At 42.1% G+C, this 71,046-nt stretch overlaps 3 protein-coding genes across 4 annotated transcripts in view; 2 read left to right on the top strand and 1 right to left on the bottom strand.

The window, feature by feature from the left end:
* The window catches only part of LOC122160481 (cullin-9-like), a 25,161-nt gene extending 21,920 nt beyond the window's left edge, over positions 1–3,241 (top strand). The window contains exons 38-41 of the mRNA XM_042819002.1: positions 505–622; positions 978–1,111; positions 1,316–1,407; positions 2,360–3,241. Of these exons, the coding sequence (XP_042674936.1) occupies positions 505–622; positions 978–1,111; positions 1,316–1,407; positions 2,360–2,564 (549 nt within the window). The 3' untranslated portion in view covers positions 2,565–3,241. The remainder of the gene's footprint in view (positions 1–504; positions 623–977; positions 1,112–1,315; positions 1,408–2,359) is intronic.
* Positions 3,242–23,586: 20,345 nt separating this feature from the next.
* Positions 23,587–63,964, top strand: XDH (xanthine dehydrogenase). Of its 2 annotated transcripts, XM_042822037.1 has the most exons (37): positions 23,587–23,794; positions 29,928–29,985; positions 31,222–31,318; positions 31,630–31,738; positions 32,756–32,882; positions 33,693–33,754; positions 34,285–34,353; positions 35,115–35,180; positions 35,615–35,701; positions 36,442–36,583; positions 37,176–37,268; positions 38,009–38,160; positions 38,933–39,026; positions 39,928–40,037; positions 43,233–43,417; positions 43,696–43,870; positions 44,022–44,111; positions 44,535–44,704; positions 46,147–46,270; positions 46,734–46,853; positions 48,393–48,489; positions 48,940–49,064; positions 49,408–49,541; positions 51,162–51,249; positions 51,899–51,985; positions 53,364–53,555; positions 54,020–54,165; positions 54,752–54,833; positions 55,420–55,515; positions 56,220–56,348; positions 57,314–57,388; positions 58,037–58,089; positions 58,560–58,674; positions 59,326–59,391; positions 60,719–60,907; positions 61,567–61,734; positions 62,625–63,964. In XM_042822037.1, the coding sequence occupies exons 1-37, from the start codon at positions 23,741–23,743 to the stop codon at positions 62,673–62,675; spliced, it is 4,077 nt and encodes a 1,358-aa protein (XP_042677971.1). In that variant the 5' UTR covers positions 23,587–23,740; the 3' UTR covers positions 62,676–63,964. The 2 variants fall into 2 exon arrangements, with proteins under 2 accessions (XP_042677971.1, XP_042677980.1); XM_042822046.1 differs by lacking the exons at positions 23,587–23,794; positions 29,928–29,985; positions 31,222–31,318; ... (4 more) ...; positions 35,115–35,180; positions 35,615–35,701 and adding an exon at positions 35,716–35,997.
* A 2,684-nt stretch (positions 63,965–66,648) lies between these two features.
* ESF1 (ESF1 nucleolar pre-rRNA processing protein homolog) overlaps positions 66,649–71,046 on the bottom strand; it is a 20,300-nt gene continuing 15,902 nt past the window's right edge. Inside the window, exons 12-14 of the mRNA XM_042822059.1 lie at positions 68,950–69,017; positions 68,099–68,245; positions 66,649–67,545 (exon numbers count right to left, since the gene is read on the bottom strand). Coding sequence (XP_042677993.1) covers positions 67,252–67,545; positions 68,099–68,245; positions 68,950–69,017 — 509 coding nt within the window. The 3' untranslated portion in view covers positions 66,649–67,251. The remainder of the gene's footprint in view (positions 67,546–68,098; positions 68,246–68,949; positions 69,018–71,046) is intronic.

Genomic DNA, 71,046 nt, shown 5'->3' with positions numbered 1-71,046 from the left:
CAGTCGATCATCCTTAGCAGAAGCTTGTCAGTTCTTGAGATTATTTCATCCTGGGCTCTTGGGGCTGAGTAGTGCCATATTTGCTTTCCCTTGGCTTCAGTTCTGCATGTTCAGTGCCATGTGAGTTCAACCCAGGTGCCCAGCAGTGGGTAGGTTCTGTGCACTGATTGTTTTGATGTGTTCCCTGTTGGTCATCGCACTTGTTAGGCGTTTGCAGTCTGTGTTCTTGTAATGTTTTGTGAGTTGGTAACAATTTGGTATTTCTGACTTAAATTCAAAATAATGACACTTTCATTTTCAGTTTAAATTTTATGAGTAGGTCTTGGTGGCCTGACTCTGCTGTCACTTGGCATCATGGTTTACTGGGCTGTTACCACAGACAGAAATGTGCCAGACTTCTCTCAGCCATTGATACTGAGGACTGGAAGAATTTGGTGCTGTTCTCCTTCTTTCCTTCCCCACGCTGAAGCAGAATGCTTAACAGCATGGTCTGTACTGCTCCAGGTGCTGGCCTACTCCTGTGTGTACAGCTATTATAACCAGGACACGGAAAGCGTCGATATTGTGGAACAGCAGACTGAGAGCCTGGAGCTTCACACAAATGCTCTGCAGATCCTTCTAGGTAAGTCCCACAGTCTCTCCAAGGTACTGACTAGCAGTTCCAGATATGTGGTTCAAAGGGTGATAGCTCTGTGGTGCATAGCTGTAGGGCAATAGTATACACACCAGCACCTGGCAGGTATCTGGTCACATTTCCCAGCATGTTTCTGACTTCTCGCTGTCATTTGGGGGAAGTAATTTGGCTGATAGCACAGTTTGATGCAGTAATAAGCAATATGCTTCCTTCTGAAGGAGGAATGTATTTGCACAAGGAATCTAAGTAGCTGTGACTGGCTTGATCATGAGCTCAGAGACTTGTTTTCTGCTTTAGAACATGGGGAGCAGTGTGATTTTTTTTTTTTTATCTCGAATTGTAGAGGTGACCCTGCTGCGGTTCCAGGACCTGGCTGCTTCTCTTCGGCTTCTGAAAGCAGAGCATTTCAGTATTGGTTTGGAGTTGGTGCATCGGATCAAGGAGCGTCTCTTTGCAATTCTCTGGCACTCCACACAGGTGAAGTGTCTGGGATCAACAGGTGGCTTGTCCTGCTCTGATCTGGTTTGATTTTGGCCAGCCTAGAGAAGGGCTTGATTAGCTGAGGGTACAGACTGCGAGGTGCTGTGAGTATGTGTGGGTGTTGGGAAGGGGTTTGCAGTACAAAGTACACCTCACATTACATATTGTCTCTCTCTTCTGGCTGTTTTTCCATGCTGGCAGGATTTCCGTATTGGGCTTGAGGCTTTGGCAGATCCTGCTCAGACTAAGGTGAAACTCTCAAATGTGCCTTCTTCGTCCCCTGCCTCTTTAGGGTGAGTTTTCTTCACAGGGTAACAAGGAAAGGTGGTGAGTGCAGAAGCACACACAAGTAGTTTTCTCCTGTGCTCACTGAAATGCAAAATAGTTAATAAAATATATTGATTTCTTGTGTCCTGAATTGTGGTTTGAAATGAGAAGGTAAGTAACAGTTGTGTAGTGGAGGTTTCACTGGGTTCTCTTGGGCTATAGTCAAGAGAGCTCCATTGTTGGCAGACCCAATTATGGATGTTGCTCTACCTGGACTCTCCTGGGCTCTTCCATAGAGTCAGCTGCTCTTTCTTCAGAGGTGTGTTAGAGATCTGAGAGGTAACTGAATGAGAGCAACAAGAAGAACACACTTGGAGAGAAATAGAAGGGCCTAGCACTTGCTTTAGAAAGGGACTGGAAAAGACACAGCTGTAAAATAGTGTGTTGAGAGGTGAAATTAATGGTTTCTTGTGACCCTCATCCGGAGTACTGAGCTGGAAGTTGTTAAATGTGATTGAAAGGTGAGGAGTTTAAAGCAGAGTCCCCTTCTGTATGATACACTGCTTAAACCAAAGGGCACAACTGGTAGATGCAGTCCCACTGTGACCAAACCCTTGGACAGCTGCTGTGTTTCTGGGAGCTAAATGGGGTGTGCTGAGGATTGCAAGAAGAAATGACAGGTAGGCCAGGAGAGACTCAGTTTTAGGCAGGGTTTCTTATTTCTTCCAAGGAGGCTGAGACTCCAGAGCTGCTGACTGCAGTATGTTGGCCTGTCCAGAGGTGGCTTACTGGCACATCCCTGTGCTGCATGTGTGGATAAAGCCATTTAATCACCACTTTATAGGTGTATTTGCGTAGCTGCTGAATTCCTAAGACATAGGAATCTTTGGCAGAGGTTGCAGAGGTGATGGAGGTAGGAAGGACAAGGGCAGTGGGGCTGGGTCACAGTTGCTGCTCTGATATTCTTCTCTTCACCAGGCCCAAAAGTGCTATCTTATGCGAGTCCCCCAACACAGATGAAGATGGCAGTGAGGTTGAAGATGAGGAGTATGAACCACACTGGCAGGAAGACTATGATGATGATGATGACGACGACCTAGATGAAGACAACTTTCTGTTTTACGATGAGTCAGATAACCTTGATTGTGACTCCTACTTTGATGATGATGATGCCTATGACTAGAGGCGGACTGCTGTCATCCAAACTTCCAGCCTCGGTCTCTGCCTCCAGGCTGCAGTGACAGGTTTATCTTTGTGTCTTTCCTCAAAGACAGTGAGGAGCTCCCAGGCAGAATTAAGAGACATATTTGTTGGGAGCTGCTTCCTCCTTAACTCCCCTTTAATGTGCACAATTGTTGCTCTGGACAGATGGGCTGTGTTACTGTGGTCACACTTCCCAGAAAAACATTTCTTGTTTCTATTTCCACCCTATTTACACTCATGTAGTTGAGTTAGAAAGTCACAGCTTGGTTCCAAATTGAGGACTGTGTGGCACCTGTTAAAGAGTTCAGTCCTTTGCAGTGATCTCCTCAAGTGCTGTGGCAGATGTCCTCGCATGACACTGTATAATCTAGCCAGTGTACAGAAATATTGTGAAGCAATGTGTTAACACTCAAGCCAAAGCCTGGAGCTGATGGGGTTCCCTCCAGAGCCACAGACGGACATGGCTCAGTGCATTCCTCCATCTGAGGGAAACACTGTTTTTACTGTTTGTTCTTGGAGCTGTCTTCTCTGCTATGAGGCAGGATGGGCTGTTACAGTATAGGCACAGGTTTGCAGGGCTGCATTTAGGTGTATAAATGCATGCATGTACATACATCTATAAATGCAATGCACATCTATAAAAAATACATACATGCACAGGGGTTTGGAATGTATGTTATCTTTTCAGAAAAATAACAACAAACAACAACCCTGAAGAACAAGGGTTGAAAAAAATCTCTTTATAAAAGTTTTTCTTCCTAACGCTAGCCTCCTTGTGGTCAATAGGGGACATGACATGGGTGCAGAGGGAGAGAGGAAAAGATCTAGATGAGCTCAGTCCAGGAGTTGTGAAATTGATGAGGGTTTGGGATCCTTGCCCATTCAGACAGAAGGATGGCAAAGAGGACAGAGTGCGGGGGGGAGGGAAACAAGAAGTTCTCCTTGAAGTGTATTGCTGATAGAAAGAAGAACCTTCAATATAAACCCTCATCTTAAGCTGAAGCTCTAAACCACAACCCAAGGCCAGACAGCGTCCTCCAAGCACGCAGATGAAGGCAATCCCTTTAATCTCACAACACCCCCAGAGCCCTGCTAGAGCTAGGGTTGTGCAGACAGGCAGGTGGAACAGAGATTCACTCTCTCCTTGCTCATTATCCAGCTTCCTCTTTGTCCTCTAGTTTTGTCTCCTGTAAAGCCTCTGCCTGTCCTCCTGGTGTCTCCCCAGCACACATCTCCAGGCCAGAGCTGGCTGCTAGCCTCCATCATGTTCTGAGCCACGCTCTGGCACTTGGAGCAGAGCCATGCTTTAGCAGGCTGTGAAGGAAGAATCCCCTGGGGCCTGAGGTCCTTATTGCTGTCCCTCACTGGAACACCTTCCCTACATGGCATGCCTTACCTTTTATTTTTTTTCGCTCACGGAAGCTGGAAAGAACTACAAATAGTTACAGAATAGGTGGTGCAGAGGCAATCTCTTTTCTCTAAGCCTAATAATCCTCACTTTTCTGACTTCATATGCTACCTGACGGTGCCGTCGCTGTGAAGTTCCAGATGGCCATCCTGGTTATGGCTGGGGTAATTTTCTTTCTAATGGTGCTGTGCTTTGGATTTAGGATAAGAATAATGTTGATAACACACGGACATTTCAATAGTTGCTGAGCAGTGCTGTACAGAGCCAAGGTTTTCTCAGCTTTTCACAGTGCTCTGCAACAAGAGGCTGGGGGGGCACAGAGAGCTGGGAGGTGACAGCACCGGGACATGGCAGGCTGGCCCCAGGGATGTCCCCTACCACGTCATGCTGAGTGGTAACACTGGGGGCTGCTGGTCTTCAGCTGGTTGATGGTGAGCAGTTGTGTTGTGCATCACTAATTCTGCATATTCTTTGCTTGTTCCTGTTTTATTTTCTTTTTCTGTCCTACTCCAGCGCAAGCCAGATTCTCTGGAATGAGCTTGGTAGTATCTGTTGTCTTAATGCCTACCTCTCACCATGTGCGTGTATTGAGAGAGACTGAAGTGGCACAAATAATGCAGAAAATAGACCTACAAGTTATATCCCTGAATGCAGCAAAGGAGAGAATTAAAGTAAAAGGGAATCTAATCCCACAGCTGCACGACAGTCTGAACTGTACTGTCCCTCTGGGCTGGTGTCCAAGGGAAGAACTCCAAATGCCGATGGAATTTCCATGAGTTTGACAGGGAGAAACTGCCCTGTTATTCAGAAGGGTCTATCTGATGATCGTATTTGATAAATAGGAAGGAGTAGACTTTTTTCCCTTTGTTTACTTATGGTGGCATTTGAGAGAGCATCGGTCATCTGTTTTTCTCTCAGCTCCCAGCACCTGCATCCAGGCCCCGTGTGTGAACAGGATTGCAGCCTGCAGGAGCAAGGCAGGAGCACCAGGGGGAGAGCGTGGCAAGGAGGAGTACAGAAGACAGAGCTGCAGGTGATTAAGATAGATAGCTAAAATGGATAGGTGCAGGCAGTGTGTGCCAAATGTGGCACGGACTTGGAAATAACCTGCACTTAGAAATGAGGTAAGCCATAAACATGAAGGAGGAGGAAGGCAGGAAGCAACAAGCGTGTCAGATACACTGCTTGGGAGACAAGGGAGAGAGGATGCTGTGGTTAACAGCTAGAGGAAGAGCCAGAAGAGCTGGGTTTCCTGCTTCGGTTTGCCTTGAGCAACCTTGGGAAAATTATCTAATAAATTGACAGATACTAGTTTAATTTCTGCACCTCTTTTCAGTCTCTGCTTGAATTTCAGGCATCTACGAGTGGGACTATGGTATTTTATGGAACAGAGCAGCTTATGACTTACTGGAAATTAATGCTACTACTGTGATGTGAATCATGCATTGCAATGATGCAACATACAAGTAACAGTTGAAATACATTGCCTTCCTTCTGTAATGTGTGTTAATGAACTCTGTGGCGGTGGTGGTGGCTCTTCTCATTTGCTGCCCTTCACATAGGAGCTGCTCACCCAGTTTATGAGGGGAATGTGGTATAAATCTAGGGTCAGGCGAGTGGCTCCAGGGCAAATTAACGAAGATGTCACATGGAGAGGAGTAAATAACTTACTGGAAGCCTGTGTGCTCAAATGCAAGGCATAGCAATGTGATTTGTCATAGGGAGAAATAGTGGACTGATACATTTCTGTGGTAGAAGTTTATTCCTCCACTAAGGTGTACATCAGAACTCAGTGTGTCTCGGAAGTTTGTGTGATAATCTGCGTTCAATGTCTGTACTTTCTGTACAGCACACTTGCCTCTGTGTGAATCACACTCCTTTCTGTATATTGTAGCCTGTGCAATGTGAGGAGCAAAAAATTAGAGCAAGGAAACCTTTCATTCATTCCTTTTCTTCTCTGTATCTCCCTGTCTTCCTTCTTCCATCCTTCATTTCTGGAAAGTCCTTTACACACCATTCAAATTCTTTCAGACACAGCCATCCTTCTGCCTTGCAATCCAGCATTCATGATGGATATTTTAACCCATCTCAGTAGAAAAGTTTGTTCCTTTCAATCTGAAGAGAAGCTAGGGCAGGATCAGAGATTCTCCTGCTAACTGGCTTAGACACAGGCTGCCTAGAGAGGTAGTAGTCTCCTCTGGAGATATTCAAGACCCCTGGATGCCCACCTGTGCAACCTGCCATAGGGAATTACATCAGCAGGGGGTTGGACTCAATGATCTCCAGAGGAGTATAATGAGATACAGAGAGGCTAAGTGAGGCTTTTCTCTGTACTCTGTGCATGTGGTGTCCTGCTGCAGGTGTGCTGTGTTAGTAACAAATTGAGTTCACCTGTATTTGGATAAGAACTGCAGACAACAGATTTAAAGGGAGTGGGGGGGGACACGTTGGTGGTGATTTCAGTGCTGCTGGAGGAGGAGCTGTGGTAGGAAGGAAGCAGTGAAGCAGTCTGGTAGGGGCAGGCTAGGGGCAAGCAAGTGGCTCACTCCATTCTGTCAGTGTTTTGGTGGGAAAAAGCTGTAGCCTCTCAGAGTGGGGAGCGTTGAGATGTAGGATGCTGCCTCACCTGAGTGGGGGAAATTGAGTTACCTCAATAGAACCTGACCCTGTAAAGTCAGGTTGGACTAATATGTTGTAGGGTGGATGCAGGCCATCCAGCAGCGCTTTAGGCAATGCACCTTCTACCCTGTCAGCAGAGCTGAGGCCTGTGGCTGTCTGTGCTGAGAGCTGAACATGTGGTTGCTGCCTCCAGTTTGGTATGTGAGTTCTTGCTTTTTCTTCTGCAATCTTATTTCTCCTGTTAATCGCATTAATTGTGTCTATGTTGCTTTATGAGTGATCAAGGTACAAACCTGCTGCTTTTGAAATGATTTAAAATGAAGTTCCTGACTTACTCATTTCCTGGATTTTATTGTTGGGGTTTATTTATGTGCTGTTGCAGTCTGCTTTTTGCATATACAATAACTATTTTTATATTTGTCATAACCTTGATAGATTTGTCTCACGGTACCTCCTCCTGCCTTGCCTATTCCAGTTTTTTTCCTTCAAAATGATACCCAAGTTGTCGCCTTACAACAAGGGTTGGGCTTGTGTCTGCTGTTCTCAAGCCAATGGGTGCTTTGAGCTGAGGTTTGCAGAGCTGGGTGCCAGGCAGTCATTTGCAAAGCAAGCACACCTGGAGTTGAGCACCAGGCCTTTTATGCAGTTGAAGAAGCAGGCATGGAACCACTTGCTGTTTGCTTTTTGTTACGTGACTTACTCAGTAACATATGTGCTCAAGCTGGCTGCCAGCTCACGATCTGAAGGTGGTCGCTTATTTTCATATCACATCTCAGGAGCTTGTGTTATATATACCATGTTAATTAAGCATAGGTTACTTTGGAACATCCTTCTCACCTGGTCAACTGTGAGGCGTGTGTCCTTTCTGTTGCTCACTTTTGTGAGTACCCTGTGAGTGGATAGGATGCCTCGTCTATAACTTTGTTTTTTCCATGTTGGGCACCTCCAATGCCCTGCATTGTACTCAGATTCATCTTTCTTTGCTTGTTTCAGCCCTCTGTGCTCCTGTAGTTATGTTCCTGCCCAGACGTGGGAGAATAGGAAAGTTTTGACAGGGAAAGTTCCTGTAGTGGGAGAAGATAGCCAAAATCAAATTATGTTTCCAGATTGTCTGTAGGTTTTGGATAACCTTACTTCAGGGTGGGGACTCCGAGATGTTAACACAGGCCTAGACTTGTGTCTCTTTCAGCATCTGAAGGGGTAGTAAGCAAGTGGACCAGGCTCACTGATATCATTTCCCACTGATAGAGGTACCACTGATCAACTTCGGTGCACTGAGTGACGGTTGCTGTCTGTGTTTGAATGGTAAAACATAGTTAACGTGTTTCCTTTGTTCAGGCTGGATTTTGTTAAAATTCCACTTTGCTTAACATGGGAAACCAACAAGATGCTTCAGGACAGAGTATTATAAATAATCAGGTTGGATTATTTCTTAGAATGTTATCTTGTGATTAAGTCCAGAAAGACCCTTTTTTTTTCGACTAAAGCAGAAGTACTAACAGAATCATCAACTTTGGCATGAAAAATGCTGCCTTCTCATGGCCTTGAAGGCAAGGAATTGCATGAAAGAGTCTTCCAAGTTAAAAACAAAACCAACAACCAAACAAAAACCCCTCTCTTCTGCCTGAGTGACAGCCTGCAGGTAAGTTCTTTCTTTGTGTTAGGGCACCAAGAGGAAAATATGTGCCAGAGACAGGTACACTTGTGCAACATTTTCACGTTGCAAAAATAAAAGCAGAAACAAAGATTGGGATAAAAATGAGATAACTCTATGTTGCAAAAGCTATCCTGCTCTGGAGGTGGGAGATTAAATGGCATGGGAAGCAGTGCATGTGCGTGCAGCCAGGGTGCATGCTAGTGCATACTCTTGCAAGCCCTCCAATGCTGTGGCAGATGCTTTGCCTTTAGAAGGCAAAGATGGCAAAGAACCATTTGGCAGGGGGTGTTAGCAATAGAGATAAGAGTCCAGGAAAATGTAGGTGTGACTAGAAAAGCTTAAGCTCTGCATGTTTGTATGTGTTCTCTTCACAAAACAAAGGCGACCTGAGTGAGGCAGATATTTGTTATCGGTTTCGCTCTCTTCGTGAAGGTGCCATGCCTTTTTCTCCCTTGCCTCCCTTCTCCATCACTGACACAAGAACATATGTAATGCTTTGCAAAAAAAGAAAAGCATACACGCTTTTCTCAGATGTGGTTAAACTAATATTGTTGTAAGGAGTAGTGAACAAGGGAGAGGCTGGATGATAGCACTGTTCCTAACAAACCTTTTCCTGAAGGCGTAAGGGCAGTTGTGGCTGCTTGAACTGTAGGTAAGGTCAATATGTTTGATCAGAGCACTCTTTGTAGGCTCTCATTATGCTTGGACATGACCTTGGCTTTTGAGAGCACTCTGGGAAAAAAAAAAACCCTTCAGTTTTGTCATTTTCTCTCTGCTGTTTGCCAAGAGGATTAACGGTGTGATTTACAGAATATCTCTTAAACCAGTCATCTGCTGAGGGAACTGGGAGCCGTAAAATACATTGGTGAATGTTTGGAAGTCTATTGGCTCAGGGCAGGATTGCACCATTCACCCTATGTAGAGAAGAGGCTGGAAAAGGTGTTGCAAGCTGCAGCTGATAGGTCATCTAGACATCTGCTACAGGAGAACGGATCAAGGTCACGATCATTCTTCAAATACTCAGCTCAAAACAAGAGGTTACTTTAGTCTATGTTTGCTTGACTGCGATTGCAGTGGGAAGGCATGCACTCAGCTGTAAAGATGGCCTTGTAGTGATGACGTTAGGCTGTCTGAGGTGCGTGCCAGTCGACTGGAGGTTGTGGGAGTACCTTTTTGCTCTGGTTAAACACAAGTGGAAATTGATCAGGTAGTAATGAGTGCTCTCAGGTGACTTATTAAAGCATTAGCATCAACAATTATTTGTCGCAATTGATGGATTTGTAATCCTAAAAGATCTTGTGATATACAGTAAAGAAGCATCTCATTATTCTTCATTAATTAAGTGGGGAAAAAGCAGATGTAGTTTGAAAGGCTTCAGTTTACTGCAATCTCACCAAGTGTTTATAAGCTTCTTTTTATAGGTTTTTTCAGTATCTGTCATGGAGATAAAGACCAGATGCTCTACCTGTAAAATCATTATTACTGTCTTGATTGTATTTGTAATTGCCTTCATTTTTACTACAGAATCAAGCATCATCTGTAGGCTGCACTTTTAGGCTTAAATTTTCACAGTGCTGTTCCAGAATGGTTGCCAGTGCCTTATTCACTGGCACTGAAGACCTCCAGGGTGAATAACTTGTTACGGCCATACGGGAGTAAATCTTGAGTCTAATTGCCGTGGCTGAAGTTTGTTGTCCAACCTAGCAGCTTAAAGCTTTATGTGAAACATCTAAGATACGGGGCTTAAACTTTAACAACCAGATCTTGTCTTGTATTGTGATCTTGCAGATCTTATCAGTGCTGAAGTAGACACGCATGAAAATTCCACCACTGGTAACCATGGGTATTAGTCCAGACGGGGTAGGAAGAACCAGTACTTGTATCTCAGTCATCTGCAGATGTTCCCAGATTGTTAACTGACTTAAAACATTAGTGCAAGCAGCACCTCATGATCCAGAGAGATCAATTTATGCTGGGTATATGCTCTATGTAAAGGAATAAACATTGAGATAGAGTTGCTGAAGACTGGAGAAAAAAGATGCAGTTTAACTGTGGTAGAGTCAGTGTAACCTTTGGTAATGGCTTAACTTAAAGGGATTTGTGGAATGTGAAATAGTTACCTCAGTTAAAGAGAAACAGCAAAGCATAATTGAGCACAAGATACTGATTCTACAAAGCTTTACTTTCCATCTTATTCTGTAATTTGGCTTCGAACCAGAGGCAAGTTAGCACTGGCCTATCAAACTGCAAGAGAAATTTAATCAGCACCACCTTCCAGCTGTTACGCAAACAAACTGGCAGACTGAAGCTACCAATGAGGGGCTGCAAAGCTTGCACAACTGGTATTCTCTGGAGCAATCTGCGTAACTTTTGGTTCTGTGGCCTTTTGTGAAGGCCACCAGACTATTGCAATGTCTTTGCATATATAAACACACACTTCAACTAATTAATTTGAAGCCCTGTTTTAAAGTAGTAGAAGAAGGTTTAGCCACTTTAAAAAAACAAAAAAACAAAACACATGACCAAATCAATAAACAAAATAAACAGGTGCCCAGGCAACGTAAAAACAGGAATGAGCATTTATTGTCTCTTCCTACTGCTGATTCACTGTGTGATCAAAGAGTCCCTGTTAGTGTCTCATCTTTTCACATCTTAACGTGACAGATATTGGCACAGCACTCTGTAGTGTCATTGTTAATTAATGTTTATTAGGTGATTTTTAGTTCTTGGTGGCGTTGCAGCATGAAGAAAAATAATAATAGTATTTGGCCCAGTGCTAGCAAGCTGCAGGAAGGAAAGAATGTACCTGTTAAAGTTGTTAAAGCATAGGGCCAATCAAATCAGCCTTACAAGCATAACTTTTTTTTCTCATGGAAATATTGGCACTTTTGCCTAAGGAAAAATGGGATGTACTCTCCTTCAGTATGTAGATCAGGTTCCGGTCAGAGGGTTTTAGAAGTCGACTCGTCATGTCCTATTAATTGCAGAGTGTCATTAAGTGGCTGCAGCAGGATTATGTTATAAATGGAGCATCTTTGCTTTGCCAATTTATGAACAGTAACACAGTAATTATAAACACCTCTGTAAGCTTTCCAGAATGACAGTATGTCACTGAGGCTTCCTGTAATGTGAACAAGTCAGAGCAGGTATGTTTGCTGTGTTTCTGGTGTACTCTTTGAAGTCTGTAGCATGTGTTGAACGCTGTGTGTGACTTCACAGCTCTCCTGCCATGTCTCTTTACCAGCTTTTGTCTCTGTGAGACTGCACGACATATTCAGAAGAGAGTTGTGGTATCCTCAAATATTAATTATTCCTGGCATCTTATCTAAGATATGGAGTGTTTCTCACCCTATTCCAGTGCATGTGATGCTTCCATACCCTGCTTTCCAGCAGCAAGGTAGCTAGCTTGGTTCACTGAGCTTCTATTTTTCCATTAATATTGGACTCGGGCCATGCTGGCAATCCACACGCATCACACACTCATTACAGCTGAGTGTAGATAGCTGTGAAGGGCTTGCTGTGAGCTGGGCACAGCTTGTAATTCAGAATTCAGCCAATGCTAATATTTGGTAGGCTAATGACTAGTTAGCTGGTTGTTCTTTAGGCTGTACCTAAATATTTTGTAACAGTAATTACCAGTCTCTACTGGAGTACTACTAACCGAGCAGTGTGGCAGATTATGCCCCCACCTGCTATCCTGTTGTTCTGGAACTACTTCAATGTTTCAAACAGGATCAGTGCCTTTTCTGTAGCTGCTGCCTTACTGCCCAACAGGACAGGAGCTTTGTTTGAAGGAGCTCCAGTAGGTATGACAGACTGAAAGTCTCAAAAGCAGAGCACTAAGAGATGTCCGGGAGATCAAGCAAGACATTGTTAGGCTCTTTGTGCTCTCACTGCACTATTTTAAGTGGAGTGATATATTGAGGCAGATGGCTATTTTTTTTTTTTTTTTTTTAACCTTTCAAGCAGGGGAGAAAGCACTCTGCCATCTGTGTTATTTCTACTTCTGTCTTACTCTCTGGAATTACATCAGTTCTCATCCTGTACCCAACTTGCTGGGAGTGTTGCTCTGATGTGTTTATTGAAGGATGATGGATAAGAGGTAGCACCCAAGGTACCCCTTCATACCAAACAGAAGAGACTGGTTCTGCTTTATTGGAACTAAGAAAATCAAAGCAAGTTACTGGGTCTGAAAGTTACAGCTGGGTGAAAAAAAAGCACAGAATCTCAAAACCCTGGGTGTGTTTGGAGCACATTGCTTCAAAAAGGGGGTGGAACTGTTATGGATTGTGAAATTTAGACTTGATTTCCTCCATGGGGGAGGAACCAAATGACAGTGAAAGAACGGAACAGAATTTCAGTGAATGGAATTATGAAACATTTAGTAAAACAGAGCTCAGTGTTGTACAGACAAGAGAGAGTGAAAACAACAGGATCAATAGATACGATATTAAATGTATATATGATTGCTCACAAATAGATACATTCGTCAGTACTTCAAATGTTCTGATCCGTACTCCTGTAGCTGATCTTGTTTTCTTTTTTTTTTTAAAACAGTGTGTACTTCGAACACAGCAGACCTGAATGCCTGAGGTGTATGTACTTGCAATGTGTTCTTAGCCTGTCTGGGCAGGTTTTACAGAAAGCTGCAGAACAGAAGTAGCTGAACTTGAGATGAGTGTAAAGGAAAGAGAGGTCGTCACTTTTCCAGAGAAAAATTTGGATGAGAAAGGTGATCAGCCTCCTTCCTGCAGCATGCTCAGAGCTTCAGGCAGCCTTAATCTACTGAGGAGTGATTCTGCAGGCTAGTAGCAGGGATGGCTTGGTTCTAGCACTGGCTGCCATTCAGAGGGTGGAGAGGCACTGGAACAGGTTGCCCAAGGAGGCTGTGGATGCCCCATCCCTGCAGGCATTCAAGGCCAGGCTGGATGTGGCTCTGGGCAGCCTGGGCTGCTGGTTGGTGACCTGCACACAGCAGGGGGTTGGAACCAGATGAGCACTGTGCTCCTTTGCAACCCAGGCCATTCTATGACTCTGTGTAGAGCTGAGTGGTGTATCCTGTATCAATCTGGATTTTCAGGAATTCGTGATGAACAGTGGCTAGCCATGAAAGAACTAAAAACAAATATTGCAATGGGATCTATTCAAGAATTTTATCCAAGGAAGTCTGTGTTGGTACATTTTAATGGCTTTTCTGTTTGGAAATTGGGTGGAACTTCTAAAGTCACTGTTGTTGATTCTTCAAAGATGAAGAAAACAAATTTTCATGGTATAAACTGCTGGGAAGGTTAAAAGTCATGGTCTTAGGACAAACGTGCCAGAACAGTAAGGAAGCTGAAGGCAATGAGGGACCTGGAGGAAGCAGTAGGATCTGTACCCTCTGTCTTTCTCTTTTTGTACACAAATTCCATGGAGCAGGGTGGGAAGCTCCAGAGGCCTGGCCATAGCTGTAGATGAGGTGTCTGTGTGAATGCTGTGACCTCTGTTGGCCTCAGTCTGTGGACATACTTGCACAGCCGGTCAGTGCCCTGTTTGGACTGGGTACACTGACCTCAGCAGTGCGTGGGACTGCCTGCCTCCAAGAGCCCTGTGGTCTCGGGTTCTTGTGGAATTGTTCTGCCCAGACTGAAGGCTGCACTGCACAAGAGGCTGCAGAAGACTCTTGAAATCATAGAATCATAGAATTGCTCAGGTTGAGAAGACCTTATAGATCATCAAGTCCAACCACAGCCTAACCATACTACCCTAACTCCAACAACCCTCTGCTAAATCACGTCCCTGAGCACCACATCCAAATGGATTTTAACCACATCCAAGGGTGGTGACTCAACCACCTCCCTGAGGAGCCTATTCCAGTGCTTAACAACCCTTTCTGTGAAGAAGTTTTTCCTGATATCCAACCTAAACCTCCCCTGGCACAACTTGAGGCCATTTCTCCTTGTCCTGTCACCAATGAGAAGAGAGCAGCCCCGCTCTTGCTGCAATCAGTTTTCAGATATTTGAAGAGAACAATAAGGTCTGCCCTCAGCCTCCTTTTCCCCAGATTAAACAGCCCCAGTTCCTTCAGTCTCTCCTTATAGGACATATTCTCCAAGCCCTTCACAAGCCTTTTTGCCCTTCCATGGACCTGCTCCAGCACCTCAATGTTCTTTGTGTACTGAGGTGCCCAAAACTGAACACAGTACTCGAGGTGAGGCCTCACCAGTGCCGAGTACAGGCAGGATGACTTCCCTAGTCCTCTCATCTCTCCATTCCTGATACAAGCCAGGATGCCATTGGCCTTCTTGGCCACCTGGGCACACTGCTGGCTCATGTTCAGCTGACTGCCCATCAGTACACCAAGGTCCCTTTCCATCAGGCAGCTTTCCAGCCACTCCTCCCCAAGCCTGTAGCACTGCCTGGGTTGTGACCAAAATGCAGGACTCAGCACTTGGCCCTGTTGAAACTCATACCTTGGCCCATCGATCCACTCTATCCCTCTGGCAGATCAGCACTTCCAAAATTACAAATACAAAATAGGCCATTAAATGTGCTTTTGGCTTCTTGGTGGAAGAAATTTCTAGACCTGTTTTACATTATAACTCATTTGATAGCTCTGCTCAGGGAATGTCAGTGACCTGTAATGAAAGTTGCCTGCCTGGGTTTTTCCAAGTATGCGTTTAAGCCTATTAAACATTAATGATGGTGATGTCTGGAGTAACTTCTTTCTCTTGATGAAAGTGAGTTTTAACGCGTTGTTGTAACTCAGCAACCAAGTGTCAGCTCTTCATTCTAATGACTCGCTCTTCTAAATCAAGGATGCTTATTGAAAATGTTATGTGAGATGTGGGTTGAATAGATCAGCAATTTAATAATTGTGAGACGTCCTTCGTATGGAAAGACTAGAACAGAGATGCTGAATTTGATGATATTTTTCAACTGGAAGGCATTGCGGAAGGCTATGAAGTCTCACCAAGTAACAGTGGTAGTTTTTTCTGCAGTTAAGGAAATGAATGCTGTCAGTTGCTTAATAACATTTAAATGATCAAACATTACTGTGATTAGTCAGTTCCAATTATATGGAAACAATTGTTTGCTTTGTGGACAACGTTTGTGGAGGTTTGTGCGTGTACTGTCAATACATCCAGAACAAGATGCTGGAAGGAAGGATTTCCAGAGACTTTTTAGAATGAAAAGCATACGAGAAAATTATCCTGCTAGATCATAAATTGGAAGGAGAGGAAAAAAGAAAAACCCAACAAGTTATGTGCATTACTCTTCCTGGTTTATCTCTATTGCCAGATTTTACATCCCTTTCAGCTTTTGCAGTGGAGCAAATAGAGCAAATAATCCATTTCATGGTGTGGGTGTTTCTGTTGTTGTAGCTGAAGTTCAGCATTAGTGATGCTTTCTGTTGAAATCTGAATGAGTGACTTTTAAGATGTTTTATTTTTTCAGTCCTGCCTAGGATTTCTATTCTTTAACTCAGATCTTATGCTACGTCTATGTTTCTCAATGCTTTCCATCTTCAGGATAAAAACTGGAGAAAAAAAAAAAAAAAGGGGCATTCAGGTTGCTGAATTGTTCTGAATGTCTGTGTAATACATCCCAGTTGCATAAATGGATTTTGTAATCCTTTGCCCTGTTGCTTGCACGGTGTGGGTTAAGTTAATTATTTATAGCTTACTGGAGTAGCCATTGAAGTGCCCCATGCAATGCAGGAGGAGTGGAACCTGACAGGAAGCCATCCTACTGCGACTCCTCAGTCAGGGTAGGGCCAGAAGAGTGTAACTGAGAGAGGTGCCACAATTTAGATGTGTATTTTCCTCCTGGAAAAACAAATTTCATATTGCCGTTTGTTCCCTTGAGCAACTTTTCTTATGATCATCTCTCTAGTTTTTTTTCCCCCCAATCTTCTGGTGGTTACGTGACCTACACACATCTCATGGACCTTCCGCAAGGTGTTCTAAGAGTACCCAGTGAGGAGACTGTATAGTCATTAAGGCTGGAAAGGACCTTGAAGATCATCTAGTCCAATCATCAGTCCATCACCATTCTGCCCGCTAACCACATCCCTCACAGTCTCAGGCTGTAATGCAGAGCTGCTAGGTGGCATGCCTGAAACAGAGATAAGAGCAGGGAGATCACGTTGTGCTCAGGGTAGCGTATATTGTACGTAGTTTATGCCTAGCATATATTATAGCTCAGCTACACTGTTCAAACAAGCAGTAGGATACGTGACTTATTTTCTTGTTCCTGTATGTATGAGAGAAAACTTCATAAATTGCAGAATGGTTGAGTTGGAAGGGACCTCAAAGCCCCCTGAGCCCAACCCCTGCCATGGGCTGGCTTCTCCCCACCAGCTCAGGCTGCCCAGGGCCCATCCAACCTGGCCTTGAGCATCTCCAGGGATGGGGCACCCACAGCTCGCAGGGCTGGCCGTGATACTGCAGATGGACTGCACTTAAACTCATCTCCACAAAGCTTTGGTGCAGTGGAGCTGCCATCAGCGGGCAGCCAGCCCTATCTCACAGCTGTGGGGCTGCAGAGCAGGGCACGTGAGGAGAGCAGCCTGCTGGGTCCTCCTGGCCATGCCCTCACCAGGCACGTGGCCCAGGAACTCCCAGCCCTGCTGCTGACCTCTGTGGCTGCCCGGCTCTGGCCGCTCCCTCTCCTCGCCCAATGGGGATGTGCTTTTTGCGCTGCTGAGTCAGGCTTCCATTGATCAGCAGACCCTGAACGTGGAATCTCGTGGGGTTTTTTTTTTTCCTCTTTTTCCTTTCATTTATCCTGAACATTGTGTCATCTCTCTGCATCCAAGGTCCAGTGACGTCAGTGTGGATAGGAGGTCAGGGACAACTAGGGTTTTCTTATAAGAAATGTTGACCTGAACGCATTCGGGATGAGGAACCTGAGAAATCTGAATTGAGAGAAAACGCTCTCATAAATTCAAAGACGACATCAATAGTGGCAGAGTCCTTGCCCCCAGAAGTGAGGGGATTCCTTCTTATTCCTATATTTATACAGATTTTTCATTAGTGGTTTTAATTTAAAAAGCACCTCTCTGAAATACGAAGAAGAGGTGTAAGTAATGATGAATTAAACCTCTCAGTTTGTGTCTTAGGATGTAGCAGTGCTATTTGAGCTGAGTGGTTGTATTCACTATAGATCTTTACCTAAACAAGATGTGATAACTGGAACATCTGCCCATTTTGATAGCAGGTAATGCTTTCAACTTTCCTGCTCCTTGAGCTCCATTGTGGAAGAAGGTGCTCAATAGTTCATTCTTGTTCTGGAAAATGAAACAAAGCCTTTCTATGAAAATTGGTAGCATCGTGTTGTTTTTCATGCCTTTCAGGTCCATGTGGAGAAAACAGCCTGGTGTCTTTGCTCCTTTGCTGGTCTTTCTCTGACACTGCCTCCTTTTGCTTGGGCATCCATCCTATGTACTGCAAAGAAATTATGTCCACGTTGTGTTTCAGCCAACAGGTTCTCAGTGAAACCAAGGAGTGGTTTCCCACCAGGCAGAGTTTTCCAGAGAGCACGTGGTGTTTGTTTAACTTATCTTCCACTGAGTCTGGTGAGAAAGGGGCTCAGTGTTTTTCTGTTGCAAATTCAACCCTTGGTGTCGTCACCATTTGTCCTGCCAGGTTGTCTAATTTGGCTGTACTGCAGTTATTTCTCCTGTAAGATAAGGAAAAACTCGAAACCTCGTATTCTGTTATCCATGTAAGCGTGATGTGTGAAAAGGCCATTTTTTTCCTTAGAACTTGCCTTTTAAGAGTCATATAGAGATTTATACAATCAAAATATTGTAAAAGGTAGGTAAACCTTAGATAAAGTTGGACGCCCTTTTAGTCCAAATATTGAATCTTCCCACAGAATAGGAGGGATTACTCAACGTATGACTCCAATAGATGGATCTAAATGGGAGCTTGAAGGACAGTTGGTTAAGGTCCCTATCTCAGAGGAAAGACAAATATGGCAAATGAATCCTCTTTTTGAAGAAAAACGTAGCTTCCAGAAGAGAGTGCTGTGAAAGGGAAAATGGTTTTAAACTGTAAGGGGGTAAATTTAGACTAGATATTGGGAAGAAATTCTTTACTGTGAGGTTGGTGAGACTGTGGAACAGGTTGCCCAGAGAGGTGGTGGATGTCCCCAGAGGTATTAAGGCCAGACTGGATGGGGCTGAGAGCAACCTGCTCTACTGGGAGGTGTCTCTGCCTAATGGGAGTTTGGAACTAGATGATCCCTTCCAACCCAAACCATTCTATTCTGTGATTTATTGAAATCTGTCTACCATTGCATCTGGCTGTTTATAAAATGATAATTATCATATATCCCACTGCTCCTCCACGTCCCCTCTAGACAAAGCAGGTACAGACCAGAGGAACAACCACGTGCTAGCAGAACACCTGTAGGGTGAAGGAATGCCAGCCAGGGATCTGCACTGTGTTCTGAACCAGCAGAGACCACCAGACCAGAGCCTTTTTCTTGGCCCATTCTTGTAAATCACAGTCATGGTAAAAGGGCTGTGAGTACAGAACAACTTCAGGAACACGTGGAGTACGTGAGTGTATGTTAGTATTAGTTGGCAAGTGCAATAAATAAATTCACTGAAAGAGATCTCATTAAAACTTTTTGTCACTCACAACTGTGAAATGGGATGTGATGTTGCAAAATGAACAAACTTGAGATGATGATTAAAAATCTTTCCTCTGTGATTTCATCCTATTGTCTTTTTTTTTTTTTTTTTTAATATTGCAAACTTTGTGGTATAGAAGCAGAAATTTCTCTTTTCGCATGTATTTTATTGTGGCAATAAACCAAAGACAATGCCATAACTCTCACAGATTAGAAATGTTGGAGCTTTTATGTATGGAACACAGTTTAGGATTGGCACCACCATAAAAGTAAAGAGAGGTGGATTTGAAATTCTGCATCCAACTCTTCTGTGCGGATATTTATGTAGAATGTCTTACACATTGTATATAATAATATATAAATCTTTTAGTGTCCTTAGACAGATTGATTCACTCTGATTTACTTTGGTCACTTAAACTTTTGATGCTTTGACCAGATTTGGTTTATCTCCTGGATGGATTTTTGAAGAATGACTGTGAATCAGCAGAAACCAGACAGAGGTGTGTTGGAACACTCCTGTCTTGCAAATGGCAGAGACAGAAGAGATAGGCTGCTCGATGTTTTCTGCTCACTGCTGATATCAATTAGTGTAATCCCAATGTTGTTAGCAATTAGGGCACGTTTCCTTTGTCCTGGGGAAAGTTCTTATATTCTTATATACCTCTTTGTTCCCTATCTTTTATTATTGTTTTACTCAAGTATTTTTCCAAGCTGGGCGTGGTTAAAGCCCAATTTACTGTCTCAATTAGTGAGGCTGTTAATCACGTTTACATCCAAGATGCATCATCAGCATTCTGCTGGAAGCACAGGCATATCTGCATTGGAGAAAAGCATTAGTCACGCTGGGTGTTTTATTGCAGCAGGCCTGTCATTCATTTGCTGTTGGCAAATCTCTCGTAACCTTATTTCCCCTGCCTGAATTTTGTGAAATAGCCTCCTGCCAGCTCGTGAAAATGTTCGGAATTGTTGAGTTGAGATAGAAAACAAAGCAAGATATTAAAAAAAGAAAAGCAAGCGTGGGAAACCATGTGATTTTTAAAATAGGTAACTATGCCAGGTCAAAAGGGGGATAAGAGTTGCTTCAGGCTTGTTGTTAGGTGATACAAGTGGCTGTCATAGTAAATGATGTGGGATCTCTAAGTTCAGTGTGCAGAATAGGAAGAAATGCAGTGGAAGGAATACATCTTCATACTCCTGAAACTAATGAACGAAGAGCCAATTACCTTCAGTTCTCAAGAATTTGTTTGGAAGCCACTTAGATTAATGTAAGACTTCTGTTCAGTGCCTTCCAGATAGCTGGACACAAAGTCTAAGACGCTGCTGTCATTGATAAATGAGGTGCTTTTTATCAAATATATCAAGTAATTAATGTAATTAAGAGTTTCTTTACTGAGTACGCCGTGATCCATAGGCATGTTTAAGATGCACGTAACTCCAGGCTCTATGTACAGTCAGCTCTCTTTCCTGTCCTAATGAAATAGTGTTGGGAATACAAAAGGTTTTTCTTAGTTGTGGTTGAGGCTGTGGAGTACTGGGAACACGACTCAAGAATGTCAAGTTGTTTTTTGGAGAGGGATCACAGGCTTTATATAATAATAACTGAAATTTCAGCTCTCGTAATATGTGTGTAACATCCTATTATCAAGTTTGTAGGCTGTTCAAGGCTCATCTCGAAAGCAGATAATGTTTCTTTAATGCACTAGTTCTTTCCAAGGCTTGTTCTTCAGCTTTACTGCCACGTTTATGACAAATCTAATTTTCACCTTCAATGACTTGTGTTCAGCTCATAGCATTTGCTTTTGTGTCAACACTGTCAGTGATTTTGCGGTGGAACTTCTTCCTTTCTGCCCATTGTACACTGTTTGTTACTATTACATAGTGGCAAATTAATTAAGATGGGTTTGTTTTCGATCAAGAGAAGCGCAGGCTGTCTCAGGGATACAAGCTGAAAGTGAATGGCAGTGAGATACACAGGGCAGCCAGAGGACTTGTGGAGAACGGCCAGATAGTTTAGGGTGGTTTATTAGACGTAAGTTCGCATGATGCAGTATGTAGGTTGCTCCAAAAGTAATGCCTCCTATTTATTTCCGTGGAAACTATAGCAGATACAAAGAGCACAATAACACTATCTGATAGAGAAAACTCTCAGCTACAAAACACCATTTTTCAACCTAGTCACTGTCATAAGTTGTGTGTTTTCACCGCAGATGAACAAGCAAGCTGTGCTTGTAAAAATCCACACCAGTGGAGCTGACCCACTGTTTCTACCTGTTAGTTATTTTACCAGATGGTGGCCCAGAAGTTGCAAAGTGTTAGCTCATGTGTGTGTGTGTGTGTGTGTGATATATATGGGGTATCGCACTAAAGCACTGGCCTGGGAATTTCTTCTTTTCATTACCAAACCTCCTGACGAATGCCTCTATTGACTTTTCTCCCATTTCTCGCAAGAGTAACGTGCAAACAAAATAGCTGACCTCCTCGCTTCTGTTTTAATCCTTTTCCTTCATTATCTCTGATGTCTGTTTGCTGTATTTTCACATGTTGACTTAATTCTGGTGGTGAACTCCTTAGGCAGGGATGGAGTTTCCATGTTTCATCATATTCGTTGAGCCGTGCATTAGATCACTCACAGAACAGATCACTGCATTCGCAACAGCGGATCTGCAGGATTAAGCAGTCAGAATGAGAAAAGCTAGCTCCTTTATTTCTGATAACGCCATAATGCATCCACTACTCTCTGAGCCTCTTCTCTGAGAAGTGAGTGAGATGGGGGAATTCTGGGCTTCCAAAGCAGACCTGACTTTGAGTTGTGAATGGACAAATGGGTGATTGCTGCAATGGGAAACCTGCTATGCTTTCCCTGGCCTCTAAAACAAAGTACTGCTTTGCAACCGGGTTGCGTGTTTGGCTGATGAAAGCTTTATGTATTCAGCTGGCTCTAAGGGATTGCTATGCTAATGGCAATGTTCTTACACTACAGAAGTTCGAGGGTTGTTTTCACTTTCTGCACTGCCATTTCTGCCAACCAATTCTGTGTTATTTGTAATGGGTTTTTCAAAAAGGGTGAAGAGATTTGGGTAACATCAGTCGGTGTGTTCCAGTGTTAAATTTAGAGGACCTGGAAAGTACCAGTTCTAGGTGTTTCGGTTCTCTGTCTGTAAAACGAGCTTGAGAGAATGGTATTCTGCAATTAGTGGCATGGGAGATGATGTCTGAAGGTGTACATACTCGGTAATCTGTGCATCAAGAGGAATACACCTCTCCATTATGTATACAGCAGATTGATGGGGCCAGAAGCAAACCTTATAGTGGAACATCATAAGATGCTGTGTAGTGGTGTAGGAGTGGGGGACAGTTTAGCTGTAAGGTATTCACTATAGCTGGACAGAAACACTGCAGATGGGATTCCTGAGACAACAGATGACACGGCTACAGGCATTCGTTAAATCTAAGAGCAACATCTTGCATTATGGAAAAATACAGGTGAGGAATTTAAGTTAGATTTTGATGTTAATGCCATAATGGCTAGTTGCCTTAAGATTGTGGTTGTGAGTAATAATTGTTAGTTAAAACATTACTGAACTATTTAAATATGTTAAGCTTGTGTAGACTAATTTTGAGATGGATGCTTGCTGTGTGAGGGTAGTACTCCCATAAATCTGCCCCCTGCTATAAAGCAACAGAAGAATTCTGAAGGGAAGTGCCACATTTTCAATGTCCTCACTATGCTCTGGGAGGTGCCAGGCAGCAGGTGTCAGCACTGTTTCAGCTATGCACAGGTTCACTGCAAGCTTGGGTCAAGGCAACCGGCGTCAAACACGGGTTTGCTGTGAGCTGTGCTTTCGGCAAAGTGAGTGTCTAAAGTGCTTAGACAACGACTGGCACTTGCTGTAAAATAGCTTTCCCCAGGGGACAGACGGATAGAACACGTGAGATAAAGATAATTTGTATATTGTCTTTGCTCTGACACGCTCCCAAAGCACTGAAGGAAAGCGCTTTAAAAAAATAGTGATTTAATTAGCTTTTGTTGTCTCGTGAATTGGCCAGGTGTTGCTGCCAGGAAGATGTAGTTATCTCCCAGGAATTTTAAGCTAGGAAGCAATTTCTACTAGTAAGCTGAAGGTGGGAATGGAGGGTGCTGAAATCAGAATGGAGCAGGTAGGATTAAATACCGTGCTAGGAAATCACTGTAAGATTTTGGAACTGTGCAATTTTGTGGTGTAGTTTTAAGCTGGGGCTAAGAGACTGCACATCTTGTTTGTGAAAATGAAACGTGCTGTCTGAGGAGCTTTTCTACAGGCATGTGCCCTCAGGAGAGGCTGCGCAGTGAATGCCAGGTGAATGGCTATGCACACAGAAAGGGAAATGGTTTTTTTTTTTTTTTTTTTGGTCAATATTCAGTAAGAAAAGGTTGGGAGAGCACTCTAATCCTCCCTCGGCCCCTGCCTTCTCCCTACAGGTTGCACTGCATTCCCACAGGCTGTGAGTTCCTGGCACGGATGCAGAGGCACGCTCCTCTTCCTGCAAGCTTGGCAGTGTGGTGTGAAGGCAATGCAGCTGAATTGTGATTTGAGCTGATCTATTGCTATATTAAGGGGCGGGCCACGTTGCTCTTTCCTTCTCTGTCACTGCTGCTGCAGAAGCACCAACCAAAAGCAGCTGGCACGCCTCCTCATTGGCCCTTATATAATATGGGGTTTTGCAGGGTGCTGATGTAGAACTCAAGGCGTTCTTGAGACAGGCTCACACTGCTTGTCCTGTTGCTGGTGCTCACTTTCCTACCAAGTTAGGGCTGCTCTTGGAGGGTGACCTGTGGTCTCATTGGGGTGAATTTTGGAAGGTGTGCGGTATGGCTCCAGCTGAGACAGGGGATAAGCTTGTTTTCTTTGTGAATGGTAAAAAGGTAAGGAAGATTCCAGCTTTCTGCTTGGCTTGCTCCTGGGCTGTGCCTGATTACTTTCTTTTTCTAGTTGGCTTTTTCACCTCTGAAGTTTTCTAAGACCAGCACAAATGCTTCTGTTGCTTTTAGATATTAAGTTGTGAGGACTATTTATTGCTTTGCTGAGTGGCTTTTCTCCCCTGTTTGACCTTAGTTTGTGAAACATTCAGAGAGCAGTACCTCTCTATAACCTTCATTTTACATTTGAAATTTGTTGGCAATTACCTTTAAACAAAAGGTGCAGTGGCTTTAGTACAGACACTTCTACTGGAAATCTTTCAATAAGACCTAATAACAGATCTGGAAAAAGTAATTCAGTTGAGAGCATACATATAATTCCTATGCTCAGTAAGTAATTTTGACATCTGTTTTCTAAAAGAGATGCAAGTAAAATACTCATTCCATTCCCATTTAAGAAGCTGGCAAACCCTTCACAATCTTAACCCCATTGACTGACGCTCTTTTGGATGCACTGAAAGTCACCCGCATCACCTACTGATGATTACCAAAGGAGCTCTGGTGCCCACAGGAGGTGGCTGTCCTCTGGGAACCTTTGGGCAGTTTCTCCCAGGGCACCTCTCTGAATTAGCTTTCATTTCTTTAGAGGGTAACACGCTGTTCTTATTTGGCTCTAAAACTCTACCTGCTGCCCTGCAGATCAGCACAGGACTCCTATCAATTTTGCTTTTGTTGAACTTTCCTGCTAATTTAGTCATGTGTAAACGTGGCTAAGATTGTTGCTACAATTAGGGTGTATTAGTTATGAATTTGAGTCCCAGGATAAGTTGGAAATAGAGCTTTCCAAGGCATTCAGCATTCAGTGTTTGAGGTTCTCCAAGTATCCAACTATTAGCTGAAGAATGAAATGTATGTAGTATGGATTACAATTTCATTGGAGGGGTCTTGAGTGCAACACTGATGTAGAAGTCAACCCTGGTTCCGAGCTTCTGTAAAGAAGGGGACAATTCCTGAAGCTTTGATTGCACAGTTCAGCATGGCTCATGTGTCAGTGTTACCTGACTTATCAGCTGCTAGCTGCTTCTATAGGGAGGCAGAAACTCAAAACTTTGCATTAATCATGACTAGCCAATTGAGTTTGGTAACTGGCTCATGAAGTGGTGGTGTAGCATTCATCTGATGAATTTTCTGCAGTGACAGGGGTGTGGGTGTTGTACCATTAATTTGTCTTGTTCTCTTACTGTGAAGGCTTCAGTGATCTCCATGAACCCAAATTTTTAGAGGGTGAATGGGGAGATTTTTTCAGTCTTGCTGTAGGGAATTGCCACAGATGTGGCAGTGCAGAACCAATACAAGCAAAGTATGCTGTCTTGTATTCTTTTTCTGGTACAACCTAATGGAAGAAAATTGTTCTCATGCCAGCCCTTCTTCGATTCAAAACAAGCATGTCACTGGTGGCATATATGAAATTCCTATATACAGGCATAGTGAGTACTTCAACATTGTGAGGATGGGAGATGACAGATGGGTTGTAGAAAAGGCCATCCTCCTGGTGCAGATTAACATATGGAACTAATTTACTAATCAGTAAAGCAGAAAAGACTTACCTGTGCCAAGAGGGTTATGTGAGAGTCCTATGGATGTGGCACTGGGGGATGTGGTCAGTGGGCATGGAGGGAATGGGCTGGGGTTGGGCATGGTGATCTTAGCAGTCTTCCAGCACTAATGACTCTGTGGTTCTATGTATGGTGAGGCACAGAATGGGTGGAAGAGCAGTATCAGCCCTGAAGGCTGACAGCAGAAACCAACCGGTATATGCTGTCCTCTATCTCTTTTTGTGCCCTGAAGTTTAGGGAACTTGCTGTGAATGACATCTCTGCTTGTGATTTTCAGCACTTGTTATGAAACCACAGCTCTCTGTTCGCAAAACTCTGCATTGGAGCTGGCCTTGTGCAGGTACACGCCGAGGTACACCTCGGCGGTCCTTGGTTAGGGAAGCAGCGGGAACCAGTGAGGCTACCAGCAGCACCAGCTCCTTCCACACATTGAGGCTGTCTCAGCATCCTTCCCTGTTTGCATGTGGGACCACAGTGCTAGCAAGGAAGGAAGTTCCAGCTGATCAGAGAGAGGAGAGGCTTCCCGGGTTGTGCTCCTCCCTCAGCCTCCAGTGGCATTTATTTCCTGTTTCCTTCATTGTTGTGCTACCAAAGAGGCTCGAGTTACGCCTCCAGCAAGTGCAAGTCCAAGAGGAAGAACTGGACTTATTTGGCTATCCAGTACGTGGCAACAGGGATTATGTAATGAGAGAGGTGGGGGGAAGTCCATGGAGGATGCTGCAGAGACAGCAGGTGGCAAGCTAGGGTACGACTCCATCCACCTGAGTCCTAACAGCATGCTCCAGTCAATTTGCTGGAAAGAATGTGATAGCATGGCCAGTGGGAAAGCTCACTACTTTATGAATCTGTGGCAGCTTGGCATTGTTAATGGGTTGCTGATATTCTGTAATGGCACAAACCAGCGTAAGAGGTGGTTGATAAGATAGAGACTTTCTTGATGGTTAATTCTACTTTCACATTAGCCCAGTCTATAATATAATATCAAGAAAAGTCTCCTCAGAGCAGCTGAGCATACTTCACATTCAGGGTTGTTTATTTTAAACACCTGTTTACTTCACTGAGATTGGCACACAGCTAATGCCAAGTTGGTGCCTGGAATATTATGGAACACAACACACGCGTAGCAGGATTGGAAGTGAATGATCTTGAATGTCTTTTTCAACCCAAGTCATTCTGTTACTCTTTATGTATATACTATGAATACAGTTTTCCTCAACTGACAAGTCTGTCTCACACAAGTTGCATGCAATTTTAGTTAAACACACTGTATATTTGTATTTTTAACCCGACTATTAAGAGAAGGTCTGTGTGGGAATCCACATTAGAGGTCTTTCAAAGCCTTTCTACCCATGGTCACAGGTGGAAACAGCTGAAATTTGGGATTTTGGAGCTTTGGAACCCTCTGGATCTTACATACACAGTGAATTACAATTTTAAGTGAGTTGGTTTAAAGCAGAATAAAACATTCTCATGACCAATAGACTTACATCGTGTGGCTATGCTCAGATTATTCATTTATGTTCTAATCCTTCTCCCTGGTAAATGAATTTGAAACCTCTAGCTGACTTCAGGAATGCCCTTTCACAGACTGCAAGGTCCTCAGGGACTTTTACAGCTGACCAGCCTGACCTGCTGTTAAAACCTTCCACCTTCTGTTCTTGCCTCTAACAGACAGGAGTTGTTCAGAAAGAAGTCTGTTTTCTCATTTACAGGCAGTAGCTGATGCAATGCTTAGCTTGCTTTTGGTCAACTGGGAAAGTTAGAGTCTTCCTTTTTGTTCTTTCCAATATCAGTAATTGGACAAGGTATAGGAATGCTAGTTTAGATGCTTTATGCTCTAATGACAGTTACCTGAACTGTTGTTCTCTGTTGCTGCGTGGGACAAAACAACCCATCTCAAAGCAGAAATAGCAGACACACAGTTTTGAGTTCACTGCATTGCACCCAGTGCAAACCAACCTGCTGCAAGGCACCTCCTGTCATCTCTGGTAAATGACTGATGTGTCTCTGCACATCCTCAGTTCTACGCAGGGCAGGAGCAGAGGACTGCTGCCTCTCTGTGCATCTGCTCCTCATCTGGTTGGACTGAGAAATTTTTAAGTGAAAACTGTTCATTGAGATCCAAATCTTGCATGTGAAATCATGAGGAAATGGGCTCAACACCTCTCTGGAAAAGCCCACAGAATGCAAGAGTGTGGAGTAAAAAATGGATGCATAGTGCAAACATAGCAATGCAGCACGAGTTTATTAGAGGTCATTTGAAATCAGTGCCCTCAGAACATTTCCTAACGTTAAACAAATTGGCATTTGATTAAAATTTAAGCTACCATATGCAGAAACATCTACAACTTTAAATCTGTCAAAATGTAGCCCTCAGTATGATTTGTTTTACCAAGGCAGACGTTGATTCAAAAAGCAACAATAACAGCAAACCAGCAGCTTAGCAAAGAAGAAATCTTTCTTTAATAGCAGTATCCAAACAAGTTGGTCCTAATCTTGCTGAAGACAATGGGTATAATTCAGCTTCCTTCTACACAGGAACACTGAGGGAGTTGAGCAAGAACTGTCTTGATGGATTAGATATTGAGCTATGAATCATATTGTTCTGGGCATCAGACAAGAGGAGCTGTTGTCCCCACCTATGAGGTTTTAAAATATTTTAAGAACAAATCACAGCAGGTGAGTGTAACAAACCACTTGGAAGGAATGGTGTGCTGAAGGACAGAACATGCATCAATCCCAGTGAACAAAAGGCAGGAGAAGTATAAAGTTTCTCTGTGTCATCTGTAAGAGAGACTCATAAACAAATATTGCCCCAGCAGGAGTGTGAGTGCAGAGAAATTGAAATTACTCCATGCTCTCGTGTGTGAGATTTAGTCTAATCCAGACTGTACTCCAAACTCTTACCCCTGGGCTCTCTGATCCCAAGTCTCTGCCAGCTCCAGTGGAAGGGTTGTGACTGAGGCATAAAACCGGGCTCTTAGTTGGAATGGGATATAAGTGTGGATTATCGTGACACTTTTCTGCATAGTGGGAGCCACTTTTTGATAAAGTTGTGCAAAGATTTGGTTCTGATGGGATTTAACACATACTTAAGGACTTCACTAGAAGCGTGTGTAGCTGAGTGGTGAAGTGCTTTGCTGAATGAAGATTTAGGCTTATGTTTCATTTCTTACTGAAAACTTCCTGACAAGAAGCCGTTTGGCCAAAACTTTCCATTGCTTGGTTGGAGTACTTCATGGAGTGCTTTTGGAAACTCTCAAGAAACATTCTTGAGACATTTTCTTAGAACTAACCATAGAATAGTATAAATACCCTTTAATCATCCGGAGAACTGTTCTGAAGCTTTTTCTCTGTGCCTGGCTACCTTGGGAACTTGATTGAAAGGGATTTGCTATGGTCATTGATGGAGCCCTGGGGAAGACACTCAGCTGACGGTAAGGATGTGAGTTGCTGAGGAAGGCCCTTGATCTGGGAAAGGCCTATTGTCCACGGGAAACCAGTAGCCACTGCTTTTCTTTTGAATTTTTTGCCTGTTTAACAGACTACCGCAGAGGGGTCTGAGTGCTTTCTCTGAGTCAGTGGCCAAGACTTGGCCAATACGTGCTCTTGCGTCCGTATGTACAGGAGAGATGGGAATGGGGATCACTCTGCTTTAAACAGAAGCAACACGAGTGCTGGTCAGAGTAAGACATCCCTGAGCTTGAAGAATGGATTCTGTTTCCTTGTAGATTATCCCCAATGCAGAAGTAGGACTATTTTTTCTTAAGGAAGACAAATACTAACTAAAAATAAACTGTTAACGCTTGTGTTTTGTAGCAGAGAACTTTATCTGATGGTTGTAAAAATGTGGACTCAAATAGGAAGTATGAACCTTGTCTCTTGAGAATAACCCTGTCACGTGTCAAAGGCATTAAAGTGAAACAGTACAGAGGGCGTGAAGGTGTTTTATCAGCAAGAAAAATGGCTTACACAAGTAGCCTCTGTATTGATTTGCCCTTCAAAACTGGGAAAGGTTAATTCACATACAATGCCTGCCAATGTGAGATTTACTTTAAAAAACCAGTAACTATTTTTCTTAGGATTTGCACAGTGTAAGTGCCAAGAATACATGATTATGCTCTGGCATGCAGTGAATTTGACATTCTATTAATAACAACAAAAGAGGAAGACAAGCTCTGCTGTCATTTGGAGGGAAGAACAGACTTCGGTTTCTGGCCATGGGGTAGAAGTCCAAGTAAAATCTAATTTTATATCTAATAGTTAACTGCAAATATATATATTTTTTCACTAATGGGTGAAAATCTGCAGAGAAAATATCTCTTCGATCATAATTTTACATTCCTGCGTTTAGGATAATTGTCAGTGTAACACTGGTTGATTTAACATCATCAGGAATGGTATTTGCTATTTCAGCTCTAGCACCATTAGTCAATTCTGCTGGTTGGTTGGTTTGTTGTACGACACAACATATCCGTGTTGTGAAGTTTTCTGTGTGTAAAAGCACTTTTCCCTTCTTGCAGGTGGTGGAAAAAGATGTGGACCCAGAAACTACTCTGCTGACTTACCTACGAAGGAAATGTATCCAATGTCAGAAGAAATGACAGGAATCTTTGCCTATGGCATTTCATTGTTGTTTACTGTTCAGCATTGTGGAGTGGACAGAGTGGTGCTCCACGTGTCTGGTATTATTTCTTGTTGGGAAAGATTACAGCAGATATTTTGAGATTATAGAACAGAAAAATTTAAATCATCCACTTCACGTAGACTTGAAATTAGTTATTAATACGACAAAGGGAGATCTCAGCATTGGCATATTGGAATATTGTATATACAATATTGGAATATTGTATATACAATATTGGAATATGGTATATACAATATTGGAATATTGAAGATACACGTATGGAGATGATTGAAGGAAATTTAGTTTTGTTTCATGAAAATTGTAAAGAATTTTCTGTCCAAAACATTAGAGCCACTTGAGCTGCTGTCTGTGTTGTCCAGTAATTCGAACATTACTGGATAGGTAATAACCAATAATTTGATTATCCTATGATGTGTGCTTACCATAGGCAAGGTTAGAATGATCCATTGGCGTACCCTTAGAGGCAAGGGTTTCTGTTGCATACTGTGGTTGTGTTTCTGGATGCAAAGAGTCATGTTTGATTCCTGTGTAAAGCTAGTGATATGTGAGTCAGATTTGCTTTGGGAGATGAGTAGCCATCACTGTGATGACCAGGCTGGCTCTACTAGGTCCAGTTCAGTAAGTTGTGTCACTCCATATTTAATGAGATTTTGTCTGAACTATCTGGGAGTGGACATGCTACAGATTTTTCAGTCTGTGTTGGTGTACTCCTTCAAAAGAATTGTGCATAGTTGTTTTATCTTTGGTGCCACGTTCTGATTGTCTGGAATTTGAGATAAGTACAAAGATATAAATCATTATCCTCTTTGGGGTTTCCAGGGGAGATATAGCAACCCCACTTTGTCTGATTGTATCTTGGGTAGATTAAGTTCAAGAGGGAAAATAGTGGCCTGTCTTTTGTGCCAATGTATGCTTCTCACTTCTTGACCTTTTATAGCTAAAGTTGTTAACAATGAATGCAAGTAGGTTCAAAGGAGAATCTTGAAATTGATCTCAAAGATTATGTGCCAACATTTGAGACTTTGCCCATATTAAGTTAATTTATTGAGAAGGAAAAAATATGAATGCTTAGTTTCCAGCAAGAAATCGCTGCTAAGACTTGATTGACAACTGTTGGAGAGGGCTTTTGCCAACGTTCCTCATGTTTTCCTTAATTCCTGTACCCTCAGTGGGACTATGTGGAACCAAACTGGGCTGTGGGGAGGGTGGATGTGGTGCTTGCACTGTTATGATATCCAAGTATGATCCCTTCCAGAAGAAAATCCTGTATCCTTTTCAATCTGAACCCTCAACATAATGTGTAGCAAAATGTTCTGTGGCTTAACGCGCAGCAATGACATTTAACTTTCTAAGTCAAATCCTCCTGTGCACAGTCAGTTTAAAATTCAAGTGAGGTTGTTAAGAACTTTGAATAGGTGCTGTAGGATTTGACTTGCAATGTTTGCATTGCAATCTACTGAAGCTCACTTGCTGTGTCTGCTGCCATGGATTCTAAGTACTTTTCGGCCCCTCCTGATTCCTTTTTTCCTCTGCAGAGCAGCACTGTTGAATGAAATAACCTTAATTTATCACTTTAGCCACCATACTGCCAATGCTTGCCTCTTCCCTATCTGTGCTCTGCATCATGTAGCTGTAACTACTGTTGAAGGCATAGGAAACACAAAGTCCAGGTTGCACCCAGCCCAGGTAAGCTATTAACACCATTAACTATTGAATCCTGCATGCACACTTTCATTTTGTTTGAACATGTTCCAGAGTATTGAGATCTTCATTATAATGCTGAGAGAAAGATTTTGTCTTTACTTGCAGGAATGGCTAGAAAGCTAGTAAGTTAATTGGTGTTATCTTGGCCAAAATGCTCACACTTTGTTATGGGGCCATGGGACTCTGGTTTGCATCCTGCATCAGAAACTGGGAAAGCTGATGTAAAGCTGGAAAGCTGATGTTGTACTGGAAGCCTGTATGCTGAAAGCTGACAGCTGAAAGACCAGGAGCAGGAAATCTGGAGTTAGGTTTTGGCTCTGTTACGGGCTTCCAAGAATGACCTTGGTCTCTCCTCTTACATAGTTAATAACCTGAAGTGGTAGGAAGGAGTGATGGTAATGTGAGCTTGCTCTTTTGGCAAAGTGTTTTATTGCACTTTGTACGAAACTTGACTTTAGCACTGCTGGGAATACTCTCCTTTACAGGGAACTGATTCATTTCAGTCTGTGCAGTGAGTGGGACTTCTGCCAACAGCAATCTGAGAGAGTAAACAACAAAGAGAAAAATAAGTTAGGCATGTGTGAATGAATGACAGCTTGTCTGACCTTTGTTTGCTTCTTTCCCTACCTCCTCTGAAGACTAACCAGCTAAGCTTTGAAATTCAGACTCAGGTCTGTACAGGTAGCTTTCAAGTACGGCAAATCTGAAGACCTCCTCTCTTATTGGAGGCTTCTGGTTATTTTCAGCTACTCTGGGAATCTGAAGCCTAGATGTAAGCTTTTCAGTGGGCTCTCTCTTTTGAAGTCTTCACAGATGATACAACCCATCAAAGAACATTTGGTGGTTGATTCAGATCTTTTGATGAGATTGTTTCTGCTTGCTTTTTTTTTTTTTTTTTTTTTTAAAAAAAAAAAAAGTAGAAATGTTGCAGAAAAAGAAATCAGTACAACCACAAACTCACTTTGACACCATGAGCTGATTGTTGCTGTTACTTTTCAGGAGAGAATAGCAAAAAGTCATGGGTCCCAATGTGGCTTTTGCACTCCAGGCATTGTTATGTCCATGTACACATTGCTTCGAAACAAACCCAAACCCAAAATGGAGGACATAGAAGATGCTTTCCAAGGTAATACCCACATTGCACACAGATGCAACCTGTACTGTTTTCCTAACATCTGCTTCAGTAGATAAGATGGAAGAGCAGCTTTGCTTGATGTATTTCATTAAAGACAGGCAGTTTTTATGAGGTTAAGCACCAGCTTTTCCACGGGGAGACTTGTCAGGTGCTATTAAGTGAACCAAAACGGCCTATGAAAATCCCACAACAACTCATTGTCATCCTGAAGCAGTGATAAGTGGTCTCAGTCTCTGATCGGGTCTTTACTGTTCTTAACATGATAAATTATGTGGTTAGTGCCTCGAGGGCTTTTAAGAGCCTCCACATCTTGTGAAGGCCAATTCATCTTGGGCACAAGAGGATGCAGAGTGACAGCATCTGGGCCAGATGCCAGTTCCAAGACATGATGGAGTAGGGCAGAATCCAACTGCTGAAATTATTTGAGAGGGTACTGTTGCCTCTGAGGTTAGAGCTCTTACGAGGCCTCTGGCTGCAGTCTGAGAAGAAATCAGATGCAAAGGAAAGCAATCTTGTTGCAATTCAGGAGGTTGGAGAGTTGATGTGCTGATTAGACTTGTGCAATTGAGGTAAATGAATACTGGATTGGGCAGAATATGTCTAGATTAATTTCAATTGAAGGTTTCAGTGAAAAGGGATAGTAAGATTGTTGCAAAATGATTTATGAAATGTTCTTCCCAATATTTTTGTGAGCTTAATCTAGATTTGATGAGCTATGCTGAAGGGCAACGTAATTTTCTAAAAGAATTATCATTCAGCTAAATGCTGCTAATTTTTTATCCTTTGTCTCTGGCTATACAGGGAACTTGTGTCGGTGTACAGGATACAGACCCATTCTGGAGGGATACAGGACTTTTGCTGTCGTAAGTGGCTTCAGACAACGTTTAAAACATTCAGAGCAAATAAATACTAAGTAATCAATGGAGTGAGAGGTAGTCTTCATTTCACTTGTAAAATGATGAGCTGATGAGCAGATCACTGTGCAGCAAGGTGATCTTGGAGGTGTGGTAGATAGTTCCATGGAAGCACGGCCACCAGTGAGTACTCAAAACAACGTTCCAAGGAGTAGAGAACAAAACAGTACACAGAGTTATGCCAGTGTATCATAGGTCACCAACACCTGAGTACTCTGTGCCATTCTGATTCTCTCATCTCTATTAAGGTATAGCAGAAATTTAAAAATATTTCTGTATATCAGAAGTGGAATAAGGATCACAGCTATGGTAACCTGGCTTCCATGCTAAGTAACACCGGGCTAACTGCGACTCCAGCTTGGAAGAGAGAGGTGTCAGGGTGGAACTGGGGAGAGGGAATTGTCTCAGAAGGGAATAAATTCTGCTTCATTTTCTGGGAACACGGCCATTTTTCTCAGAACAGTTTTTTGTCCCCACAGGACTCAAATTGCTGTAGCAGTTTAGCCAATGGCACTGGATGCTGTCGTAGTAAGGGAGAAAACAGCGTGGTAAGCTGAACTTCAATAGCCATAACCTCAATTTGCAACGTAGTATTAATAGAGGGGTTTTTTGTGTGTGTTAGTCATTCCTCTGGCCATACTGTATTGCAGATATCCAGGGACATCTGAGCTGGTTTGAATGCCTGTCTTTTGGAAAACACTGCCATTCTGTATGTCTGGAGTAGCACAACACGTTATGACACAGGTTTTAGAAAAGTGAGGTGTAACACTTATGTGAAATAATGTGATGACACTTGCAATTGAGGTGCTACCAGCTTTTGCAGCTGTCATTCTGCGAAAGCAGATCTAAATTAATTATCCAGTATTGATCTGTCCCAAAATTAATCAGTTCAGTGATGAATGATTTAATGACCATCCCAGGACATCACAACTGAATCCTCTTGGGATATCTGGAGGAAAAGAGCTGATCACATTTTATGTAATAGTTGAGGTACAAATGGTAGAGACTGAAAAGAAGGAATTAAAGCATAATACAATAGAAGTGTAAACTGACTTTGGGAAGGAAAGACTATAACAAAACCCTTTGGAAAATTCCAAAAAATTCTTGTGGATTCTTTGATAGGAAACATCCGGGTTTGTTTGGAATACTTCAGCAATTAACAACTGCTTGGTGTTATTTCATTAAAATCATTAAAGAATGCATGTTACTGAAAATTTCAGTGACCCAGGGTTTGATAAGAGGGAAGGAAAGTATCCTGAATTGTCTAGTTTTGTCCAGACTAGTTGAAGTATGTTTGTTTCTTCTTCAGAATGGGGGCTGCTGTGGAGGAAAAGCCAATGGCCCAGGCTGCTGCATGAATGAAAAAGAGAACCTGGTAGAGTGTTCCTCAACTATTTTGTTCTCTACTCTGAGTGTTTATGAATCTAACTTCGCTTTACTCTGTGCCAAAGCTCATTGTAATCTGAATTTATGCAGAGGAGATTGGACTAATTTAGCTTTCATGCTGGTCTTGCATCCTAAAATGTACCTTTGTCATTTAGCACAACCAGTGTGAATGTGATGAAACTTTTAATTGGCAAAAATCCTGTGAGTGTATTTAGGTTTCTGGCCTGACATATTCTGATCAGAAAAAGTCTGATCTGAAAAACTTGGGACACTGGACTAGGTTGTATCTTTTCGCTGTTTGTTGTCGTTTGTTCCATGAAACAGTAAGAGGCATTGGACTGAACAAAGAAATGAGATAAGGATGTATGTGGTTAACTTTCTCCTCTGCTTCTCCTCCAGCTATCTTCATTCTCTCTTTCATAGACAATGATGCCCTCCAGCCTGTTTGATTCTTCGAAATTCCAGCCATTGGACCCTACACAGGAACCAATCTTCCCACCAGAGTTAATGGTAAGGTACTTTGAAAAGAAATAGTACGTGGTTCACTGGCTTCATTTTTCCACACAGGGTTTGAATGTTGCCAGTACTCAGTGTCCTGATGAAATGGTAGCGCCAAAGATGGACGATGATGAAATGAAGCAGCATGGGCGCAAATATTTCCCTCTTTATGAAAGACTCTTGCCAGTCAGGATGGCTTAAAAGATATGCAGGCTAAGAACGTGCCCCAGGTGGCTGCACTTTCTGTTGTCACCATATGTATCTGCTCTTGGGTTGCCTTCCTTTTTGGCCACTGACTATCCGAAGAGGTAACAGCTGCTGATATGTGGATTTCACTTTACTAGCTCATATGTATATCTCTGCTGTAAAATCAGTTGTCTGAGCTAATGATCCTGTGACCCATTTATACTGTGGAAAGAAAGGTAAGAAATACAGGAAATAACTGAATGTATGTCTGAACTAGATAACTTCCTGAATGCACCAACTTTCCTCCACTTGGTATAGCAAGAGTAGAGGCCGACTGGCTTATGTCAGAGATTAGTTCTCTCCATATTTCAAGGGAAGGAAGAACTTCTGTCAGTGTGGGAGACTCCAGTCAGTGACAGCAGAGGAATGGATGGAGAATGGCCAACTGCCAACCAGATGTGGGTGCCATGGGTCCCCATCTGTCACTTGGCAGGATTTTTGGCTTCATGTAAGGGATTCTTTGCTTCATGTAGGGCCCGAACTCTTTCTGCATTCTCTTTCTACAGACTCAGAAAAGCAAGGAGCAGAAGCAGGTGTGTTTCAAAGGTGAACGCGTGATGTGGATTCAGCCTGCAACTCTCCAGGAGCTGGTGGCACTCAAATCCCAATATCCCAATGCCAAGCTTGTTGTAGGGAACACTGAAGTGGGTAAGAAGAAAAGCTAGTGCGCAAAAAAAAAAAATAAAATTTTTTTTAGATTTTTGAGCCTTTTTTTTTTTTTTTTTTTTGTGGGATTTTGAGAAGTGGGAGTGACATGATATGACTTATCTTTTTACTAGAGGTCATTCAGTTGTGAAATCTACATTTTGAAAAATTTCCAGGAAGTAAACTGTCATGCCTTGAGATCTTGTGTGTTGTCTCCCAGCACGTATAACTCTGTAAACATGAGAGGTGTGAAAGAGAGTTAAGACATGCTGAGTAATTCTATTATCCTAAATAAATCAGGAGACAATCGCTCAGCTTGATCTCATTCATTGTATGAATTTTTCTTTCCCTAAGAGTTATGTACAGCAATAGCCACGTCACACAAGTGCTAAATAGCCTAAAACTGCCCTGTGAAAATTCTGGTGTTAGTGGGGAGCGGATTTTAGTTTGGTGTCTTTGTGACTGTATGTGGTCTGTACGTTAGATGGTCAATGAACTGACTTGTTTATAGGCCTGCTGCCTTTTCACTGGGAGACAGTTAACTGAGGCTCTCTATCGCATACGCACAACTGAAGGAGTCTTACTTTTCCTTAAGGTATTGAGATGAGGTTAAAGAACATGTTGTATCCAGTGATACTAGCACCAGCATGGATCCCTGAAATGAATGCTGTTCAGCGCACTGAAACAGGTGAGGGAAAGGGGAGACGAGGCCTGCTAAGTAAGTGGGAGCTCCAATACAAAAGAAAGACTGTTTCCTGTTTCCATTCATGCATTTCCCGTGCAGGTGACCAGGTGAGAGACATGTATGAATAGTTTAAGAAAGAATTTTCACTGGAAGGTAGATTCATGTGTAGATGTAGATGTACTAAGGGACATGGTTTAGTGGGGAAATATTGCTGGTAGGAAAATTGTTGGACTAGATGATCTCGGAGGTCTTCTCCAGCCTTGGTGACTGTGATTCTATCTCAGTGTGTATGGTGTTTCAAGTATATCGTTTGGCTCAATAATGAATCTCAGCAGGCCATCTTTATTAAGGTTTTTAAATTAGCAACTGTGAGAAACACATTGGATTTGACAGTCTGTGTAACTAAGCATTTATCTTTGTGATGGAAGCAGGGAAAACTTACAAATAATTAGAAGAAATGAAGATGATGTAGTGAATGCAGCCATGCTACAGTAAGGCAAATGGATGCTAGGCTACTGTCATGTAAGAGGCAGTACTGCCATGAGCTGTGAGTTTTGTTCTGGGGATGTGATGTTTACACGCATTGCATTACAGAATACTCCATTGTGACTGAGTGCCTTCCCCAAATCTTTGCTGCCTAATTAAGTCCAGTGGCATCTAAGCTTTGTAGACGCTGTTATAATTTTCCTTCTATATCTAGACTTCTGGGAGAAGAAAAATAACACTTCTTATTTTGTCTGCAGGGGTCACCTTTGGCGCTGCCTGCACTTTAAGCTCAGTAGAAGAGGTGCTGAGAAAAGCAGTGGCAGAGCTTCCTTCTTACAAAACTGAGATTTTCCAGGCTGCCCTTCAACAGCTGCGATGGTTTGCAGGGCCACAGATAAGGAATGTTGCAGTAAGTGACTCAGGAATACTGGGGACTGGAACTGAGAGCTTAGTCTGAGGAGATGGCCTCCCTTATCCAGCACTGGTGTGCCTTGGGCTCATTGCACAAGGAGAAATTTATTTACTGTGTGAGTGAGTGGTGAAATGCTGGAACAGGCTTTCTGCCGATGCACTTGGTTGCCCCAAGGCTGCTAATGTTCAAGAGGGACTTGGAAAATGCTCTCATTAACGTGCTCTACCTTTTGGTGAAAAGGTCAGGTCAGGCTGTTGGGCTTGATCTTTGAAGTTCCCTTCCAATGGAACTCTTCTACTGTGCTGTCAGCTCTGGGAAGCCAACCTGCTTTCATTTTAACCAGATGTAATTGTACAATACGTTGGGCCACATATTTGTGCTGCAGTCAAAACACTTTGTTTTCTGAATGTTACTGGAAAGTTTCTCCATGGATCTTTCCATAATTGCATCCACGCCAATTGAATCTTGACACTGCTGGGTATATGTGGCTTGAGCATAAGGTAGTTTTGATGCAGTACCCAAAGACTGCTGCTAAAACTGTCAGACGAATGTTAGTATCGGGGGCCAACAGCTGTTTTTGTGGATTTTATATATCCCTAATTCATTAACAGCCTAGAGTTGCTGAGTAAGCAGAAAGAGCTTATCAAAGCAAGCTCAAGAGCAGCCAGTCCTTAGTGCACTCTGCGTGGGATAATGTAGGATTGCAAGATGTTATTGTTAGATGTTGAGAATTTTTATTATTTTTCTATTTCATTTATTATCACTTTAGGCTCTTGGTGGGAACATAATGACAGCAAGCCCGATCTCTGACTTAAATCCTGTGTTAATGGCAAGTGGAAGTAAACTGACTCTGATATCAACAAGTAAGTTACTTATATTTCTTCGTGGCACTGAGGTAGATGGAATAGTCGTAAGTCCTTTCCTATGGAGTATTGTCAGATCGAAACTTGAAAGTGCATATCAGCAATGCATAAAATATTCTTCGCTTGACTTTTGGAGGGTTTTGCCCTTTTTGATTCTCAAGTCTTGGGGATAGGCCTAAGACTGGTTTCCTAAAGAGTTTTGAACTTCTATGCCAAAATAAATCTGGCACAGTGTACGCACTTACAGAAACTGTGAAGAACTGGTTGGAGATGTCTGTTCACAAGAAAAAAAAACAAAAAAAACCAAAAAAACAGAAAAACCAAAACAATCAAAAACAGGTGTACAATTATTTATGTCACTCTCATGCTTTGATTGTTGTGGATTTTTGAAATAAAAGCTGAATCCTGTTCTGAATTTTTTTCTCCTCCTGTGAAGAAAACTATATGTCACAATTTGCATTTGTTCTTAGGGAGAATTTTTTCTTCAGATAGGTTATTTTTGAGGAGTAGTCTGTCTTCTCAATGGTTTCTTATGTAACATGTTTGAATGCAGGCTGTGGAAAGGGGAAAGAGGAACTTGCGTTGAAATGCTAGAAATTAATTCCACCAGAGTCTCAGCTTTAATTAGATGAAGGAAGGAGGACTTTGAGAGATCTCTTTCATCAGTTCTTATGCAGATATGTACAGAGATGTAATCTGTGATATACATTTGATATACATGATGATCAAAGTAAAGCTGAGAAAATCCTGATTTGTTGGAACAACAAAAATGAGTGGAAAATGAAAACTGGTACCATATCAAGAATGATTTGTGTAGACGAAAGGTTCTACCATCTATACTCTTTCCATTCTTCATCCGAGATGCTCGCTCATTCACCACTGATCTCTCCTTGCTCTACAGAGGGCAGGAGGATTGTCACAATGGATGAGAAGTTTTTCACAGGATACAGAAAAACTGCAGTTAAACCTGAGGAAGTACTCCTCTCTGTTGAGATACCCTACAGCAAGGAGGTAAGCTTGTAGAAAAGCCGTCAGCATCTGCAGAGTTAAAATATTATTACCTAAATGCTAGTTTCACTGCTAGGCATTTTTCCTTGAAGATTGGCCTCCAAATGCTTATGAAGTCCCAATTGGATCAGCAGGCAAATGAAGTATTTGGTGAAAATATAGCAATGTACTCTTTCTAGTAAGCAAGAGGAACTGAGCTTTGTGGCAAGCCCAATTTTTCTGGCACAAGAAATGAAAACTCCACTTTATTGTCTAGGGCTTTCGAGTGCATTCAGTAATGGTTAAAGGACCAATGTGATGTTCCCAGAGGTGTAAATTCTGCTTGTGAAATGGTACAGCAAAGATGCTAGCAATTCCTGATGTGAAGTTTATGATTCTGAGGCTCCTGTTTCATTTCTGTGAACTGAAATGGGGAAGAATATGGGGATAAGAGGCAAGTTGAGTTTCAGTATCCTTGCCTTGCAAGACTGAAACCAGAAGGACTGCTTATCGTGGCAGTTTGGCAATGGGACTTGGCAAATAGGGCACTCCCCTTTAACTGCATAATAGATTCACTGTCTATGAAGTAAAACCCCTTTTTCTCTTCAGGGCAGATAATGTCAGCCTGTAATCTGCTGGTGTGAGGGTATTTACCTTTTTAGAGCTTGAGACTACAAGCTGTAAGATTCAAGGATTCACGGTGTGGTAACACATTTATTTTGTAACTGGAAAGCATTAATTTACCTGAAATGCCATCACATTAAGGAACAGAGCTAACAGAGTTGTTGACTATTCTCTTTCTTAAGATTATTTCTCTTGTATTTAAGTGTTAAGAGAACATAGATATTTTACTGATGACATTTTTACATGAATTTCTGAATAACTGTTCTGTGATCTTGTGATAACTACAAGAAGAATGTCTTTTTCCCAAAATGAGAAACACTTTTGATAGAGTTGATGGAAAATACCATGTTCCTCCATTCATACAGAAGTTGTGTGGCAGCTTCACAAAAGAAATAAACGTTTACCAGCAGGGCAATGGTGTGATCCATAGGTTACATGCAGCTCGTTCATCTGAAAAACTAGAACAACGTTTGAACTCTGGATCTCATGCTGTCTTGGTCGGTCTTTGCTCACAAACATGAAGCCAGAGAGAGTAAAGTTCTCCAAGGAATGTCTCATGGTGCTGGCATGCGACAAAGTCTTCAGGAGCTGTGATATCCTCACAACAGATGCATCAGTTAATGTATAACACGGCATTCCTGGAATGGGACATACCCTTTATTTAACAGTCCTCTTTCACTTCTAGGCTATAAAAACGTCCCGTGTTCCAGATAAGGTTCACAAATGTTATATGCACCATTTGCATTATTTCTCATTTAGCAATCATTAGTTTTTTATATCCTTCTCCTCACATACATCTTTCTCTAGGCCATTTTTCGCTCTTATTTAATGTTTATGATAGTAATATTCTGAGTCATAAACAAACCAAGTCATACTCAAACAGAAAGTGCTTAACAACACAGTGACTATATACTTCTCTATGAACCTGTGAAGGTTTGTAGTATTGCATTTTTTTCTACACTGGAGAGACAGAAAGATCACGAAGTCTTACTTCATCCTTTAAATTGATATTTTTCAACCTTCTTCCTTTATTGATCTCTATAGTCCATGCTTTTGTCAGTTCTTTCAAACACTGAAATGTTTTTGCAAATGCAAATAGGTGCTCCTACATGGTGTTACTTCAGGCAGGAGGAAGAATCTAAGTCTGTACAGAGCCCTAGTCAGTTACTTGGCTTTTCTGTGAGACTGCTAATATCTGTAAACTTTCACTGTGAATGTTTAGAGGGGACATTCCCTTGTTTTACCATGAGGTAGGGCATACGTGGGAGCTGGTAAAATGGTTACATTGCCTACAGTCCTAGTGATGAAGAATAAGTATCTTCTCCCACAGGACACTTTACCTAGAAAACCTGTAGTGTCTTGTGAGAAGTGGAGGTAATTGCTATGCTCCTTGCTATGATCTTGTTATTGGAGATTTCTGAGGTGTGCTGTGAGAGAAGTGGCTGCTTTCTCTTCTCTTTGAAAGCTTATTGGGAGGATGCTACTGATGCTCTTCTGCCACTACCTGTTGGCTGCCCGCCAATTACTTGGATTTAGGAGATGAAGCACACACTTCAGTTATATCTCCAGTAACAAGAGCTCAGTGCATAAAACCAGCTCCACGTGAAACTGCTCTCACTGCCAGCAGTAGTGCAATTACTTCCTTACAGTGGAGTCCACTTCTGATTAGAGGTAACTAATGGAACAGACTGCTATGCTGGGCGGTAGCTTGGCTGAAGCATTCGAAGAAGAACTTGCCAGCAAACTCTCAAAAATGGCCATGCAAAGATATCAGATCTGATTTCTCTCCCAGTCTGCAGGCGGTTGGAAGAGGAATTTGTTATACACTGCAGCACAGGCAACAGGAAAAACTGACTTTTCTGTGACTCCAAGGTGACGCTTTCACTTGGTGTAAATCAGTAGCATATTAATCTCTTGTTTACTGCTGGTAGGAGAGCTGCTGAATTTTGTGAGTTGTAGCTGCTGGTGCATTTTTTTCCCATGGAATCCAACAGAGGATTCAGAGTAGTTATTGAGAGCTGCATTTCAAGTTGTATTTCAAGTAATGGACTGAACTGACAGTAAGTCTTGCATTCACTAGTCTGGTGTGTTCTAGAACCGTGAACCATTTATGATTATTGATTTCAGTTCCTTTCAGGTATAAGGACTTCCAATAGAGCTGGAAGAGAAAGGGTGAAGGAATCTGAGTTTTACTGATTAGGTTTCCAACTTGGCAGCCTGGGAGAAAGTGGTTGCAGAGGAATAGTAAGATTGTTTATGTAAAAAAGGTTGTTTTCCTCACAGTGTAGGAAAACTGTATGCAGGTGTGCCAAAACTCATTTCACAAACAGCCCTATCTTGGATAATAACCACTAGTGTAATACATTAGACTTAATTTTAAGATCATGTGAATTTTGGACTTGAAGGTCTTTTCCAACCTATACGATATATAACACTGCCTGAACAAATATATCACACAAGGCACTGCGAGATGAATCCATCTGATACAGTTCCCTAAAATAGCTCATCTATGTAGGGATAGGTTAACAGGTTGTCCATTTCCATGCTCTGAAACATGCCAAGGCAAGGAATAAATAAATATTTTTCTGTCTCTAGGGTGAATACTTCTCAGCTTTCAAGCAGGCTTACCGTAGGGAGGATGACATTGCTATTGTAACCTGTGGGATGAGAGTCCTGTTCCAACATGGCACCAGTCGAGTGCAGGAGGTCAAACTAAGCTATGGCGGAATGGCTCCTACAACCATCCTGGCACTAAAAACTTGCCAAGAGCTCACTGGCAGGTAGGAGTTTTTCTGCAAGTCTGACTAGGGGAGCAGCACTAACAGCAATTCAAATACCCAGAATCATTCTCTCTGATGGTACCCAGAAGAACAAAGGGGAAGAAGCGATGCTACATTTCTGCAGCAGTCTGTATGTTGTGTGATGCCTTCCTTCTTCCCTTACACTCAAATGTTTGTGTTGGGCTCTCAGAATGCTGAATGAGCTTGTCTATTGGAAATCTGTCCTGCCGATAGTTAGGGCTGAGGAAAGGTTGACTATTGCCTGTGTTCCCTTGCAGGGACTGGAATGAGAAGCTGCTGCAGGATGCCTGCCGCTTGCTGGCAGGTGAGATGGACCTGTCTCCTTCTGCACCTGGTGGGATGGTGGAATTCCGACGCACACTCACACTCAGCTTCTTCTTCAAATTCTATCTGACCGTTCTCCAGAAGCTGAGCAAGCAACAGAATGGCCCTGTGAGTGTTGCTAGGGAAGGCAGGCTGGGGAAGAGTGAGCTGTATGTGCTGTCTGAGAGTGGAAAGAGTTGAAATTCAGGCAGATTGGCTACTGAGGAGTATGAGAAAGGGACTGACTGGGAAGATAATTTTCTTTAATATTCTGTGGCAGAGCAATCTGTGTGAACCTATCCCCCCAACCTACATCAGTGCTACGGAGCTGTTTCACAAAGATCCCATTGCAAGCACCCAGCTCTTCCAAGTAAGTTGCTGTTATCTAGGCTTTTCTTTAGCTCAGGCAGTGCTTCTTGTCTTGTTTCTTCCCTGAGTATTAACAGTACATGAGCTTCTATAATGCTGTTGCTAAGGATTTTAATTTGGTCTCCATCCCTTCCTTATTTTAGGATGCAGTGCCCAGCACTGCTCCTTTCATCTTTAGTACTGAGAATAGCTAGCTGCCAAACTTGGAAGCTTATATGAGCCGAATCCCTTTCACTTCCTTCCCTGCTGTTCCTTGTGTAGCCACTCCATCCTATTTATCTTCCTTTCCCTAGGGAACTGAGGGACTGAGCCCCTGTCCCTTTACATGTCCTGCTAGGATGTCTCACCTTGCCTTTTAGTCTCCCATCAGTGCTTCTGCCCCCTGCACTAGCAGCAGTGAAGTCAGCAGTGTGTTTTGCTCTAGGAAGTGCCCAGGGGGCAGTTGGTGGAAGATACTGTGGGCCGGCCTTTGGTGCACGTTTCGGCAGCCAAGCAAGCATGCGGGGAGGCTGTTTACTGTGATGACATTCCACACTATGAGAATGAGCTGTATCTCACACTGGTGACCAGCACCAAAGCCCATGCTAAAATCCTGTAAGTGTTGCTTTTGAGTTTCACACGTTGCAAACGTCTAGCTCCTGTGGCTTAAAAAACATTGACATGATAAGTTGAGGATGAGGGGAAAGCTTCTTGCACCAGTGGGAACTGTAGCTCATTGCGTGCTTTGTGCATGCAGGTGTCTCACATGAAGGTGAGATTTGAATGTTAAGCTGCCTTGTAAATCTGTGTGAGGGGAAATCTGAGGGAATTAACTGACCTGGCAGTTTTGGAGCACAAAGCCCTTGTCCCTAGGCAGCATTCTTACCCCATCTCACTCAAACAGGTAGAATTAGTGCATGGCATTGCCTCATATCATCCTCAATAGCCTTGTGATTTGTTGTTTGTTCCTTAGGCAATACTTCCTGCCCACTTAAGGCTCCCTGCCCAATGGTTTCCCACAGTGGTCAAACATGGGATGGGCAGCATACAGTGGTCATTGGTGCACTGATGTAGTAGCTGACTTCCAGCTTGTGACAAAAAATGTTCTGTCGTCATGATTAAATCTCAGGTGTTACAGTGTGGTCATTGAGTGCCACAAGCATATAAGCATCATTACCATTACCGGTGCAGGTGAGGCCATGAAGAAAGCATCCTATCTATGCCTATTACCACAGCGTGCAATATTTTCTAGAAGTTGCTGTGTGTGTTTTCTTGCACTTGCACTGCACACTGACTTTTCAATCTGCCTGTGTCATTCCGTAGAGGATGTGGCAGTATGTTTCATTAGGACAGAAGTAACAGAAGAGCCTCAACCTACGATTCTATTGGTCGAAATACTGGCTTTGAAAACTTCTCTTCACCTGAGTCAGGTTTTGACTAGCAACTATAAGTTAGAAATGATCTGATTTTGTATTACTAAGAGAATCAATGAGGGGATTCTTTCGGAGGCATTAGTGCAGAAGTGTTGGAAAGTGAGATTTCTTAAGAAAAATAGCATTGTCTTCAGCTCCTGGTGCCTAAGAGTTCACATTCACACGTTAATGTTTTTTTTAAATGTCTGTAGAGCACTGGGATTAATAAACAACAACTTTCAAGCACATCTTGCAACGAAGTTTCAGGAATCTAAACAAGAGTGCTGGAAAAATTGCAGTAATTTATAGATGATGTTAAATTGTTCAGCAGAAACAAGGCCACGACTCTTCTACTGGCAACAGTCCCTTTGTAAAGCCAGCCAAATACGTAGCCTGTGTACATAATATTGCAAAAGCAACCTTTCACAATTTTTTAGAGCTTCAATTTTTTTGTGATTAATACTCGATGAAAATGATTTTAGTTGCCTCTCTGCTTTAGTCTAATGTGATATCCTATGACAAACTTCTCTTATGCATTGCCAGGCTTCTTGGAATCAAGCCTGAAGATTTATCGGTGTCTCATAATCAACCACAGAAAGAAAAATAAGAAATAATAGCTCTACTTCTCCTGCTTTCTCTCTTTAGTTCTGTGGACGCATCAGAAGCCCGGAGTGTCCCTGGGTTTGTGTGTTTTGTCTCTGCTAAGGATGTTCCTGGCAGTAACATCACTGGCATCGCTAATGATGAGACTGTCTTTGCTGAGGATGTGGTACGTTCTTAAAGATAGCCTTTTTCAATCATGCTGCCTAGGAGATGAGAGTACTTATATTGTCCCATGTAGTCCCCTGCCATATGCAGAGACAAATGCTGGCTGCGCTGGAGTCAGTAGATATCTACGTGCCAAATGCAGTAAGGCCTGCTCCAAACCCCTCTCCTTTATCTCTGATCAGTGTCTCTTGTGGAGTTATGAGTAATCATGGCTATATTCCATTCAGACAGCTACATGGACATAAAAACCCTACTCTAGCTACTCATCTATTCCTTATGCTATTCAAAGGTGGCTTTATGTAGACCAAACAGTGAGGAAAAGGAGGAAGGAAAAAAAAAAGGAAGAAAAAAAAAAAAAAGAAGAGTTGAAGAGAATTAACACAAGTCTTGCAGTTACTCTGTGTGTGTGTGTGTGTGTGTGTGTATATGCACTAACTGATGGTGGGTTCAAACCTGTCCTGCAGGTCACTTGTGTGGGTCACATCATCGGTGCAGTCATTGCAGACACACAGGAACATTCCAGGAGAGCAGCTAAAGCTGTGAAGATTAAATACGAGGAGCTCAAACCTATTGTCACAATTCAGGTAAGTTAGCTCAGGTCTGCTTCCTCTGTCAGCTCTCAAAGCTCTGATATCCAGTGAACTTCGTTGTTCACGCACGGTTATTTAGCCATGCGTTGCATTTGTCTCTGTGATGGGGATGCAGCAGTCTTTAAAGGGATCTTCTCAAAACTGAAGAAACATGTCAACAATTTATGATTATTTCATGCCGTTTTTTTTTTTTTTAAACTGGAACACTTATTAACAAGGCATTCCTGTAGGAGTAAAAGCTAATTGTATCTAACACAGCATTCACATCTAGAAAGGAGAGAAAATTGGACAAAGCCATTCCCATTAAGGAGAAATGAGAAATACTGGGGAGAAGTTAAGGCTAATTAATTTTTATGAAGGTCAGTATTTTGTGCCACGTGTTCTGTATTTGGATTTGGCTCAAAAAATCTGTGTGTTGTCCAGCACAGACATGCAGTCATCTACGAGCAGAGGTTTTGATCTGTTTACATAGGTAGTTCATTTTCAAACCATGTGTTAGAACTTTTCTTTTTCTGTAGCTAACATCCGCTTATTCAACCTAGAAAGAAAAGAGTGGGGCCAAAAAACTTTGTTGTTGTTGCAGTTCTATCACTGTTGTGTTTTGTTTTCATGATGGAAATGTGCACTTTTGGCAAGAGTGCATTGCAGTCATAAAATTTCCACAGGAAAGATTGTGTTTGGGCTCAGAAGTGGACTATTTCTGCAGGAGTTCTCACTCCGTGTGGGAATACACTTTTCTCCTTCTATCTCCTTTCTTTCTGTACTGCCCTTTGGGCCATGGACTACAGTTAACACAGGTCAGAAGTCACAGCTCTGTTGGCTAGAGGTCTTGAGCTTCTGGATCCATGATATAAAACAGGTCACAAGGAACAATCCTAGGTTGCTTAGTCATGGTGTTTATTGTGAAATTGCTGTGCTGTAGCGTGGCAACAGGCAAAAAGCTCCAACAGTTAACATTCAGCAACTTGTGCGTTACCTTAAAACATTTCTACATCAGTCAGAGGAAGCTTTGCTTTCACTCTGTCTCCATAGAATCACAGAATCACCCGGGTTGGAAGGGACCTCAAGGATCATGTAGTTCCAACCCCCCTGCCTAGCAGGGCCACCAAACACACACATTCAGATCAGGTTGCCCAGGACCCCGTCCAACCTGGCCTTGAACACATCCAAGGATGGGGCATCCACAACCTCCCTGGGCAGCCCGTTCCAGGGCCTAACCACTCTCCTTGTATAGAACTTCCCCCTAACATCCAACCTCAATCTTCCCTCCTTCAACTTGGATCCATTTCCCCTAGTCCTGCTGTTGTCAGCCCTTTTGAAGAGTTTACTCCCCTCGTGGGTGTAGGTTCCCTTCAGGTATTGATAGGCTGCAATGAGGTCACCCCGCAGCCTTCTCTTCTCCAGGCTGAACAAGCCCAACTCCCTCAGCCTGTCCTCATAGGGGAGGTGCTCCAGCCCCCTGATCATCTTAGTTGCCCTCCTCTGGACCCTTTCCAAAATCTCAATGTCCATGAACGTTTCATTGTTTCCCAGGAAGCTATTGAGAAACAATCCTTCATTAAACCTATAAAGAGGATTAAAAAGGGAGATGTGAAGAAAGGATTTGAAGAATCTGATCACATTTTGGAAGGTGAGAATGAACACAATCCTGTTTTAGAAATGTTTGTCTCGGTGTTATCAAGAAAATCTGGAAGGCATCAAACTACATAGAATCACAGAATGACTTGGGTTGGAGAGGACCTCAAGGACCATGAAGTTCCAACCCTCCTGCCACAGGCAGGGTTACATCCTGAGCGACACTGGCTCAATGGTGTGGAGTGCAGGATTATTTTTTAAATGTTTGTTGCTTGTTTGGTTGATTTTTTTTTTTTATTTCATTTATTTATTTATTTATTTACATCAAAATGGAAGTGTCAGTTTTAGAGCTAAGGGTGTCCAGTGCTGCACAACACTGGACACCCAGTGCTGTGCACCCATGTTTCGTGTTTAACAATTTAAAAGGGTGGTGGTTTGTAGATAGGAGATGGTGGTAAGCATCTTATGGCACTCTATCTATGGGACACTTCTGTCAACTTTCTAGGAGAGATGTACCTTGGTGGACAGGAGCATTTCTATCTGGAAACTCACTGTACTTTGGCTGTACCCAAGGGAGAAGATGGTGAGATGGAACTCTTCGTGTCAACCCAGAACTTAATGAAGACGCAGGTAGGGTCTCTCTGACTTCAAATATAAAATTCTTTTGAACATCAGTTTTAGACTGGATGAATGCTTGTTTTGCAGTTTGTCCTAACTTGCCTTATGCTTAATAATAATAATAATAATAAATCCCACACCTATCTCTAATTTTTCAGTCTACACCCATCCAGCTGATGTCACGAACTTGATTCCAGCTGACTGATACTTCTGTTGGTAACACATCTCTTAAACCAGGGATTACAGAGGATGCCTTCAGGACCATAAGGCTGGCTTTTGAATGACACATTGAAAAGGGAGGTGGTGTGGATGAGACAGTTCCATACATCGCTTCTGCTGTTCTGTTTTTCTTTAGGAGTTTACTGCCAGAGCTCTGGGAGTCCCATCAAACCGCATCGTGGTTCGAGTGAAAAGAATGGGTGGAGGATTTGGAGGAAAAGAGACTAGAAATACTATTCTGACCACTGTAGTGGCTGTGGCAGCCTTCAAGTAAGTTTCAGTGTAGGGATTAGGGGTTTTTTTGCTTTTAGAATTCACCTGGTCCAGACAGTTTTTTCTTGGGCAACATTTGTGCTAGAGTGCTCTGAAGACTGTGCAGTTTGTAGCAAGCCTGGGATTTCCTAACAGGGATACATAAGGGGCTCTTAGCTGGAAAAGGAACCTGCTTAAAGGGTCTGAGATTATGCAGGGATGCCAGAAAGGAGAGGAAAAACCCTCTTCTGTTCTTTTAGTTCTCTCTGGAAACTCCTGTATCTCAAACTCTGCTCATCTTTTTCACTTAGAAACCCCTTCAAAACTGGACACTATTTGTGCCTGTGTTGTTTTGTATAGCGCAGATATGAGAGCCTCTTTTCTGCTTAAACCCCTGCTATGCCAATAATACAACGCTATTTCTCAGCTCTTATATGAACTCTGCTTTTTGGATTTTTTTCCTGAGGGGAGGGAAGGTCACTGAACAGAACCTCCTGCTTTTCAAATTCCTAACAGACCAGGGAATGAGCCTGGACCACAACCATTTCTGAAACACAGATTGTAACTGTGCTTCTGGAGTTTTGATATGGGGCCATCTTTAACTGTGCAACTTCTTGTAGTTGTCAGCAAACATGGCATCCGAGATGGCTTCTGTGCACTGAATACTTTCAGAGGAGCATAGCCAGATTGAAACTCCTGTACTTAAAGCAGCTTCGTTTTTGCTGTTCTGAGCAAGCCTTCTTTTTTTAAAACAGTTGGTAATACGTATCCATTTCTAAAAAATCTGTCAGTCAAACCACTGCTGTTCTATATCTTAGAGCTTATAGAATCATATCTATGACATTCCCTTGACATTTTTACAGTGTGAGGAAAGACACAGGAAAAGCAGAATTGCTGGAGAATGAAGAGTTTCTCCCATCCTCCTTGGATAATGAGTAAACAGCCATGGTTGCCAGGTCAAATTGAAGGCTACTTAGTACTTAGCATTATTACATAACTCATATGCAATTTTCCCTAGACAAGCCAAGAGATTACCTTGAGAAATAATATAGAAAGCAATGATTTCATGGAACAATAGAATGGCCTGGGTTGCAAAGGACCACAGTGCTCATCCAGTTTCAAACCTGCTATGTGCAGGTCGCCAACCAGCAGCCCAGGCTGCCCAGAGCCACATCCAGCCTGGCCTTGAATGCCTGCAGGGATGGGGCATCCACAGCCTCCTTGGGCAGCCTGTTCCAGTTCACACAACCCTCTGTGTGAGAAACTTCCTCCTGATATCTAACCTAAACCTTCCCTGTCTCAGTTTAAAACCATTCCCCCTTGTCATTGTCAAGTCATTTCTTACATTTTAGAATCTCTCTCTATGAAACTATTCTTCCTTCTTCATATAGGAGCCTCCACAAGTGTTTTCAACTGCAGGTCCCAACCCTAGAGGGTCTGTCTGTGAGTCTCTCTTTCTCACTTCAATCTAACCTTTTTTTTTTTTTTTTCTTCTGAGGAAGATATGCAATCCAGGCAAGTTATCCCTAACTCACGCAACCATTGCTCTGGAAAAAAAGACACTAAAAAGATAAATATGTTTCTGTAGGAACTGTACTGTGCAGTTCAGGGTTTGCCTGATCAATTATCCTTTAACAGAGTTGGCCGACCTGTAAGGTGCATGTTGGATCGAGATGAGGACATGCTGATAAGTGGTGGGAGACATCCTTTCCTGGGGAGGTACAAGGTACGCACACGTACAAACTGAATGCATGGTGTTTTAGTGTTATCATCTGAAATGTCAGTGAATGGTAAGATACAGTGATAAAGTTGCTGCTCTGATTGTTTCACTGCTGATATCCCCTGCTGCAAATGGGTCTGTTCAGCTGGGTTATGACATTCATCCCATTAAAGATCTTTTGGATTGTACAGTTCTGCTTCCTGTAGGAGTTCTTCTGACTTGGGTGGTTCTCTTCCTGTGACTTAAATGTGAATACTTCATCTTCCTCCAACCACAACCCTGTTCCTGTTGACAATCACTTTGATCTTAGATGGCTATTTGTTTACAACATTACACTAATAATAATTTTAACCTCCTTTCTGCTGTACCCTTTTCAATCTAATTGCTTTCGTTTTTCAAAGCAAGACAAAAGTTAAGGAGAGTATGACTGTGACAAGCAAGCAGCATCCACTTTAGAAGAGTTTTGTGGATCAAGATTAAGATGCATGCATGGAAACCTTTCTGGGAAGCATTCTCATTTACTATGTACACTTGTCCTGTGCTACAGCAGAAGACAGACAACTTTTTGTCTTCAGGAGGTTTATTCAGTTTTTGAAGGAGTATAGGAAACAACATTTTGTAGAAAAAAACATTACTGAGGTCAATCTCTTAACAGGTTGGTTTCATGAAGAATGGAAAAGTCAAGAGTTTGGAAGTGTCATACTACAGCAATGGGGGCAACTCTGCAGACCTCTCTCACGGTGTAAGTAAAATAAACTTTTTGATAGGTTACTATGCAGAAGGTGTGTTTCCCTGCATAATCTTTTACTCTGACTTCAGAGCTTTTGTCTACAGCAGTGTGTTAACATCCTGCTCTCTGATGTGACTGAAAACAGTTCTTGATGTTTTCATCTTCTACAGCTTCTTTGAGTCAACCGGTCTTCCCTGGCATGTGTCACATTGTTGATACTGATGTTTTAATAACTTGTCTAAGTTAAAAAGGTTAAGAATGTTTGCTTTGCATTACAGAGGGCTGTGACAGGAAACTTGCTGCACAACACAAGGTGGCTGACAGTCTCCCAACTTTGGGAAAGCCAGTTTCTTGAAATAAAATACGCCCATGTCAATAGTTTGATTGTGGCAGGGTGCTTGAATCAACAAGTTGTTTGAGGAGTGGCTAAAGCTAATATTGGAGTTCAGAAGGGTGGGCCTGGGTTCTGAATTTGTCTTCAAGAATTTTTGTACTGTGGAACAGAAATATTTCCCTTTTTGTTACATGAGTATCCAACTCAATAGCCTAATGTAAATCATGCTCACTCTAGCTTTCCTTCTCAAGTCCGTTGAGACCTTGATATTTTTTTCTGTGAAAGTGAATCCACTTCAGTGTGAGAAGACTGCAAGTACTAGATTGATTTGATGCTAGCAATGTGCTTCATGCTGTATGAAGAGCAATGTCAGGCATGTCTTCGTATAAACTATGGACCTAGCTGGGAGTGTATGTGTGAAATGCCTGTTTGACTGTGTTTGAACTGGGAAACTGGGATGTGCTCTGCTTTGAGATAAGTTTGAGATGTGCATAATATCTGCGTTGTGCTCCTGTTGGAAGACAAATCTGGGAACACAAACAGTAAATGATCTGGCCATTTCCTAGTCTGGGCAATTAATGGACAAAGATCTGAAATTTTGTAGTTTATTTTGTATATTTGACCTTATTCTCATAGTCCAGCTGCTGAGTCGCTTGATATCAAGACCTCTTTCCTATAAAGACATTACTTAGTATAATTAAAATAAGTTATAATTAAAAGAAGTGTCCAATGCTTCCAGATAATGGTGAGCCTAGAGCCAAAGAATAACTTGGAAGCTCAATCTTTTCCAGGGTCTTAAGTATCAATAGAAAAGTGTGCTTTTTTTGTTCTCCTTTCCTTAAGGGTATTGCTTTGATGCTCCATTGCTAATGGGAAGGCATACTGGTTACACCTCAGTGCTCATCTGTGTTGACTGCAGACATGTGGGATGGAAAAGGAAGTGTCTGCTGTTGTAAATTATCTTCAGATCTTTCCAGGCTAGCTTTGGTGGTTAGTTAGAAGTCTGACATGTAGTTCATGTACAATGTGCACACCTCCATCATTTCTCTTCACTAGGTTATGGATAGAGCCCTGTTACATTTGGATAACTCCTACAACATCCCTAATGTCAGCAGCATTGGCTTTATATGCAAGACCAACTTGTCTTCCAACACAGCCTTCCGAGGCTTTGGAGGTCCCCAAGGAATGATGATTGCTGAATGCTGGATGAGTGACCTTGCTCGGAAGTGTAACCTACCACCTGAGGAGGTACAGATCCACTGACACATTTCGGGGCAGCACTGACTTTGAACAAGGTCTGAAAATTGAATACAATTGCAGAAAATTCTAGAGCATAAGAACTTTTGCTCATTTTTGCTAAACCCTTTGCAAAATCTCAGATTTTCTCTATGATTATTCCATTAAAGCATGGATAACCTTTTGCTTCCTTAAATTCCCTCAGTAGTTTCAGTTTTTAAATACCTGTTTTAAGACTAGGTATTCAGAAAAAGTCTACTAGCTGCCTTAATCTAATTAAAAATATACTAAAGGATCTGTCTTGATCCTTTAATGTCTTAGGACCCATTTTTCTATAAACAGATTTTTATCTGTTAATTTTATTGCTCCCTAGGGGGAGTAAAGACTAGGAATCAATGTGCTTTTCATGTCATCCTTAAAAGGACCTAGTCTGAAACATTAAATTTGACATATCCTTTCTATGTCTCTTTGGGAAGGTAAGGAAGATCAACTTGTATCACGAAGGAGACCTGACTCATTTTAACCAAAAACTGGAGGGATTTACTCTACGGCGATGCTGGGATGAGTGTTTGTCAAGCTCTAACTATCATGCCAGGAAGAAACTAATTGAAGAATTCAACAAGTAGGTGTCCCCAAGCTGCAGAATTACTGGTTGTACCTTCAAACTTCTGGAGTTCTCTTAGCAACTTGAGTGATGCTAAGTTAGTCCATGTACTTGCAGAATGGCTTCTGAAAATTTCTTTTCTCAGAATTCCTTCAGGCCCACTATGTAACAAAGGCTCTCACAGTGACCTGATATCTTAGATAAGGCAGGAATCTGGCCTAGCATGATGTTATTTTGTAAGGGAAATACAGCATGGGAGAGGGGTCTGCACAGTCTAGACTTCGCTTGAGGTTTTCTTATGACTATCATGAAAGCTTGTGTAGACTTCTCATTGCTGTATCACCTTTCTTAGTTGGCTTATGTTTACAGCTGAGTAGCTAATAGCCATGCAATTGCTTCTTTAATGCCTAGGAGGCCATCTTCAATTCAAATTTGTTCTTGTAGAGACCTATAAACAAAACCTTTCTTTCTTAAAAATTGCCAATTAACTCTGTCTATATTTCATTCACATATTTCATTTCTACTTTGACTCCCAACCTGTCAGTGGGAAGCATGGCACTGAGATGCAGTGAAAAAATCATTCGTGAATGTTTTTTCCTTGCAGACAGAATCGCTGGAGGAAAAGAGGGATGTGTATTATTCCTACCAAATTTGGCATCAGCTTCACTGTCCCATTTCTGAACCAGGTCTGTAGAAGTCATTGGTTTAGCTCCTATAAAGGAGTTAAATTTATTCTGCCTCTCTCAGACACTTTCTTCTCTTTGTACTAAACCAGATCTTCTTGGAGAAGTTAAATTAGGTAGAAAAAGCAAAACATTTGTGAACCGAAATGAACGTAACAGCAGTTACCAATTTATACTGTCCAAAAAAAACCCCAGTGCAATGCAGCTAAATGTTCATTGTTTGTAATATGTTTATTTCCTTGTCTATCCTGACTTCCTCAATAATGGAAATACTGTGACACTGAAAAATGGTCATTTTTATTCCTATGTTTAATCTGATTTGGTGGACCATCAGCAGTGTTCAAAAGTTCAAATGACCAGAGGCAGGTTTGGGCTACTTCACCTGCCTTCCCAACGGGAAGGCTGAGATTTGCAAAGTCATTGGAACTTTTACTGAGCTGGAGACACTAAACAAAAGTCACTTCAGATGTAAACAAGCGCCTTTAGTTGCACCAAAGAATATTCATTCTCTGTAATTTGTAGCTGAAATCTGCTAGGTACTTCACTACTTCATTTATGACAAAACTTTGATTAATATTCACCTTTGTAGGCTGGAGCTCTGGTCCATGTGTATACAGATGGCTCTGTGTTACTCACACATGGTGGGACTGAGATGGGTCAAGGACTTCACACCAAAATGATCCAGGTAATACTTTGGACTTAACCAAATGAGACACCTGCTATGGCACATTACACTCCTTCTATAGTACTGCCTCAGTCAAGTTGACACCTCCTCTCTGTGCACATTTAGGGTAACAAATCATAATTCCTTTTAAACATTTCAACTGCAGTACTAGGTTTCTAGAGTATTATTACATTTTAGCAGGAGGTTTAGAATTCTCATAATCTTAACCCATCTAGTATAGATAATGCAGGTTATGGCTGCAGTCTAGCCTCTATAGCAGTTAATTGTCACATGATAAAAATAGCTTGTTCATATCTTTGTGTATATTTGTTGTATTGCAAATATGTATCTGCATATTTGCATGCCATAATAATTAAAAAAATAATTTAATTTAAGAAGAGCAACACTGCTTCAGCAGGGAAATGAGGAGGGAATCTGATAGATGTCTTAATCCTCTGATAATTTTGTAATTAAGATCAATGCAGTGAATGCCCACCATTTTGGCCTGTGTCCACGTGTGTACTTGCACAACGCCTGTGAAGGGTGAACTTAACAATGTTCTGGTAGATTCTCAAGCACAAAATCAACCGAGTTCCCAAGAAAGGTGAAATTTTGGACTGGGAGAATGTGGAGCTTTAAGTGTGGACCCTGGCAGTGTAGGCAGTGAGTGGTGATGCTCCTGTATAAGAAGAACCACTTACCAATTGTTTTCCTTTGCTCCACAGGTTGCTAGCAGGTCACTTGGAATCCCTACCTCCAAAATTTACATCAGTGAGACCAGCACAAACACTGTCCCTAATACCTCCCCAACAGCTGCATCTGTCAGTGCTGACATCAACGGGATGGCTGTCCATGTACTGATCCCAAGTTATTTAAGCTATTGGGTCGTAAGCTGGGAAACAAGAAGATGAAAAATTGATGTGTATTTACCCGTTGCTTAAGAAAAATATAACTTTCAAATGGGACTTGTAGGCAAGGGATACCTCATAACTTCTGCTATAGCTATCGGGGGGATGTCAGATAATGAATGACCATCTTTATTTTCCAGTTACTTTTTTACTTTCAATTCCAGTCCTTTTGTAGTCATGGAATTGAGCATTAGTGATTGCTCAAAATGAACACAACAAAGCAGCCATTTAAATGCCTAACTTTTTAGTAATTAATGAGACCTAGTAATTAATGAGATACCAGTGTATCGTGCTGCAAGTATTACTTGCCGGTGGTTTGTGGCCTGTGCTGTGGAACCATACAGAGAGAAGATGTATAAATTTAGAGCAAATATCCTTCTGTAGCAATGGCATAATCATGACAATCTCTGACATGGGATTATTATCATTATCAGTGCATCCATTTGCAGGACATGATACTTTTCCAGTGAAAAGAGAAAAGATAACGTTGAAAGCTAAAAATCTCAGCATCAAACTGGTTATAGTCTCTGTACATCTTAAGTAAGGTTGAATGTTTGTTTCCAGTGTTACGAGATCATCTTGCAATATATTCTAAGGTGATACACTACGATTTGGTAAAGATATTGTATGAACACATGGATTTAAGATGTTTTGTATATTGATCTGGAAAGGTCTGTGCTGTATTTGGTATTCTCTTCTATCACCACAACTTGTTTTAAATTACTTTTCAGTCAACATTTCTTTTACACAGCAAGCCATTTTCTAGTGAACTTTGTTCCTTTTTATGATATGCCGAAGTCCTAAAAACAATATTGATCTAAACAGAAGATTCTTTGAGTGTTGAAGTGCTCTTAATACTACTGACTGACATTTCAAACCTCATAATATTGCTTTTCTCTAATTGTTTTTAGAATGCATGCCAGACCATCTTAAAAAGACTTGAGCCAATCAAGCAGTCTAATCCCAAAGGGTCCTGGGAAAGCTGGGTAAGCTGTCTGTATCTGTCACCAGGCAAATGGGCATTCTCAGAGATTGCTTTTGTTGTCAGTCCCTGAATGCAGATATACCCTCCTGTATCTCACTAGCAGAGATCTGAGGAAAGAGAGCCAGGGAAGTAGTCAAAGCTTGCAAGGGTTCATCCCCAAAGCATCAGTTGTGACTGATCCTGGGGCCTCCTTGTGACAAACCTTACCAAATCATGGATTCACAGATTGGCTTGCATTGGAAGGGACCTTAAATATTATCTAGTTCTGACCCCCTGTGCTCTGGGTGGGGCTGCAAATCACTAGATCAGGCTGCTCAGGGACCCATGAAGTCTTGAGTGTTTTCCTATGTCTCTGTAGTCAAGCTCCACTCCTGGGTAGGAAGAAATCTTGTATCTAGTGAAGGGATTCTGTGATGAACAAAGCACAAGTAAGACTTAGAGCTCTGCCACTCTGTTTGGCAGCTGCTGATCAGGTGATGTGGGGAATCAGCTGCAAAAGACGTTTCATTTGGCACTGCTGGCACTGAATGTCAGCTGTCCATCACCAGACACCTTCTGTTCAAGTCCTCCTCCAAACGTGTTTGTGGTAGCTATGTTTCAGGCATTGGTTGGACCATAATTGTTTTCAAATTCTTATTCACTTTGCCAGATTAAAACCGCCTATGAGAACTGCATTAGTCTGTCAGCCACAGGATTTTATAGGTGAGTGAATATTCATGCTGCGAAGGCAGTTCTTATTCAACTGCATAGATTGCATCCAGGGAGATTCCGGGGGGATTTGCAGCCCTAATCCCTCTGATACTGCTCTAATTCAGGACTGTATGCCCTTTCCTACCTAGAAACATGGCAATGACCTCCAAGGAATGTTTAACTGCGCTCAAAAGTAAAGGATTTGCTACTGGATTTGTGACAATATGTCTATAAAAGTCACCATAAGCCCTGAGATTCATCAGAAAGTGAAGATGGCTGAAATCATTTCAGTTGGGTTTGGGAATATAGGGCAGCTTTGTCAGACTTCTATTTATAGGTTTTCTTTAATGCTTTTTCATTTCTGCGTGGGATTGATGGAGGGGATAAAACCTGAGCAAATTAAGTTTTTTGCTAACCTGCACTGTGGTTGTATTCCTCTTGACTGTGAATTAAATCTGATTTTGTTTTTTCTCTGCATCAAGAATTCCTGACGTTGGCTACAACTTTGAAACGAATGAAGGGAAACCATTCCACTACTTCAGTTACGGTGTTGCTTGCTCCGAGGTTGAGATAGATTGCCTGACAGGTGACCACAAGGTGAGGGGGTCAGCAGAGAAACAGCCCTCCATGTTTGGGTAAAGGAAACATTCACAGGGAGTTAAAGCAAATACTGGGTGTCAGCCTCTTCCTAGTGCTGTCATTGGTCCGGTGTGACCTTCAGTGAATTTCTTAACTTCTGTGTTCCACAGTGCAACTGTCTGGAAAGAATAATAAAATGATGATTATCTGCCCCGCAGGGATATTATGGGGCTGGATGATTGCAAAAGTTATGGGATTGGCTTGTGTAAGAGATAGCAGCTCTGTGTTAGCACAAAGGAACACCGAGGTATCAGAATTGAGTTAACTATTAAAAATAGCCCCGGGATCTTTTAGAAAGGAAGAAGAAAAGACAACTCATTAGAATCTGACCTTCCAATTGATGGCTGTGCTCGGGTACAGAGCACTGACCCTGGCAGCTTTGAACTAACACAGATCGGGTCCAATCGATCTCCAGGGGAAACTGCACTGCTTTACTTTGCTTTAGGGATGAACCGGTTTAAAAGGTGGCGGGAAGAACTGAACTTGACACAGATTGCTGAACACTGGGCAAGGTTGGGTGCTGGTGGACGCATTTCTCTTGCTCAAACGAAACCACAGCATACCATTTTCAACACCTGTGCTGATTTATTCCTTGTTTCTGTCTCTTAGAACGTCCGCACAGACATTGTTATGGACGTTGGCACCAGTCTGAACCCAGCCATAGATGTAGGGCAGGTAAGTGAAATAGTCTCACTAATTTCACCATGTTCAAGATCACCTTGCTCTTAAGCTTTTCTAGATAGATCATTAACCTGCTCTAGCTTGTGCCTTTGCAAATTTAAACTCAGTATCAGGTGAGGCATTTTAGGCTGGCTATGAAAACCAGTTTGATTCACTACTAACTATGCAGTAGGCACAGGATTATGAATCCAGAGAATATGGAATATGGAGTAGTGGAATAACCTCACTCCAAGGCCAGTTTCTGCTATGTGGAATACATCTACTAAATCCTGCAGTTGATTTCTACACTCCTGTCTATCTGTCTACATCAAGCCCTGTTTAATTTAGTGAAAACTATTCTGTGTTGAGAACTGGGGCAGTGGATTCTATCCACCAGGTACTGCTGCATACCTCAGTAAGAAGATTCCTTGGCAGGGGCTGACTGACTTATCAGTCAGCAAAAGAAGGTAATAAACACAAGGTTATCTGATACACTGACATGTATCATCAGGTATTTGCACATGATTGCCTAGTCAAAACAATCCAACTGCTTTGCTAACTGTAGGTGTCAGTACAGTGCAACCCTAGTGGTGCAGCTGCAGGGTCTATTTCCATAGCAAGAGTTTGCTACAGATGAAATGAAATTTTGAAAGCAACAAGTTTTCAGAAAGAGGTGTTCTCTTTGAAGTGGCCGAGGGGAAAGGGAGCCTTTGTATTCTCAGCCTGTCAGGCTGGGGCTGGAAAGAAAGAGGCGGGTTATATGGAGACTGTCAAAGAGATGGCAATTTCCTGCATCCCTCTGTGGATTGCTGCAGAGGATCTTGGGGGGAAAAAGAGAGAAAGGAGGCTGTATAGCTGCAGGACCACAGGCACATGGTGCTGGGTTAAAGATTGTGTTTTTTTTCTCCTTCCTTCTAAGATTTACAGTGGAAAAATCATATAAAGAAGACTCTAATGGTTGGATTGGTATGGGAGTGTTTTTGCTCTTTGTGTTGCTGACCTGAGAATATGCAGTACTTGAGAAAGCATTCGTGCTGAAATATGGAAATATTTACATATAGAAACACAAAATGCAAAATAGCTTGTTTTCAGATATATTTTTCTCATGCCCTTCAAATAATCAGCAAATACTACTCATGCAGTGCTAATCTGCCTGTGAAGGAATCAATATATATATATGTACCAAGCTGTAATCTGCAAAAGCGTTTAGAGATGAGAAGTTGAGACTTAGACAGGAATGGAGGACTGAAAACTCTGGTTGAAATTGTCACTGTTTGCTCAAGTGTGAGGCAGAACAGCAGCAATGAATCAAGAACACAAACTTGTTTGGATGTTTTTGCAGATAGAAGGAGCCTTTGTCCAAGGCATTGGGCTCTTCACTATGGAGGAATTGCGCTACTCGCCTGAAGGGAACTTGTACACTCGAGGGCCTGGGATGTACAAAATCCCAGCATTTGGAGACATCCCAACAGAATTCTACGTGTCTCTTCTCCGTGACTGCCCCAACAGCAAGGCAATTTATTCATCCAAGGTACGTCTGCATGACCTGTAGGCCTCTTACTTCTCTAGGCTTGTATGAATGCATGATAAAGTGACGATGCACGTGTCAGAACCATTGGTTTTGTTGTTGTAGTACTGTGGAATTGTGGCATGGTTTGAGTTGGAAGGCATCCTAAAGTCCATCCAGTCCAACCCTTCTGTAATCCCTGAGAGAGGCATTCCTGCTGGTTTGCAAGGACCTCCAGTGATAGGACGTGGTTGCTCTGCCCATTCCGCTCACCTCTGTGTCACCTGAATGCCTTTGCTGCAGTTTTTGTACTATCTAAAGGGATGTGAACAGGGGTTAGTCTTTTTTCCCATTATAGCAGTTCTCCTGCTTTAGAAGTTTTGTATTTTCATACTCTCTTTTTACTGTGGAATGGAAGTTCATACTTGGTAAACTGGAAGCAGTTTCAGCTTGCTATTTCCTATCTCTTGATAGACTGAGTTTCACACCTGGGAGGGGAAGTACTGCTTTGTTGCAGCCTTTCCGTGTTGATCACATCTAGGAGATTGAGAAGTTACAAAGCAGGAATGAGAACAGTGATTGTCATCCAGGACCTGCTCATCCTTCTCTCAGCCTGGAAACTGGTGTTTCCAGGACCAGGACTGCTCTGAGCTGCAGTCTCATTTTGCTTGTGTTCTGTCTAGGCTGTGGGAGAGCCGCCTCTGTTCCTGTCTGCTTCAGTGTTTTATGCCATTAAAGATGCTATCTACTCAGCAAGGGAAGACTCTGGTGTGACGGAACCATTCAGGCTGGACAGCCCTGCCACCCCAGAGAGGATCCGCAATGCCTGTGTGGACACCTTCACGAAAATGGTAACTATGCTTTCATAGCCCTGACCAGTCTACCCCACACTGTTTGCTAGATCCCAGAGCTGGGATTAGGGCAGTATGGGGAATTGTACTTAAGCAGCAGGTTTTTATTTCATGGGCCTTATCCTTCACTTAATGTACCATCAGATGAGAGACAAATGCACAGACTGGCATTGCTAGCGCTAGGACTGGCAGTGTCTCTGAAATAGCGTTTCATCCCTCCATCCTCCAAATGCAGTTTGTAGAACAAAAGCTCTGCTTGATCTGATGCTCCTGACTGTTATCTCTTAGGGATTCTACTGTGCAGGCCCACTCTGATTTATTAGCCTCCTTTGGATAGGAAGAGAAAGTGTTACTGGAAATGCTCACTTTGTGCTGAATGTTATGATCTCAGGTTTCTCATTAGAAGGTCTGGGCTTGCCCTGAAGGAGTGCAGGATTTAACACTGCTGCCATCTCTTCGTGGATGCTCCTTCTCTGTCACAGTGCTGTGACAGGGCCATGCAGAGCAGGTCCCTGCACAGAGTTCTGCTGTGACTTGTAAAACTTCGCTGTCTGTTCACGTGGGCATCCACAAGGGCCTTGTCAGCTTGAACCCTACTATTGTTAACAGCAAAAATTGTCCTCACCGAACACCTGCATCACTGTCTGATGGGGAGGAGGCCACCAAAGTGAATTTGAGAGTCTGCACGAAGCACTGACAGCCTGGCCTTCAGCTAAAGCCAGGCACAAAGTCTAATGTAATGCCAGGAGGCAGATGTCTCTGTTTCAATACGAACTCAGATCTTCAGCGATGCAAGATCACCTGCCTCAAAGGGAACCTCTGAACCCATATCAGAACCCCTTCCTTTGTTCTTGCTGCTGCTTACAGTAATTTTTTTCTCCTCTTTACAGTGCCCTTCTGCTGAGCCAGGGACCTTTAAGCCATGGTCTGTACGTGTGTAAAAGGAAAGTTGGAGGAGCAAACTTTCTTTGTGAAACCAGTCTTACGATGGAGAGACCACAAAGCAGTGGGGAAAAAAAAAAATCCATGTTCACATGGCTCATCTACTGTGATTCATAGAATTTTCACGTTTAATTGTTCAACTGCTGTTTCCTCTTAGAGAGGAGGTTGCTGCCAGATTATAGCTGTGATGCAGATTTGAATGAAGAATAAAGTGGAAGGTGGTGTTATCCAGGTGTACTTGAAAACTAAACTACATTTCATTTAGAATTGTTGCACAGATGGGAGACACTCTTACTGCCAGGTGGTATGAAGTAGCATGGTTATTGTTTTGGGGTTGTTTGTTTTAAATTGTGGGAAGAGAATTATCACCTTGTCACTCTCTGCTGTTATGCCAAGAAGGACTTAAAGGCACTGAACCCAGACAAACAGTGCTCTAATGGAGATGGGAAAAGGCGTGAGGGGCGCTGAAGGCTGGACCCTACAGCACAACAGCTAGATATACATAGAGGAAAATAAGGAAGAACACTCATGTTAGCTTACTGTGATGAAGGTTGTGTGTAGCAGTGGTTCAGAGGGAGACCTTAAAATGTGACCAATTGCTGATTTATCCAAGGTTACATGAGGATTGTTTTGTCTGCGACAAAGCTTTAATGAAATCTTAGTTCATGTGCTACTTGTCTTCTCAGTCTAAAGATAAGAGCTCAAGATGCCAAGACTTCTAGCAAGATGTTGATTCATTTGGCATGTTCAGCCTATTTCCTCAACATCTCTTCTTCATCTCTTAAACAGCAGAGGACATCAGAGAAAGGACCTTGGAGTCATAATATGGTACTGATTATTGTTCCCACAGGAATGTGTACCAGCCAGGATGAGGGTCTGGACAAAGCTGGGGGATGAGTTGGCTCTGGTCATTCTCTAGGGTCAGTCTCTTACTTTCATGCCATGGCCTTGCCACCTTTTCAAGACAACCCTTAGTTTTGCTGAATGCAAAGAAATGTTGTATGTTTCGCAAAATGGATTGCTTGTCCAAAGGAAGGTGTTGATTATGTGATGATCTTATGATGTGTTTTGGGATGAATGTGTTTTTTGGTATTGGATTTAATGGTGGGTGTTCCTCTGCACAGGTTTTGTCAGATTTAACATGGCAGCGCGTTTTCTCTAGATGATGCCATGTACTGTACCTCCTCATCATGTGCAGACTTTCTCTGGCCCACAGCTCTATGAAAATGTCCTTTTCCTGTGTTAGCACTCCTGGGGCCATCAATAAATACATTGCAAAAGAACGCAACTCCATTGTCTTAAATAAGAATTTGCTTACATATGACCTACTTAAAATTGGCCTCTGTCTTAGGACTTAGTTTGAAATACTCTCTGAAGCACTCCAGGACATACAGTTTGGAAATATGTACGTGCAATTCTCGGTTCTAATTGCCAGTTTTCACAGGGTTGTTAAGGCCTATCCATGTTCTCATGGCTTGGCATACGGAGGCTGGACTCTAAAGCCATGCTGCTGCTTTAGAACAAAACATGACATGGAATTAGAAGAAGTGTCGTAGTGTAGGTTGTAGTCTGACAGCCACTTAAGAAGATTTTATTTTAATCTGCAGAATCTGAGAGGCATCTTACAACTTACAAACGTGTAGAAAAAGCTTTGCTTCTTCCTTTGACTTTGAAATTCAGAATAGTCAGGAACTCTTTCACACAGTATCTGTCAGTTACTTTCAATGTCTCCCTGACATAAGATCTGTCGCCAATTTTCAAAATGCTTGGCCTTGCATAGGAACAGTAGCATGCTTCTTTTTTTGTTTGACATGTAGATGCACCTGGCTAAGCCTGCATCCAGGTAGTAACGATAACCAGCAGCCATGTGCTCACAGTGCCATACCTTATGCAGAACAAGGTTGCCTTGTATTGGCATCATGCTCCTTCTTGGCTTTGTTTCAAATTTAAACCGATTTTATGAAGTTTTGTTTGATTTTGAAAAGAACTTGGTAGTCTCAACAAACCTTTCCCTGCAAGAGCAGTGATATCTACTTTCAAATGAATATTTTAAACCTTGCTGCATTCATCTTCTCAGCATTAACCTGTGAGGTTAGAAATAAATTTGTGCTCATAGACTTAGCTGTTTGTCTTTGTAGTTGGAATTTAGAATCCAAGTTTGTGGTAGCTGCTCTTTATTTGCTGTTTCTTCTCCTGTCAAGTGACCTGACATGTTTCAGTATACATTCTAAGGCCTGAATAAGATGTGACGTTTTTATGTATGCAAAGTACTCCATATTTGATCATTTGAGTGCACCCCCAGCAAGTTTGCAGATGACACCATGTTGGGAGGAAATGTTGATCTGCCTGAGAGTAAGAAGGCCCTACAGAGAGATCTGGAAGCCTGGATCAAAGGGGTGAGGCCAATGGGATGAACTTCAACCAAGCACTGGTCCCAGGTAACAGTGATAGAATAAAAGATAAAGGCTTTAAGTTGGGCTGGGGGGAAGGTTCAGGTTGGGTGCTAGGAACAATTCCTTCTCCCAAAGAGCGGTGAGGCAGTGGCACAGCTGCCAGGGAGTGGTGGGGTCACCTGGAGGTGTCCCAGAGCCGTGGGGATGTGGCATTGAGGTACATGAACAGCGAGGGTGGGCTGGGGTCAGACTGGATGATCATGGCCCCCTCGTATAGTGCTCACCACCCCTATATAATGTGTCCCCATATGGTGCTCTCTACCCACCCTATACAACAACCCTAGTATAGTGCTTGCTACTCCCGATATAATGCCCCTGTGTAGTTCTTGTTTCTCTATATGACATCCCCATGTATAGTGCTCACCCTGCATTCTATATGATGTACCCCCATAGTGTTCCATTCCCTATGTAATGCCCCAACATAGTGCTTGTTCCACCTCCCAAATAATGTCCTCCAGTACACTGCTTGCCCTCTCATCGCACATAATGCTTCCCTGTACGTATTGCCACCCCCAATACACAATGCCCCCTCATGTATTGCTTGTCTCCACCATATAACCTTTCACAGTTTACTGCTTACCCTCCCAACACCCTTGCTTACACACCCTTATGATGCCCCCCGTATGCTCCTCACCCTATCTACGTAACATCCCCCCACCCAAGCAGTGCTCTGCTCTCTCCAACATAACACCACCTCACATAGCTCTCCATAACCTTTGAGCCAGATGATGCAACCTTTGACCTTCTGTCCATTGGCTGTGACTCCATGACTTTTTGACTATGACCCCATGGCATTCAATGTTTTGACCTTGATCTGGGATGTTTTGACCTCGACCCTCGTGACTTTCCTCCTCTGCTGTGAAAGCAGTGTGAGCCATTTCTAAGTTGATGAAAGGAAAAGCGGTAGGATATGCTGCTTTTCTCTCAACATGCCTCAGAGATGTTAAACAGGAGCTCCTTTGCTCATTTACCCCGGAGCCCACTTTCCCAGATTTATGGTTAGTGACACAGGTATTTCCAAAAATGAAATCATCCAACATCTGCATTCTAAAATTTGATCATCTCTGAAATTTAAGTCCTTCCTAAGTGGAAAAAATCGGGGTTTAAGTTAAAGCACTGAAGAATGCATGGAAAGACTCCAAACTCAGGTTTAGAGAATCTCTCTCCATGTCCTACAGCATGGATGAGGAAATGCGAAATGCTAACAAATACAAAGCATTAAAATTTAATACAGAATTTGCTGAATAATTAGTATTTTGTTTGCTCTCTTGCTCCAATAGCTGAATCAAACTATTTTGTGTCACTATATAAAACCCTTGCATTTTTAGAAATGTGTTCTTTCTTTATATATAATAAACTCACTTGAAACATCAGCCTGAGGATGTTCAGCTGGGTGGGAAGAGCAACAACACTTAATACTCTAGGTCTGCAAGTATTCTTTGGTATTCTATTGTATAAATCTGCTCTCCTGCTTAAGCACAAAAGAAAAAAAACCCACACAGTTAAGTAACTACCAAAATTCCTTAGGGCAAATTTTCAATCATTTATTTCTTATATATATAAATGACATTCTTCCATATGGTGTTTTTTTCCCCCATTAATTAATTTTAACTAGATCCAGGAAATTCTGAAGAGAAGTTAGTCAGGTAGCATGTATATAATCATATAAAATATACAAAAGAGATCTTTAAAATACACAAAAGGGATGTATATAGAACTTCTTCAATTTGTACTTATATTAAAACCTTTTTTTAATCAGTGACTGTATCTATAGACTTTTTCAGACACTAAGACCAATTAGTCTCAGCTCTCAACTCTCTGCAGAAGTGTTTTTCTTACTTTAAAATACAACTGTAATTGTGGCTAATTTCTGTAGATATCCTCACTACTTCTGTTACCTTTAAGACACTGCATGCTATGCAAACGTGTTGTTTGGTGATGTGTTTTTCCAACAGTAGAAAACAATTTGGGGCCAGAAGGAAAGGGCTTTTGTTATTCTCCTCACTTCAAAACTAGAATTCAATGACCTTTCTGAGAATTTTAGGGGGATAGGAATTAAAGCAGATATAGCAACTTCAACAGATGTTAGGAAAGAAAAGTCAGAGTCAGAAACAAAGATCAGTTATTTGATTTTCTGTCTTTTCCTTGCCTGAAACTGCTCAGTTTTGTTTTTGACAGATTTTACTAACATTGACAAGGCAGGATCTATGGATTTCTTAGTCTCTTTCTTTGCCACCTTGTTCTCCCATTCCTTGCTTGTCTCGTGAAGATCTTGCTGCTTTTGCTCTCTCCGGCGAGCTTTCTCTTCCAAGATCCTTTCTACTGCTTTTGTCTTCTTGAAATTTGGATCAGAAGGATCCACATTAAATAAGGGGGATGTAAACATGGCTTGGAACCTCGTATCAGCAACATTTACCTGGAGGCAGAAAAATAATATTTATTTTGGGTAACCTTTACCCATGATAGCAAAGCTTTTAAATACAATAAAACACAAGCTGCATAAGGAGTAACAGCTCATGAGATTGTTCACCATCCCTGCAGCTGCTCAAATCTAAGTATTCATCCAGCGCGGAGTAGAGAATCAAAAGACAATATGAGTAGAACAGATGAGTGAATGCACGTCCAAGTGCTGCACGTGTCTCTATCAGCAAACAAAGGACAGGTTTCTTGTTAAGAACTGGCCAGAATGAAAGATGCAGTGGCTAATCATCAGAACAAAGGTAGCAATGAGTTTTATGAGGCTGTATCTGTCGTATCTTACGAGGCCTTGCATACTGCTTTATCTTACACAAATCTATGTGAAAAGAGCCTGTAACTCCCTAAAAGGGGAAGACACAAGTGCTTCTACTTCAACTGAGAGCAAGAAAGGATATGGAACTGTGAAGTTTTTTTTCCCCAATTAGTTGATACTAACAGTTTAGTATCTAAGCTTGTCTACTCAAATCTCAAAATCAAAAGCACATCATTACCTGGAAGTCATCTTCTAGTAATTCCTTCTTTTTCATTAAGAGTTTCTTTTTCTTCTTGCTCAAGTTCTGCTGTTCCACAATCTGTTTATAATTAAAATGCTTTCTGCCATCGTCCTCATCATCCATCATAAGTAGAGCCATTTCAGCCTGTCGCAAAATAAGAGTTGGAGTACACAATAAAAGTTTTCTATGAAAAATATAACAACCATGTTGATCAAGTCTGTATAGCTGTACATAAACGAGTTGAAATAGTGTTGTCAGTGCAGTATTATTGCAAATATAATGACATTAATGTTTTTGAGGTGCAATATTAAATATAACAGTTAATTTTTATCTTTTATTGAATAACTGCAGATACACATTTATATTTTTTAACATACTGATAAATTGATTTGAGAATTGTACACTACAACATAGAAATAGTGCATTGATACTATTTTATATTTGTTTTCAAATCACAAAATGATAACTAACATAGGCAAACTTAGTAAATGGATTTATTTTTTCATTCTGGGAAAGAATGAAAGAATGTTGAAAGTCTACAGGACAAACATGCTTTAAAGCTAGAGAGACTAACCAGCCAGCCTGGTTTCCATGCCCTTACACTTCAGTATAATTTGACCCTGTTGAGCTGTGTTCAACTACAATCTTCCAGAAAGAGACCCTGGTGTAATCTTAATATGTCAAGTCAGTGACCAAGTACCATTCTTCTTGGTGGTTTTATACTCTTGCCATTAAAGTCATATGGTGTTAGAAGACTGGGTAGTTCCATTCACAAACACATACATTATATAGTTGCAGAATTCAGGCACTGCAACATGTGTAAATCTGTGCACTTTAAACCACTTTACCTTCTGTTTTTCAACTTCAGCTTCATCTTCTGAGTTACTTTCAACCAACTCTGCCTTCTTCTTTAAACCTATGGGCAAAAATAGGGCATTCACACACTTATTCAAGTTTATGCATGAGAGCATAAATGATCTATCAATAGAATCTCAAATTTCAGTCTCATTCTCTTACTTCAGTGTAAGATTTGGAAAACTGAGTATAAAAGTCTACCGGGTATTTCCAGCATTCAAGAAGACAGCAATACTGAGAAGAAATGATCAAACAAGAACAATTAAAACAGAAGGCCAAATCTGCCTGCTGAGCAAGATGAAAATATATTAGTTAAGTAAAAAAGCCCCACGCAAGTTGGTTTTGAAATTTATGTGTAAGCTTAAAGCTATGCTGTGCTATTAGCCATGCAGGTGCTAGGAATACAATGCAAAAAAGACTCTTCACAGAACCACGAGGATGAAAATAGGATTGACTGTTCAGACTGAATGTTCTTGTGATAAAGTACTATGATAAAGCCCAAGAACTGAATTGTTGATTTATTAGTTCTAGAAAGTGTGCAAGAAAATCAGATTCAGATACTATATTGTTATGTGGCAGGAAAAAATAAACATAACACTTTGGTAGCTTTGAAATCATTCCTATCTTTGCAGAACTGCCAACATGATAGAAATGTAAACAAGGGGATGCCAAGTGATAGCAGTTATCCTAGAATCAGCCTTTCTACCTGTACCTCAAAGAAGTCCCCTCCAATTATCTTCCCTCATCTTTCATTACAAGTATAAGCATGAAAGAGTTTATCCTCAAGTCTTGAAAAACATGTGTTCTTGCAGATGGAGATGAATCAGGAGCCAGTTTTGAAGTAAGGTGTTTCCCATAGAGACAAATTAATTCATTTCTTTCTATGACCTTACCCAGCTAAAGGTTGTAATTACTCTCAGCACTAAAAGCTTTGCATCGTAGTTTGGTTTCAGAATTCACAAAGGCATCATTCATCTTTTTAACATACTCCTGACGTAACCCCTGTCCTCAAATGCATTCTGGAAGTCCATCCCTCCCTCCTTTTGCAAACACATCACATAGAATATCCTGAACTGGAAGATATCCTGTTAATAAGCAATGACACTGTGCAGCTACACACCTCACAGCAGTTTAAGCTAAAAGAAAGAAAAATTGCCTTAGGTGAGCCTTTATTGAGATTCCACAGAAAAGAACAAGCTAGGATTGAAAGTGGACAAGTCAAATTAGAGATCTGTAATGCTTTTAAAAACAATATGTATTAACATAAAACAAAAGTGACAAGTACTTGTACCCCCCTGACAATATCTAACCAAAATAAATGAAACACAACATCTAGGCTCATATGCAGCACTTTACATCTTTGTCCATGGTACTGTGTGCACAGCCATTATGCGTGTACTATTATATTAGCAAGCACTGTCATGAATTTTGGATGTGCTAATTTGCATATGCCTATATCCTGTATGGATACTCTTTGGGCATAGCAGGCACAAAGAAGCTGTTTCACTTTGCACCTCACAGAATCACACAGAATCACAGAATCACCCGGGTTGGAAGGGACCTCAAGGATCATGTAGTTCCAACCCCCCTGCCTAGCAGGGCCACCAAACACACACATTCAGATCAGGTTGCCCAGGACCCCGTCCAACCTGGCCTTAAACACATCCAAGGATGGGGCATCCACAACCTCCCTGGGCAGCCCGTTCCAGGGCCTAACCACTCTCCTTGTATAGAACTTCCCCCTAACATCCAACCTCAATCTTCCCTCCTTCAACTTGGGTCCATTTCCCCTAGTCCTGCTGTTGTCAGCCCTTTTGAAGAGTTTACTCCCCTCCTGGGTGTAGGTTCCCTTCAGGTATAGATAGGCTGCAATGAGGTCACCCCGCAGCCTTCTCTTCTCCAGGCTGAACAAGCCCAACTCCCTCAGCCTCCCTCACCTCCTCCTGAGCTGAAGCATTGCTCCCTATGAGAATCATTGCTTGCTTTGCAAACAGGTTTCAGGAACAAAGACAAACCTGACAAACACACGCTCAAGTAGACTTCACAGAACTTTAAGTTCTGCTTTCATAGCACTTAACAGAATACCAGAA

This window comes from Centrocercus urophasianus, unplaced genomic scaffold (genome assembly GCF_019232065.1).
Source record: "Centrocercus urophasianus isolate 14NV4802_14NV808 unplaced genomic scaffold, USGS_Curo_1.0 seq_10, whole genome shotgun sequence".
NCBI classification, from domain to species: domain Eukaryota; kingdom Metazoa; phylum Chordata; class Aves; order Galliformes; family Phasianidae; genus Centrocercus; species Centrocercus urophasianus.
Note: the sequence above shows the minus strand (reverse complement) of the source record. Positions and strands in the feature narration are given on the sequence as shown.

Bases quoted from the DNA above. Each gene is read 5' to 3' on its own strand.
- XDH (XM_042822037.1), top strand. From the start codon at position 23,741: ATGGCTCCAGCTGAGACAGGGGATAAGCTTGTTTTCTTTGTGAATGGT. The intron at 29,986-31,221 runs GTATCCAATGTC...CTGTACCCTCAG, and splicing joins GACTTACCTACGAAGGAAAT to TGGGACTATGTGGAACCAAA. The intron at 58,675-59,325 runs GTGAGGGGGTCA...TCTGTCTCTTAG, and splicing joins GCCTGACAGGTGACCACAAG to AACGTCCGCACAGACATTGT.